The sequence below is a fragment of the Ixodes scapularis genome, unplaced genomic scaffold (genome assembly GCF_016920785.2).
Source record: "Ixodes scapularis isolate PalLabHiFi unplaced genomic scaffold, ASM1692078v2 PGA_scaffold11__112_contigs__length_91849675, whole genome shotgun sequence".
In the NCBI taxonomy this organism is placed as follows: Eukaryota; Metazoa; Arthropoda; class Arachnida; order Ixodida; family Ixodidae; genus Ixodes; species Ixodes scapularis.
Window position 1 is genome coordinate 86,998,318 of NW_024609837.1, and position 70,407 is coordinate 87,068,724.

General features: G+C 46.7%; 1 protein-coding gene across 1 annotated transcript; it reads left to right on the forward strand.

Annotated features, from left to right (window-relative positions):
* Positions 1–28,639: 28,639 nt before the first annotated feature.
* LOC8023523 (ubiquitin-conjugating enzyme E2 R2) lies at positions 28,640–60,684 on the forward strand. The gene is made up of 5 exons (XM_002401687.5): positions 28,640–29,107; positions 44,130–44,216; positions 48,313–48,410; positions 49,245–49,379; positions 59,093–60,684. Exons 1-5 carry the CDS (start codon positions 28,931–28,933, stop codon positions 59,430–59,432), a joined length of 837 nt encoding a protein of 278 aa, XP_002401731.1. The 5' UTR covers positions 28,640–28,930; the 3' UTR covers positions 59,433–60,684.
* The last annotated feature ends 9,723 nt before the right edge of the window (positions 60,685–70,407 follow it).

A 70,407-nucleotide genomic window follows, 5' to 3' on the forward strand; every position in this document is an offset into this window, starting at 1 on the left:
CGAAAGATCAACGGGATCGGGACCAATGGCTGGCTGCAATTCCTGTAGACCATTTACGGGCACCTCGGAAAGCGGACGCTACCTGATTTATATGCTCCTTACATTTTGTGGAAAGTGATTACATTGAGTTCGCAGGTGTCAAAAAGGAAATCCCATACCATTTAATTCAGCGACGTGCCGTTTACAACATTTGTTTCTTATATTTCTTTTTTGTTTGTTTCTTCAGTAATAATTGTAAAAAAAAACAGAAATGTAAACATCAAAAAATATTTGAAAAAAAAAAAAAAAAAAAAATTCGTTTTACGGGGGATCGAACCCGGTTGCGTATTGTGAGACCCCCCCCGGCAAAGCCCCGCGAGAGAGAAAAGAAGGAGGGAGAGGAGGAAAGGGAGGAGGGAAGAATACCGCGATTGGCTGGCGCAGTCACGTGGTACGCGCGCGCTACGGGCTGTTCTAAGCTGCGTGCAGCCCCCCTCCCCCCCGCTACCGCCGACGCGAGCAGACGCCCTGCCGTTTTGTTTTGGAGTACTCCACGCCCCAGTCGAAAAAGTGCATTGGTGCAGTCCTAGATATTGGAAGGTATCGTTAGTGTGAAACTGGATAACATACGCGCACAGGTCTCAATGCTGACTGGGCAGCTACGCTACGGCCGTTTTATGCTTTCTGCCGTAACGTTCGCGTACTCCAGGGCGGAAGGGTGTGTTTAGGCCTAAGGACCCGTGACCGCTGCCAGCGTTCCGAAGTCATTTACGGCCTGGAAATAAACCCAGCTCGTTTGGCTTTCGCTAAAACGTCCAGTGTAGCTAATGTTTTATTTCATTCGAACGACGCGCCGCTGCGGTGTTGTGTAGTCTGCCCTACAGCGATGCCCAACTCGCCGCTTGGCAGCATTATTCACGGGTGTAACATCATTCGCCCGTTGCTGGCCTCAACAGGAATCGCGCCAGGTACGTATGAGACGCCAACGGAGCACAAGCGGTGATCTGGACCGCGAGTGCACGTCTGAATTGTGCTTTGCATATACACTGTCACGCCTCTGCAAGAATCAATCGCGCTCCCCGCAGCTAGTCGAAATGGAGAAGTGCATTGTCAAGCCTGTAACCCTGCGGCGAAATTGATCTATACCCGATGTCAGCTTTTTTGTGCTCCACTGGAAACGGTACTAAAGCGTGAACGCAGCTGCTTCGACCAGTGCTTTTTTTTTTTTTTTTTGCGCGATCACTCGAGGGATTGAAGCATGTCCGCGGGCAGCGTGCACGCACTCGTACACCCACAGTGGAGTGACGCGAAGTGACGTAGCGATTGTTACAAATTTAGCGAAGGAAGCGGGCAGTGAGAAAATATTCCACAAGCCGACTGGCCATCTACTGTCATCGTCCTCACCTGCAGCGACTGGGCACGTGTGAACGAATTGGTTGATGTCAAAGGTCGTCCTCGCTGTGCTTACCAATTAGCCTCTGCAATGTGATATGCCCACATGCCCACTGTTATGCGTACGCATGCTGCAGACAGCAGGTGTCAGATTTGTCCTAGCTATGCTTACCTCAGAATATCTTCAAAGGATTGTATTCACACATGTCCGCAAGCCTCGGATAGTTTTGCCCGAGTGACTTGGAGCCTGTGCTCGACACAGGGGGGCTATGTTGCACGTTTTGGACTCCCAGAAGACTAGGGAGAAGGAAGTGACGTAGGTGTGAATGAACGTGTCTTGGCAACTTCTGCAGATACTGTCATCAGCGACTACACCAATCAACATCCAGCGAGCATCGTTGACGTCACTTCCTTCTCCCTAGTCTCCTGGGAGTCCAAAACGTGCAACATAGGCCCCCGGTGCGAGGGCTGGCTTTGCCTGCCTGACCTCCATCTTTCTTTGCGACTACAAAAAGCTGGCCAAACTGGCACCTGGCATTGGTGAATCTAGACATAAAGGGAAACCAAGGTCAGCCAGCGTGAACTTTGCTTCAGCAACAGGGTTTCAAAATGCAGCCGCAAAAAGATGCACTACATGTTGGGCACATTGCCATTGACGTTTCTGTTTCCAGCAGCTACAAAAATAAGCACTCTCATCTCAGTTTGTCCTCTTTTCCAAACTTGGTGATGTTAACCACTTGCGAGGTTCCATCAACCCAAATTTCCACTACAGAATACTGACACTTCTGGCTGCATGACCTCCACTGGGCCATGTGCAGTCAAATCATGGAATGCCTAATTTTTCTGAAACCAGTAGGGAAAATATACGAGGCAAGACATTCTCAGATGATCAGCATGGTCGACTATATATGCAGCAGACCCGACAACAAAACTCCCTGCACACAACTTCAGAAATCCATCCATTTATTTCAGGCACATTGCACTTGCGAGCAGGCAAGCACGAAAGCAAGTTTACATCACGAGCACTGGCAGTGCAACACAAGGCGCGCAAATACGCCCAACAAAAAATATGAAGCATAACGAAGAACTGTGGGCTAGTACTGTAGAAAGTTGTTAAAGATTGGTACACAACCTGTCTGCAAGGGAAGCTTGAGAAGTAGTGAGCCTATTTTTGATGGGACTGTCACATGCAAATGGCCCTTTATTATTTCTCTGCAAAGTCTCCTTTGAGTGTTATGCACTTCTAGTGGAGCCCACCCACTGAGAAAAAAGTAATTTCTCTTGGTCCTCACACCACTCACGTGCAGCGTCTATGACGGCTTCCTTGCTGGAGCGGCTGTCTTTACAGATCTTGTTTGAGCGCAGGGAATAGATGAAAGTCCGATGGTGCCAGATCCAGTGAGTAGGGTGCCAAGGCATAAGAGTTCTAAGTCACATTCATGGAACTGCGGGGCAGGTAGTGAGACAAGCTGGAATGTCTTGGAGGAAAGTCACATCGCCCAAGTTTTCTGTGATGTTTCTCGACAATGGTGGCTCACAATTTTACAACATGCCAAGCTCGATGGATTGCTGTTAAAATGATGTGGGAAAAGTAAAACTACACACTGGCATGGTTCTTTTCTAATGTGCTTGCTTATTTTTAAGCAGGCTCACTACTTGTCAAACATTGCACATATGAATCCAATGAGAGGGGTAATCATTTTTAAGTAGCCATCAAAAAAGTGAACACTATTAGTGGTCCCAGTAAACAGGAATGAAGAGGAAGGAGTAGTAAACCTTAGTTTGTAGACAGCGGTCAGAGCCCCATTCCTTCCTGTGTGTGTTTGTGTATTTTGCACAAGCCAATGCATATAACAGACACGTACCAACTAGTTTAACCCATCCCCATACCTATTAGTGTAAAATAACATTGAAAGTTTAAACCATGTGTACTTGGGGTCAAGAATGATGATCGTGGTCGCTGTTCTAGTGCTTAGAGCGTCTGCCCATTCCAAGTGCCCAACCCCAAATTTTATAACATTTGAAAGAAAGAAAAAAAAATGTGCACAGTACACATATATACATGTTAATATGATGACCTAACAAGCACCCATCCCCCAATGGTTTGTGACTATCTCAAAATTTTGAGTGGGCACTTGCTCGGTAGGTAGTCTGCCACATGAAATCGAATACTTCTAGCCTCTGAATTTGGGACGAAGACCATCTGTATGCTATATAGAAGCTGCCCACCAGGAAAAAGATAGCCAGGGCTGGTCAGATATACTCGAAAACCTATTCTGGAGCACAAATACTGCAATACATGTACTGCGAGGATAAAATACAAAAACAGATACAATTGTCTTCACAAGTGCAGCAAGAAAGCATTCTACAGGGTGATACAAGGAGACGCCAGGCTCTTTAAATCGACCGGAAAATTCGCTTTCTTAACCTATCGCTCTACGACTTTGTGCAGCGTTGCCCACGGATGGTGCATTTTTTTTGTAAAATTTGCAAAGAGCGATTTTACCTGAGGAAAAAGTAAAGAAAGAAAAAGGCTTAGCTCCTATGGAAACGCAGCGACGCCACTGGTCTGCAAACAACAGAGCGCCGTTTCGCATGGAGGTAGGAAGCTTGTGGAGGAGACACGACGCCCCCAACGATGAGCAAAAACCAAGAGACGCTTGTGGACGAAAAGGAGAGCTGGCTCAACAGCTGTCCAATAGCATCTCTTGGTTTTTGGTTATCATTGGGGGCGTGTCCCTCCACGCTTCTGGCTTCACCCCTGGTAACCTCATGTCGCCTCCAGAAGCTTCCTACTTCCATAGACAAGAAAGGACACCTTTAGAGGCTGTTGTAAAATAAAAAGAAGAGAACTTGGAGATGCCCGAGCAGGAAAGAAAGAGTGGCAAACGACTTTGAGGACGAGCCGAGACTGAGGCACCGGCCCCTTTCTAGGAAACCGCGAAGAGGGACGGGGAGCCGCAAGGAGAGCGCGCCCCACTGTGGGGTCATAAATGACGAGCCCCCCTCTTGGACCTTGCTTTGTGCGGGCCACTTCTCCCTTCTTGTTTGACCGATGGTCGAAGGTGAACGTGCCTTCGCTCGCTTTACTTGAATCAGTTTTCACTAGAAATAAACCATGTTCTGTTACACTAAAAAACAATGAGTCCTTTCCCTAATTCCACACTGTTAAAAAGTTGGTGCCGAAACCCGGGAATGAAGGAAATTAGGACGTGACTTCCAACGACAGAAAAGGGAAAAAGACGAACGAGAAGAAGGCAGGAGCCATCTTGGATTCGCCAACGGCTGAGGCAACGAGCTCCGGACCATGGAACAACTCAAGGGGAAACGAACTGCCCTGCAAACACAGGTGACCAAACTCCTTTCTGAAATTGATTCATACATCAAAAGCAATGAGAAAAACGAAAAGAACCTCAGCATCTTTTCCGCAAGGCTTGGTGCCCTCCAAGCCCAACTGAACGAGGTGGACGCCGCCATCGAGCCACTGGTGCCGGAAGAAGCCGAGCAAAACTTTGTGCAAACAATTGAATACAATGATCAGGTCCTCACCTATATTGCAACACTTCAGGAAGAGTTGAAGGAAGTCCGAGCAAGGGCACCACGAAATTCGGATTCATCGGCGATGCACAACAACGGAAACAACGGAAACGCGACAATGACTGCCTGTCGAGTGAAGCACCTGAAGCTCGAGCTGCACAAGTATGACGGCAAAAGCTTCTCCTGGCAAGAGTTCTGGGAGCAGTTCGAGCAAGTAATACCTTCGACAAGTTCGGGTACCACAGGGCTGCGGTGACCGGCGAGGCGTCAAGTGCCATCAGGGGTTTGCCTCTCGCATCACGGTGCTACGAGGACGCGGTGCTTCTGCTGAAGAAACGCTTCAGAAATGAGGACATCCTCGTTCAGACACACATGCAGAAGCTCCTAGATCTACAGCCAGTGCGAAACGCCGACGACGTCCGGGGTCTCCATTGACTCTACGACACCATCATCTCCCATCTCCAAAGGCTGGAGGCACTCGGACAGAAGCATCAGACCTTTGGTGCTCCTCTGTTTCCAATGGTTTACCGTGCACTGACAAAAGAAATCTTGCTGAATTTTAACAGAACGATCGTGAACGAGCAGGCATCAGACGTGTCGACGCTGGACGCTTCAGCTGGTGGGATGTCCACGAGATTTGAGGACTCTCGGGAACGGCCGATGGAGACAAGCACCATTGAACGAGGTATCGTGCCACTAATCTCACGACTGCTTGCCTTTTTGAGAGTCGAAGTCCAGAACCGCGGGAACCTAGCTACACAACAAGCTATAGGCACGAGGCAACAGCCACGTGGATTAAGGGCAGAGAAGAAAAACGAGAAGAAGGGAAGTCCTGAAGAACGCTATCAATCCTCCGCAGCATTACTGCATCAATGAACGAAACTTGATAGCTGTTCCTTCTGCAAAGAAAAAACCGTGCAACAGCTGCCTGCCCTGCTGAACCCAAAGAGCCCGTGCCACTCTGTCCGTCTTTCTTTTTAACGGGCAGACGACTGACGACGCAGCCAAGCATAGGGAGGAAAGATGTCTAAGGTGTTCACACCAACCTTCGCAGGTTTTGGACCCACCGACAGATGACAACGGAAGCCTTCTGGCGCCGATGGAGCCAAGAGTACATGGCGGAACTGAGGAATGTGCAAAGCCAGAAACAACGCCAAGAAAAACTGCTGGAAGGGGGTGATCTGGTTCTTCTTCGCAACGGCCTGCGACCCCGACAGCAGTGGGGACTCGCTAGGATCCAGCAGGTGTTTCCGGGAAGAGACGGCAAAGTATGATCATGCCTGCTCAAGATGCCCAGAGGGTCAACGCTCAAAAAACCTATAGTACAGTTATTGCACCCTCTTGAGATCGCATAACGGGACAAAAAAAAAAAAATGACGCTGTCATTTTGGGGGGAACGTGTTGTAAAATAAAAAGAAGAGAACTTGGAGATGCCCGAGCAGGGAAGAAAGGGCGGCAAACGACTAGGACGACCCGAGATTGAGGCACCGGCCCCTTTTCAGGAAACTGCGAAGAGGGACGGGGAGCCGCAGGGAGAGCGCGCCCCACCGCGGGGTCATAAATGACGAGCCCCCCTCTTTACCCACGCTTGGGGGCCACTTCTCCCTTCTTGTTCAAACGACGGTCGAAGGTGGACGTGCCTTCGCTTGCTTTACTGAAATCAGTTTTCACTCGAAATAAACCATATTCTGTTACACTAAAAAACAATGAGTCCTTTCCCTAATTCCACAGGGGCGTTCCCACCGACCGCGAGCTCTACTTTTGGCTTCACTTGGGATTTTCTTGTTTGGCCGCCTTGAGTTGGTATGTCGCCTCCTATTTCTTGCTATTTTCATAGTTGTTACCATTACTGATATCGATGAGTATGCATTATTTAACCAGATTCTAGAGCAGATTCTGTTCCCGCAAGTGTGGGAAGCATTGTTTCATAATTTATGATAACGCACCAGTAAAGCATATCATACAACACCAAAGCAAGTCTAAATATGTTGTTCAACTTGTATTTCTACGTGATTGCGCAGCAAGGTCTTACATGCTACAGCCAGCACGCCCCGCCATTTATAAAAAGCAGACGCCGCTCAGTAGAACTTCTCAATTAAAGAAAACAGATTATACAATCCGAGTTCTAGCACAATTTGCAGTTCAGCCTTTACAATAAGCTCACATGCATTTTTATTTTTGCAAATTTAAACATGCGCGCTACAAGCAGCGAACACACTCGTGCCTACCGACACGAGGGCGTGAAAATTGCAAGGTTTTGCATTACAGCAGCTGAATTCCATTATTCGTTCTACCTGTGATGATGATGGACTTCGAGATTTTTTACGTGCGAGGTGGACAGATATGAGACACCGAGAACTGCATTGACAACATCGACGTGCTTCGCGTCACTCTCACTAGTGACCGAGATACTTACCAGTGGCTGGAAAGCTACCTCCAAGCTACGAATATGTCATGGATCATGGACTGGGAACTTCCTAACCCAACAAGGTAATGGAAAAACTTTGCCTACTTTCCCTGCTCATATGTCACAGACCATACTTTGTGTTAATATTGTATGAATGTTAATGGGTTACACGGCCACCATTAGGAACTTCTAATTGGTTCCTTTGACACATGCTGGTCGTGATGAGGCCCCTCCAGGCTCGTCTGCGGTTGCTGCACCCCCTCAAAACGGCCCTCGGATCGTATGAAAGCGTGGCATAGTCGACTCATGGGATGATATTCTCTGTACATGCTAAAACTTGCACAATGTTTTTGTTCTGCAGCACCTTGGCAACTGTCAATTATCTATCTACATATCTGTTACAGTCTCTTTAACAGGCAGTAGTTGAAAAAGAGGATGGAACTTTGCAAGGAGAGGAAAGTAGTGACACATGAGGAACAAAGAAAGGATGAATATTAGCTGGTCCTGAACGGGTTGTTAGTAAAAGATACACCATGATACTTTCTTTCAAAGGATGCTGCTGACGTACTGCAGCAGATTCAATAAGAACAGTGGCGGTACCATTGCCTGGAGCAGGTGCTGTTAGAAATGAAGCGCACAAGGAGCTGCAGGCGATTCCTTTGCACCTGGTTTGGAAGCGGCCTACAGCAGTGCCAGGAAGCACGGGCGATGCATCAAGGTGCAGCCCACAGAGATTGCCAGGTGTCGACCGGACATCACTAGAGGCGCAGGTCCAGTGTCCGCCGGCAGCCCCTCCAAAGGCTCCGGCACCAAGAGGAGCAAGCAGGTACATGATCTGCACTTCCGCATCAAGAGTGGGTGCCTCACGTCAAGTACCACGGAACCGGACACTAAACAGGAGATTGGCAAGAACACTGTTGTCACCTCCAACCATAGCTGCCTCAACTTCTCACAGACACTTTTTTTTTTTCTCTTTACCTACCGTGAAATATTAAGAATCTGCCCATGCAACAATAACCCCCCACCCCCACTTTTTGCAACATTTGCAAAATAGGCTAAGGATATTTTTGTACAAAGTTAAAGGGGCCCTGCAAGGACTTTTTTACTGGTTTTTAATTTGCACCAAACCTGAGCACACTGAATGTAGTAACTTAGTTAAACTTTATTTTTATCAAAATGCACTTTATTTTAATAGTTATAGGAAAATTAAAATGACAAAAACAAGCAAACAATAACGTTCCTCATGATGTCCTTGGCTGCTTGAGTGGCCGTGAACTAGAGGAGGGGTAGTGAGCTCGGCGAGCGCTCACGGCTGCCGCACTCCGTGTCGACAGCGCGAGGGCGCCACCAAAGCACGTTCTGAATAGGTTGTACGCAGCAGGCAGCCAGAGCGGCTCTCATTGCATTTGCTGCGTAATTAAACACTAATTCGGCATGACACTTCATTGGCTACAAATGACAGCAACATGGGGTAAGGATCAGTTCGGAATGGGAGCCACTTCGCACTGCAATACCGCCAAACAGCCAAACCGCAAGACAGAGCTTCTCGCCGAAGGCCTTCGAAACGCTCGGAGCCGGTCGGATCCTCCTGTCCATACGACCGCAGCGCCGCCTCGTACATCCGGGACCTTTCCGTGTCGGTGCCACTGCTTGGTGGCGGGTATGTCAACAGGTCATTTCTTGTTTCCGTACTTTATAAACTGCATTCGTTTCTTTTCTGACCTAAAATACTGAACAAAAACTATTTTTATAAATAATTAAAATGGTTCGCGCCACTTACATTTTGTATTTCGACTAAAAAGAAGCTTTTAGCGGCTCTGACCAGTAGTAAGCCCAGGACCAAAGACGTCACATTTTGCGCGCTTTCGGTACTGTGGGTCGCTCCCGTCGGCGAAGGAGGTTTCCGCGTCGTCCGGTTAAAATGTGGCGCACTGATATTTAGTTACTCTCCCCGTGCCCGCTGGCTTGCCCGAACTCCAAGAGACTTAGAAACCGCAAAAAAGATAGACGCTTAAATATGATTGCAGGGCCCCTTTAAGTACAAAATAAGCGATTTGATAACAGTATCCAACATAAGGAAGGTAACACAGAGAAGGGGACAGACAACAACAATGACTTCTAACTTGCAACAACATTTATTGGCCTGAAGTTACCATATATAGGAGAAGGAAAAAGAGGTGAGGGTGAAACATTACTTTTTTTTCTCTTGTCACTGTGGCAGCTTTCACTTTCCCCTTTTCCCTCCTTCACCTATATATGTGAACTTCGGGTCAGTAAATGCATTTGCCAATAGACAATATGCGAAATGCATAGTGCCATCTAGTGAGGCGCCGAAGAGCATGCTCTGTCTCACTAGTTGGTTTCGGTGCTGGCAAAGGCCAGGGTGCAAAAGTGTAGTTCTGAAAAATCCTTTACTCGCACAAACATTCGCGCAGAGAAAGCGCTTTCGAAAACCAGAAGCCCAAGCCCGTGCCCGCGCCTTTGCCGGCACTCAAAGCCAAATTTCAAGCTGAAGTTTATGTCTGCCATGTTGGTTGCGGCGAGAAACCAGCGACCGGTGTGGCAATAAGCATGTACATGCGCAAGAAAGGCGTCAAACAATACTAACCCTTAGCTCGCAGGTGTGAATGAGGAGCGATGAGAATGAGCAGTAGGCCGCAATTGCTACCGACAACGCTATGAAAGTGACAAACAGCAGAGAAATCTCGACGCAACAAAGATGGCAGCGCACAGAGTGTTGCCAGGCATTCAAACAATTTTGCATATTGTCTATTGGAAGTCATTGTTGTCCATCCCCTTCTTTAAGTAACCTTCCATATGTTGGACACATATTTTTTGCATATTGATGACCTATGAAGCACCCATCCCTAAATTCTGAGGAAATGTCTAGAAATTTTGAGTGGGCGCTTGCTCAGGATTTTACGGTACACGGGTTTATGTTGGCAAGTCATGCCTATATGTGGTTTTGTTTGCTGTAGTTTCTTATCAGTGTTTTACGGTAGTGTCATAGCTGGTATTGGAAGACACTTCACTCTCTGCTTCTCTACAAGCCCCTGCCTCAAGTTACGCAGCAAAGTCATAGCGCTATCTGCTTTCCTTCGCAAGGGTTTGTGTGGGGTGACAGAAGAGGTTGTCGCTCTTACCATCCAAAATGGTATGCCCCCTCCCCCCACCTCAGCCAATGTCATGAAACAGACAATGCACAGGGGCATCTCTATGAAATCATTTTTGCACCAGCGACTTTAAGCCTGTGCATAACACTTGTGGCAGAGGCATCTAATGAATTCTTCACGTATTGTAAGAGTTTGTGGTTTGTTAAAGGGGCCCGGCAATCATATTTAAGCATCTACCTTTTTTGTGGTTTCCACATCTTGACAACTGTTTCAATCACTTATGAAAGTAGCTTTTGTTCAGTATTTTAGATCAGAAAAGAAACAAATGCAGTTTATAAAGTACGGAAACAAGAAATGACCCGTCGACATACCCGCCACCAAGCAGTGGAAAAGGCTGCGCATACTAGAAAAGGGTAGTGGGATGAGGCACGAACGAGCAGTGAGTTACAAAGGTCCCGGATGTACGCGGCGGCGCTGTGGTTGTATACCGGCTCGAGGATACAACCGGTTCCGAGCGTTCTGAAGGCCTTCGAAGCAGGTTTCGCTTGCGGTTTGGCCGTTGCGCGGTATGGCAGCGCGAAGTGGCTCTTGTTCTGAACTGATCTTTACCGTATGTTTGCTGTCGTTTGTGGCCAATGAAATGTCATGCCGAATTGGTGTTTAATTGCGCAGCACATGTATTGCGAGCCACCCTGGCTGCCCGCTTCATATCCAGAACATGCTTTAGTGGCGTCCTCTTGAGCCGTCAAAACGGAGTGCGGCAGCCGTGAGCGCTCGCTGAGCTCGCTACCCCTTCTCTAGTTCACGGCCACTCAAGCGACCAAGGACGTCATGAAGGAGGTTATTTTTTGCTTGTTTTTGTAATTTTAATTTGCCTATAACTTCTAAAATAAAGCGAAATTCGAGTTACTATGTTCAATGCGCTCAGGTTCGGTGCAAATTAAAAACCAGTAAAAAAAGTCCTTGCAGGGCCCCTTTAAGAGTGCAACTATCTTTCGTCTGGACTGGTAGGAAGTTAGCGTAAGCACACACATGCTGTGATTTCGGGTCTTAACATGGAAGGTGTTATAGGGCTTGCTTCCAAGTCTAGGGCATGATAAAAACAATAAACACGGCTGGTAAATTTAGCGGGCGGGTGGAGGTGTAAATAGTCAGTGTACATCAGTTTTGTTAGATATGATCAGAGTAATATGTTGTTCAAAATGTAACCAGCTTTTGTGTGGGCTAGCGAGGGCGTAACATTAATGAAGTGTGATTTTTTAGCAAAGAGTCCTACCATCCTCCTGCTGATGGGAGGCCAAAGAGTAAGCATATTCGGTTGTGCGATTTTTGTATTTGTTGCTAAAGGTGCAACAATCGTCTCTGCTAGGTCAGCTTGTTCAATGGGCTTTCAACACGTTGGCTGGATTCGCTCTTGTACAGGCGGCATCAAAATGAGCTGGCTTGTCGCCACACCGGCCGGAGTGGCAAAAATCTCACATGTGGTGCCACTGTCGCGATAGCACTGAGAGCGAGGCTGGAACGGACCACCGAGATTTCATGCATAGGCGAGGCTCCAAGGTTGGGAGAACTCGTTGCAGGGCCAGCTGTTGGTTTTGATGCATCATCACGCCTGTCATGTTTTCTTTGTTTACAATCAGTTGTTGTTGGCTAAATGCACAGCTTATCATTACCATTAACCTCCCCCTTGCATAAAATCACAGCAGCCTGTTCCAGTCTTGCTCTACACGGCTTATCCCGTCAGGGGTAAGCTGAATCTGGTCGTCGCTCCACCTCATTTTGATGCTGACTGTACCTGGGATGTTTCTGTGGTTACGGTACACAGCTTGCATGTGACGTCATTCTCAGCCATGCCAATATTTTATGCGCCGCGAGCGTTCAGTTCGTCGTGTTAGCTTCACACCGCATAAGTTGTAGTTTGAAGAAACCACTAACTGGAACAATCTGTCAGTACCCGGCAATGGCGACACTTGCGAGCTATATGGGAGCTGCAGGTGCACAGCAGGTGCTCAAGTGCTGTCAGGTTGTTCATTACACCACACGTTTAACGCTTAAAACTGCAGAGGTGCTCAGTATACTCAGTGTACTATCAACTCTTGCCTCCCAGTTTGAAGCCCTTAATGTCAACAAAATTATGTCGCACTCTTCTTTGCTGACTCATTTGTTCAACTGTTCAGATGTCTTCTCTCTCTTTTTTTCTTAGTAGGCAGAACGCTAAAATTTTAAATTAAATTCGTAGAAGCCTCAAAAAGGGATATACGGTTTCGCTAAGAGACTTCTTCCTTTTGCGTTGCTCACGCTAGCTACCATGATCCCCCACCCCTTGGCGCGAGTTCAAAGCTTTTTAGAAATTCAAACAAAATATTGTGTGCGTCCGTGCGCGCGAGCTTTATTGGGGAAGGTGTCATACGTACACATCGCGACACTGTTAGCGCGAACACGGCGTCGGCGGATTTTCGCATTTTACTTCTAGATAGTATTAGCGAGCATGAAATTTTATCGCTTACATTATAGAACTAAATGAGCTCTTTCCGTAGCAATAATAACTTGGATGACATCCCTTGGTTTCAAAGAGAAAAACTGGGAAAACCGGCGATCGCTTGTTCGCGCTAACAGTGTCGCGCTCTGTACGTACTGTACATGAAGCTACGTCCACCGCTTTCGTTGCGCGAGCACTCGAGAAGCGGAGACACCTGCCTGGACAATGGGCACCCACTCTTACCTTCCCCAGAGCAAACTTTACGACTAGGCGACTAAACCGTATATGTAGAAGACACACTCCTAACCTTATAGTGCAGAAGAGGAGCGCAGCTGCAGCTTAACAACCGACGACGGCCGCCATTGATAATGTCGATGTGCGTGCAGTTTTCTGTGGATTGGAAGGCGCCTAAGTAGATTTCAAAATCAAATAAACGCATGTAAACAGTGTTAGTAATTAAATTTAAATGTTTTAGTTTTTTAAATAATTAATTACGCTATGGTTACGAAACAACGAAACCAAGGCCGTATTCCAAATGAATTCGAGTTACTCTGGCGCACTAGTGCTCTGGCGGGTTGTGTCACGTGACATCACAAATTGACAAAAACCAATTAAAAACGTTGGACGCGGGTCTAGTAACGGTGGGACGTGGTCAGGTTTTAGAACGCCTAAGTAAAAAAAAAACACCTAACACTAGAGTAAGATCGAGTGCATTTTGGAACACGCAAATACGACGCTAACGACACACACGACCACCACCATCATCATCATCATCATTACCATATGGACAAAATGGCGCCGTTATCTTCGGAGAATCCTCCTTGGCTCGGAGTCGGTGCTCTTCGAACAGTCTTCGGGTTCGTTCTCGCGTTGTCCGTCTCTTTTAACTTCTACATGCTCTACACACAAAAAAAGAGGTACTGGTCCTGTTTTTTGTCCTTCTGGAGTTTTGGTACAGTCTGATCGCTTTTCATTGTGGTGGATATCGCGCTGATGTTTTTATTAAGGTTATTCACTGTTATTCCCCTTGATAGTCTTACGTTCTGCTCAGGAATTATACATGTTAATTAGCTGCAAACCAAAAGTCAGTATGTCCTTGGTCGTTTCTAATTGTGTCGTACTACTGGAACGCCCAACAGCGATTTTTTCCTGGACACCTCAGACATTGACGTATCACCACAAACTCCGATCAACGGTTGACGACGAACAAGTCCTTGTTTGTCGTGTTGTATTAATTTTAAAACCTCATAGCGCCGTGCTGTCACAAGAGAGAGAGGCAACATAAAAAGGACGGCAATTGCCTGACAGGCACAAAATAGGCCCATCTGACTTTTATTGTCGCAATCGCAGAGCGGCAGTCCCACCAAAGAACGCTGACAGCGAGGTTTGGGCACAATATTTTCGCACTCAGAACTGTGGCTGGCTTATATATGACGATAAGTTTATTTTCCCTTAACTTGTACTGAGGACCACGATGAGACTATTAATACTCTATTAAACTTTTTTTTTTTTAAATATTAAATATTCATACAATGAAACGTGAGATCAATTACTTATTGTGCTGACAATGACTCCAGTCAGCTTCCATTTGTAGATACTCCAGTGTCCAGTTATGTCACAAGCCACAAAAAACGACTAGCCTCTCAACCCTTCCACAACCAGACCTGCAACGTTACTAATGGCGAATTCCACTGGGCGTTTTGGAGCGCGCCGGGATCAGTTGACCAAATCCGGACTGGAGCACACGATCCGAACGGGGTCGCCTCGATTTCGATCGCCCAGTGAAATAGGCTCACTCCAGAAAAGTCGATCCCGGCGCGCTCCAAAACGACCAGTGGAATTCGCCATAAAACACTCAGTTGGAAAACTGCCACAGAGACTAATCTGAAAAAGTGGCCCCGATCTGTCCTCAAGAACCGAGCTAATGACGAACACAACGCCGCCATTTCTCCCGCAGCGGCCACTGGAGGAACTGCACGTTACTTCTATTTTGGCTTTAATCGGCCGTTGCTGAGCCAAAACAAATACAGCGGAAGAGGTTACAGGGGTGCCACCCCCGTCTCCCCAGCGAACGCACCGCGACTTACTACTGAAGTTAAAATGCACCTAGGTCGGGACGCGCTACCTGAAAGCACCGGTGAGGCATGGTTGTATAAAAACAATATTAATTGTGCTGCAAAACCCTGCAACCTAAAGATTTTAAAAACATCACGCGCCCATCATTTGGTACTAAACTCCAATAAATTTCATACAAAAAGAGTCTTTTCCGTTTGTTTTTATGCAAAAACATGCTTTCTAAAAGCTCAAGGTGACCACAGTACAGACAAATGATAAAGAGTGGCGCTGTTGTCGTATTTAGCTCGGTCTCGGTGGACCCCAGCGGCCCAAGTTTCGACGGCGAGTTTCCCAACTGAGTGTTCTAGTAACATTGCAGACCTGTAAGTGACAATGATCCCATTTGCTATGGTTTATCCTCTTCATCTTTCATACCATTATGTCTGCAAACACTGGCGGTAGAGATACCTTGGGGTGCGAGTAAAATGGCGTTGTGAACACACTGGTCACGCGAAGAGTCAACAACACATAAAGAAGTGGTTGATTTAAAATCCTTACTCAAGAAAACCAACTCCCTCTACCGATACTGCGTTTGTCAGTGTGCATTTCGCCCAGGGAGTTAAACACGAAAGCCGTGTCATCCGACACTGCTTGTTTGTCTATTTCATAGTCTTGTTGCCAGCTTAGGTCCCTCTAGAGAAACAAATATGCATTCAGTGTGCTCTACGTCGTGTGCGCCAGATGGGTTGGTGAGCTCCGACAAACAGGTAATCTATCCAGTGTACTCTTTTGCTTGTTTTCGTTGGTTGCTGTTTGTTGCACTAGTGGAACGGCTGCTGTTTTGTTGCACTAGTGGAACAATTGTTTATTGCCCTAGTGAAATGAGGCTATACTACTTTTGGTGCAAAACCCCAGTGCAGATGATGATTAGATGCGCTCAGTAGCGGCTCCGGGAGTCAACGAGCTTGCGCTCTTTCCACTAGACAGCAAAAAGCGACTTTCTGTGCACGCTGCTCCAGAGTAAAAGAGTCATACTCTCGTTCACAGAGTCCTGAGATGGTGCGCAAAGAGTGAAAGGAGCGCGGCATTACGTTTTTCCGGATCGCTGACAAGTAGCACAAGAAAGACGGGACACAGAAGAAGCAGAACGCAAAACGAGCGCTAACTTGCAACTAAAAGGTTTACTGAAAAATTCTGCCGAGCAAACATATCTAGTGCACACACACGTGGCACAATGCCATAGCTATCTTGATGAATAACAACAACACAGCCCATTTGGAAAAAAAAAAAAAAATAAACAACAAAGTTATCTTCGTGATTCAAGGTGGCAATAGAAACAATTGTCGTGATCCATGTATGTGCACTAAATACAGCGTCATGATGTAACAGGAAGGGCGCAAAATGAGCATTAAAAAGACCAGAACAAGGAAACTGCCTGTACTCGACGCAACCAAAACAGAAAAAAGCCTAATCCCTCTTGATAAAATCACACTCTTTCCATTAAATGAACAAATGCGGCGGCTACACAACACAATTTGCGGCTCGAAATTCGTTTTCTTTCCGCTCGAAAACTGGACGGTTTGAGTCGCACTCACCCTCTTCTCCATGGTCACGTGCCGATTTCTATGGTTGAGACACAATCACCAAAGATAATCAAAGTCGTGGGTAATCGAAGGCACACACCCGATGCTAAATATAGACAAAAAATATGATGCCCATTTTTCGTGGCTTGTAAAAAGCTGCAACTATGTTGAATGAAAAAAAAAAAAAGTTGCGAAACCATGTGATTTTTGGTAACTTTCTCTATATTTCTTCTTCCCCAGTCCAGTTTCGGTTTCAAGCAGTTGCATTTTTTTACTTTATAAAAAATATATGTGACGCTGTCGCAAAATATTGATAGGGTAGTCTTCCGACACCATAATGTATTGCCTGGCAAAAAATAAAAGCAATTTTTGGGGGGTGTCACTGTCCCTTTTAGAACTTAAAAGCCATAATACTGTACTCAAGAAACATCACAAAAAAATTGAAGTCATGCCTTATGTACATAAAATATTGCACAGCTTGAAAAGAGTAGCAGCCAAATTCTGTGTGGTTGTCATCATTACGACCCTTTGCAAGTTCTCCAATATCTGCAATGCTCGGGACCAAAGGTCAAGTTGCTGGTTTGTGGTAAGAGGCATGGTAATCAGTGCGGCCTCACTTATCAGTGGTTATGGATCACACCTGCCAATGCACTGCAAAGCTTATGGATGTTCATCTGCATTGAACGGTGTGCAAGTGGCAAGGCGTAGGAAAGGAAGTGGAAAGGGAGATGCTAGAAGCGGCTCCGATACATGACTGACCAAGACTCGTGTATTCGCATCGCATCTGTTCTTTTGATAGAAAATAGTATTTTCTTTTATTTTAAAATAGTATGATTTTATTGGTAGGAATTAGGCTTTCTTCTTTTTTTTGGTTGCATAGAGTGCAAGGTTTCCTTATTGCGATTTGTTTTTAATGCACTTTTTGTGCCCTTCCTGTTGTCACGACGCTGTTTACTGTGTAGTGCACATACATGAATCACGACAACCTTGTTTCTATTGCCGTCTTCAATAATGAGATAACCATTATTTTTTCGTTATGCTTCATATTTTTTGTTGGGCATATTTGCGCGCCTTGTGTTGCACTGCCAGTGCTCGTGATGTAAACTTGCTTTCGTGCTTGCCTGCTCGCAAGTGCAATGTGCCTGAAATAAATGGATGGATTTCTAAAGTTGTGTGCAGGGAGTTTTGTTGTCGGGTCTGCTGCATATATAGTCGACCATGCTGATCATCTGAGAATGTCTTGCCTCGTATATTTTCCCTACTGGTTTCAGAAAAATTAGGCATTCCATGATTTGACTGCACATGGTCCAGTGGAGGTCATGCAGCCAGAAGTGTCAGTATTCTGTAGTGGAAATTTGGGTTGATGGAACCTCGCAAGTGGTTAACATCACCAAGTTTGGAAAAGAGGACAAACTGAGATGAGAGTGCTTATTTTTGTAGCTGCTGGAAACAGAAACGTCAATGGCAATGTGCCCAACATGTAGTGCATCTTTTTGCGGCTGCATTTTGAAACCCTGTTGCTGAAGCAAAGTTCACGCTGGCTGACCTCGGTTTCCCTTTATGTCTAGACTACCTATTCACCAATGCCAGGTGCCAGTTTGGCCAGCTTTTTGTAGTCGCAAAGAAAGATGGAGGTCAGGCAGGCAAAGCCAGCCCTCGCACCGGGGGGCTATGTTGCACGTTTTGGACTCCCAGGAGACTAGGGAGAAGGAAGTGACGTCAACGATGCTCGCTGGATGTTGATTGGTGTAGTCGCTGATGACAGTATCTGCAGAAGTTGCCAAGACACGTTCATTGACACCTACGTCACTTCCTTCTCCCTAGTCTTCTGGGAGTCCAAAACGTGCAACATAGCCCCCCTGTGTCGAGCACAGGCTCCAAGTCACTCGGGCAAAACTATCCGAGGCTTGCGGACATGTGTGAATACAATCCTTTGAAGATATTCTGAGGTAAGCATAGCTAGGACAAATCTGACACCTGCTGTCTGCAGCATGCGTACGCATAACAGTGGGCATATCACATTGCAGAGGCTAATTGGTAAGCACAGCGAGGACGACCCTTGACATCAACCAATTCGTTCACACACGTGCCCAGTCGTCGCTGCAGGTGAGGACGATGACAGTAGATGGCCAGTCGGCTTGTGGAATATTTTCTCACTGCCCGCTTCCTTCGCTAAATTTGTAACAATCGCTACGTCACTTCGCGTCACTCCACTGTGGGTGTACGAGTGCGTGCACGCTGCCCGCGGACATGCTTCAGCCCCTCGAGTGATCGCGCAAAAAAAAAAAAAAGCACTGGTCGAAGCAGCTGCGTTCACGCTTTAGTACCGTTTCCAGTGGAGCACAAAAAAGCTGACATCGGGTATAGATCAATTTCGCCGCAGGGTTACAGGCTTGACAATGCACTTCTCCATTTCGACTAGCTGCGGGGAGCGCGATTGATTCTTGCAGAGGCGTGACAGTGTATATGCAAAGCACAATTCAGACGTGCACTCGCGGTCCAGATCACCGCTTGTGCTCCGTTGGCGTCTCATACGTACCTGGCGCGATTCCTGTTGAGGCCAGCAACGGGCGAATGATGTTACACCCGTGAATAATGCTGCCAAGCGGCGAGTTGGGCATCGCTGTAGGGCAGACTACACAACACCGCAGCGGCGCGTCGTTCGAATGAAATAAAACATTAGCTACACTGGACGTTTTAGCGAAAGCCAAACGAGCTGGGTTTATTTCCAGGCCGTAAATGACTTCGGAACGCTGGCAGCGGTCACGGGTCCTTAGGCCTAAACACACCCTTCCGCCCTGGAGTACGCGAACGTTACGGCAGAAAGCATAAAACGGCCGTAGCGTAGCTGCCCAGTCAGCATTGAGACCTGTGCGCGTATGTTATCCAGTTTCACACTAACGATACCTTCCAATATCTAGGACTGCACCAATGCACTTTTTCGACTGGGGCGTGGAGTACTCCAAAACAAAACGGCAGGGCGTCTGCTCGCGTCGGCGGTAGCGGGGGGGAGGGGAGCTGCACGCAGCTTAGAACAGCCCGTAGCGCGCGCGTACCACGTGACTGCGCCAGCCAATCGCGGTATTCTTCCCTCCTCCCTTTCCTCCTCTCCCTCCTTCTTTTCTCTCTCGCGGGGCTTTGCCGGGGGGGGTCTCACAATACGCAACCCGGTTCTACCGCGTGTGAAGGGGACGTCTTTCCCACTGAGCTACTGGGGCATACCGAAACTGCTGTATCTCTTTCCTTAGTAATACTTCAGCCGATAAACTGTAAGTTGGAAAGTTTTCTGCCGATTTTCCTCTAGCAAAACCACTCCCGGGTCGAAGTCGGGATGCACCACGCATTGGCGACATTCTCACCTAGTAAAGAAATCGTACGCGTGCATATTCAACTCGAAGTAGACACGTCGCGCTTGACGTTTGCGCGAGCGATGTCTTCAACCTCAAGAAGGGAGCGACGGCTCGGCGACGTCTTCGTGCAAATCAGCTTGGTGGTCGGGCGTGTCGTACGGGATGAATACCAATTCTTTTGACCAGTCCCAAATTTCTCTTTTAAAGGCAGACAAAATTCGCCGGTACCGCGAACGACAGTTCTGAAATAGAGGTCCCACGCCCGTCGTCCGCTGCCATCGCCGTCCCCGCGAGTCCCATGATACGCGAAACGACGCACGCACAGAATGTTTCCGGTTGTCTGTGGAACTTTTTTTTTTCAATCAACGTATTTGCAGCTTTTTAGAAGCCGCAAAAAATGGGTTTCATATTTTTTTCTATTTTTAATATTGAGTGTGTGCCTTCAGTGACCCACGACTTTGATTAAATTTGGTGGTCGCATCGATACCATATAGCGGGTTCGTTTCACGGCACTCGTGCCCACGCGTGCCCACTCGCAGCGTGGAACGGGTTCGTTTCGGCCGGCACTCCACGAGTGGTTGCACTCTCCGAGTTCGTTTCAGCGCTGACACCCCACGCGTGCATGCACTCGCTGCACCGAGAAAATCAGGAGTGCGCCAAAATGCAATCCCGTCATGCCTCGCTCCGGCGGGGCCGGCGAGGAGCGGGAGCAGACGATGAGGGTTCGTCTGCTACAATGTGTCGCGGAACCGAACGGAAAAAAAGTAGATTTTCTGATAGAAATCGCGTCCCACGGGCCACGAAATCAAACGCGAGCTTGAATTGTGAGCGTCTGCTATTTCCCGAAGGAAGCAATTGACAACCCGTGATTTATTTGCAGGTTTTAAATCGCTTTGTTGCCGCACAGACGCTGAAATATACCAATGTGTAAAGGAATGCTCAGAACAAACGTAAAAGCGGCCCCCGAGATATCTATCACCATCCGTGTGCGGGTGAAAAATTTAACATTTGTCGACAAAACTCTCTCAGCAGAAACCTCTGACTGCCCAATAAGCATCAGAGAAAGCTAAAGATGGTAACTTTACCCGAGGATTGGGCAACATCATCATGCAGCTAACTTGCCCCGTCGTGTTTTGTTCGAGAATGCTCTCGTTCTCGACGCCCTCACCGAGGCATTATAGGTGAATCATCTGATCCACCTATAATGACGATCCAAATCGAAAGTCCCAGTTTTGCTGGATATTCCAACAGGCTAGTTTTAAGCCGCACCCTTTCAGCGGTTCACGCATAATACCATGCTCAAACGGATCATGCTTGTGCTCGGACAGCATCATCAGTTTTCTTCAGTGTAAACGGTTATAACAATTGAAAGATCGGAACCAGCTGCTTTGTAGACAGCTGGTTGCGGAAATTTACGCCGTCTGTAACTATCTCTACGGCAGCCGAGCTGCTTGAAGTCATCGCAACTATAAACTACAGGTTGCAGCGACCAACGTTTGTAGATAGACGTTGGTAGCGACTGCATTCACGCATTCCCACGCATCACTCCGATCAGAAAGGCGCTAGTTTCGGTTTGAAGTCTTCCGCACTCGGTGCATTTGGCGAGTTCGTTTGAGTCCAGTTTTCCGTGCAACACCCTGTGAGTGCGATGCATTCTGGGAGAGAACTCGAACGGTGCCAGTGCGTGTGAAACGAACTCGCTATTAGAAAACGGTCCGTGACCGCGAAAAAGAGAGTGAGCGAGACTCGAACCGGCCAGTTCTTGATCGGCGGTTTTCGGGCGGAAAGAAACCGAATTTCGAGCCGCAAATTCTGTTCTGGGTAGTTGAGCTCTCATATGTCACGTACAACTAAAAACCTCGGCGAGCATAAATACCCTGTCAGTGTCCCTTTAATACTCGGCTTCGCAAGTGGGGCGCGGGTGGGCGTGGTTGAGGAATACGAAACTGCGCAACCACCAGATATCCGAGATTTCGACAGAAGGGAAGTTAATGCAGCGTAATGACTTTATACGCCTCGCAAGTGGGCTCATTTTCGTCTTCTGCGCATGAGAAAGGAAGTAGTGGTGACGTCAGAACGCCGAGTCCTGATTGGCTGATCGCGACCCCCTATTGAGCGTCGTCTGCTCCTTTGCAACGTCGTCTGCTCGCAACATCGTCTGCGTCTGTCTTACCTTTCCTGCGACTTTCGGAGCGAACTCGACTTGGCCTTTAAGGGAGGGCAGACGAAATAACTCGAGCGGTACGTTGTTTTCGTCTAACAACTAGCAGACGCGCATCAAGGAGGGAAGTCAAAGGACTCACCGGCGAGGTGTCCCGGGGCGCCGAGGTTTGTTTGCTTAGTGTCCGCAAGTTCCCTCCCAAATACTTTTTACCTCCATTCGTGTGCGGCGAGACCCCTCACTCTTTAACGGCGCCGGCGGGTTGGCGCAGTTAACGTCCGTCGTCTGCTTAACGTCTGCTAGTCAAAGCGATGGCTGCTTTACCTTTCCTGCGTCTGTCGGAGATTCGCCGCTTTTTCACCGGCGAGAGTCACCGTTGCCTCGGAAAACAAGGAGATAACAAGAGGAAGAAATTGACCTCTTAATCTAAAATTGAGGTCAGCGATCAAAGTATAACACGGGAAGGGTTCACAAGGGTCGCGCGGGCATATTCCATTCAGCACGTCAGCCGGTCGTGGGCAGACGTTCGCCGAGTCGCGGAGTGCCTGCTAGGCCTAACTGCCCAGCTCGTTTGGTCGCGTTCGGTGGAATCGTCGCCGTTGGAGCTTTTCCCCGGTGTCTGTGGATCCAGCGTTCTTGTTGGTCGTGCTCTGTTTCAAGTACTTTTTACTTTTTTTTTTGCTGCTTGAAGTCAGGACGCGTGAGAAGCTCACGTAGAAAAATAAACGTCCGTGGGTCGTCGCGTCCGCGACGCTGTCGGCCATGCTGACTTGATCGTAAGAAGTGCGTAAGACAGCTTCGGAGCTGTCGTAGGATTTCGCCGTAACCTGCGCAAAACTTACGAAAATTTCGTTTCGTGAATACGAATTCGTTCTTAAGTTTTGTCTTACGCACATTTTTGGCGTAAGATCGTTTCGTGAATCTGGCCTCTGCACTTCCGAAAGTCGCAGGAAACGTAAGACAGACGCAGACGACGTTGCGAGCAGACGACGTTGCAAAGAAGCAGACGACGCTCAGATAGGGGGGCTCGATCAGCCAATCAGGGCTCGGCGTTCTGACGTCACCGCTACCCCCTGCGCAAGGAGCAGACGAACTTGCCCTCCGCATTGCTTTTTATAGACCTTTTCATTTTAGTAGTTGCCTCACCGGTGGATAGAGGGCGCTGACGCACTCGGCGCCATTAGGTTGCTTCAATTTAGTAGGTTTCGGTTTCAACGTGAACTCGGCTATGTTGCTGTTTTACGTTGTTTTTGCTTAATTTTGTGATACTAATATTTTCCTTGTAGCACACAACCAATGAAACAGCGGTATTGAACCACTTTGAGGACTACGAGGTGTATTTCAGCCTAAATTGTGGGCTTTTTTTTTTTTTTTTTTTTTTTTTTTTTTTTTTTTTTTTTACCAACTCCTTTGATTATGGTCGGTTGCGAAACGCCTGACTGATGTACAGGAGAGATTATCATCATCTACGGCCGTACCCGATGACACCAATTTCCAGAAAAACAAACTAATGAAGAAACTAACACGTGAATGTAAAGAAGCATATCAACAGCTTGCTTGATTAGCAATGTTCTGAATCAGCCAGAACAGATGAACTCGCGAGCTAACTACACACTGTTTGGTTTTCGTGGACACCCAATTTTTAGTGAAATTCGCAGACTAAAAGCGTATCGTGTAATGAGGCAGATAATTGATATAAACAAGTAGTATCGTCTCGACCTCTTTTTTATTATTATTATTCAGTACTCGAGCATGCTTTGACAGGCCGAGTAGGAAATTTCTTAAATTATCAATCCTGCTAAAGTATTCATAAGCAGCATTTCGCGATATTGGCCCTAGAAAATAAATTATTTTTATATGAACATTCGCTTACTCAAGATATGATATAAGTGACAGGCCCGTCAAATTAAACCTAGCATTTGCCTTCCGTAACATTTGCCATATAAAGTTAAAGGGCGCAAGAGGAGAAATACCTCGGAAAGTTTGGCTGAATCCTAGCGCTAGGCACCACTTCACGGACCTGTGTAAACAAACATTTATTTGTTTGAACATATTCGCTTTGTAAATTTCGGCGACGCCAGCCACCAAAAGTAAATCTCTATTCGCCATTGACAATCCTGGACTCAAGTAATTTATTATGCAGATTGTTTTTCCAGCGTTACATATTGCGGATTTCAGATACTGACAAAAGTTGAAACAGCATACATAAAAAAAAAAAGCGTCGTCATTATAGCGCATGCGCCGAACCCAAACCGCGTTTTAGATGTGCAAATATAAACGACGTTATTTATTTGTGTACGCTATTCTTAAGCTCGCTACTGTTAAGTTGTGTGTGGCAGTTTCTTACGCAGAAAAGTCCCAACCTTTGTGTTAAAATGAACTAAGTGGTTCGCACTGGTTATCTGATTATAATCAATAAATAACTTAAATGACTGTCGAAATGGGAGCGAGCCATGGTATACAATTTCTTAAACTTCATAAGTAACCGATCAAACGAATGTTTACGTAGCAAAAAATATTGAGAACCTCATACATAGCAAAAATATTGAGAACCTCATGAATAAACAAATCGCCTGATCTTGACGTGCTATTACTTCTAGCCTCAGATAAAATACAAGCTAAACGTTCGTTGTCTATCTCCTCCGCGAGTTTCCTCAAATAATCAAAAGAAACTATTTTCAATATATTATGAATACAAAGAACGATACTTTCAGGAAATACAGATAGTCTCCTTGCGCTGACCATGCTTGACGCCTTCCGATCCTAGATGCGCGATATAAATATACGCGCTTCTTACTGAGAATGTTCCGCTGTCATAAGGACCTTTTAACCCTTGTTATGTCTTAGTCGTCGAGTACACGTATCGGACTACAGTTTCCGAAGTAAGGCAAGAAAGCGCGGTGAAACGCGACGAAAAACACGAATGCAACGCATCCGCCAAGGCGCGGAGGGGAGAGCGGAGCAGCAACTTGAAGCAACCTAATGGCTGCCGCGTCACGTGATTCCAAGATGGCAGCGCCCATGCGGGGGAGGATGAAATGGTCTATAGACCTTTGTCCGGAAGTGCTCTTTTTAGCCTCGACCGCAAGGAGCAAAAGCGAACAATAATCTCGAACCCAGACGCTCACGGGGAGGGGGGGCTGCGTCGGCCTAGAGCACTATATAGCTCCTTCGGAGCAGAGTAGCGCAATCGAGAACGCCGCCTCTCGGCGACTAGCGGCGAACGCCCGGAGGTTCCAACTGCGGTCAGAAATGCATGGAGAACGTGAGAAAATCGTTGTTTCTTCAGCATTGTGGGAATATACGGAATGGCAATCGTTTGTGACAAAATAATGGAACATTTTAGAATAATTTGCGCTAAGTTTTGTGACCCGCAAGAACCTGACTTTTTTTTAAAAATTGCTTGAGCGGCATCATGCAGGAGACGACACGGAACGTCACACCATTCACGTGACCCGCTCCGGCCAACCCGAAAAGCCCATCTCCGCTGCGAGCAAAAATCGTCTGCTTCAAACGCCATTGCCTTGGAAATTGCCTTCTCAAAATTTGCACGCGCATCCGATATTATTAAAAATTTGACAAAGTGTTTAGTGCTTTACTAACTTCACGACAGACTAGTTTTGAAAAGTGTGAACTCGCCGTTCATTTTTTAATCAGCCGTGTTGTACCGATCTCCATGTATTCTCCCATAGGGCGGGCCGCCTCCTGGAACCCTGAGTACCACGTGACTCGCGCCGAGCCGCTCTGTCGGCCATCTTGTCGGCAAAACACGAGGTTCAAAGGATTGCGCTACTCTGCTCCGTAGGAGCTATATAGTGCTCTACGTCGGCCTGCACCGCCGCTTCCCGTTGAAGGCTTCTTCGCTGGTGTGCCGACTGCAGTTTCGCCGGCATCGGTCCTGTTTACCGCGGTATGTGAGTATAGTGCCCGTAATGTGAGAGCGGTGTGTCCATACGCCACTTTGCCGCTGTTGGTTTCCATCTAGCCGAGCCAGCAAACATCTCGCGACGAGTTGATCGCACCGCGAGTGACGAAGAAGCAAACATGGCGACGGTTTGTGCGATTGCTTTGGTGGCTCCGGTGTTGAGTGTCTTCAACGTCCTCGTGAGAAGATTCCCCTGCCCTTCGAAGTTATCGCAGGCACCACGAGTGGCACGAAAGATGTGGAATCATCGTCTCAACTACAAATAAGCAGGCCTGCACGAGCAACAACGACGCCGAGCAGGCGCTCGGCACAGTTGTGTCGTCAGATGTTCTATACAACGCCGAGATATTTTCATTTATCATTTGGAATGGCTTCAAGAGTGGGAAATTAATCTATTTCGCAGATTGTTAACGCCGAGGTGAGTGCCCTCCGTTGCAGTGCCGTTGTCGCGCTAAGTGCAGAGAAAACCGGGTGGCGATGGCGGCGGTGCTCTTTGATCGCTTTGATCTTGCGCCGTCGGGTTCATGGAGTCCGGAGTAAACGTACGTACGTACGTGCGTCTGCTGGATCGGTGTTTTGGGCTGCCACAAAACTCTTTCTCGCGGGCATTTACCTTGTGAAGCTTAGTAGCTCATTACATTTCGTCGTCGACTGCGCTCATTTGACTACGACGGACGAGTTTGCGTGATGTGAATTTCACTGCCTAAGATCCTTGGTGTGCTATAACGAGGGCTAATAAAATATCACCGCGAGCTTCTGAACAAACGAGTCGAAGTTTCGTCTGTTATCATAACTGATCGCCTGTCACAATATTAATCAGTAGCGTTCCTAGACTCCGTCCCCACAGGCACCCCGCTTCGTTGCCCGATAGTAATACCTCGTAGAATTCCAGCTCCCACTTCAAGTAAGTACCATCCTTTAGAACTGGCAATTAATAGTTTCGAACCCAGACGCTCGCAGTGTGTGTGTGTGTGTGTGTGTGTGTGGGGGGGGGGGGGGGGGGGGGGGGGCGTGGGGCGTGCTAACACACTCGGAGCCCTCGTTTTCGCCGCTTCGCGGCGGCAGACAAGGCGGCACATTACAAAAGAAAGCTAATCCGAGCTGTCTATGGAACTAAACCCATTTGCTAGTCATTTGATGAAACGTCGTGGTCTCGTTTTCATTCGCTAAAACGGCGTTCGATCAAGTAAACGCCTCCCACTTATTTCGGCTCGGCAGAGCCGCACAAAGGCAAGCAGATCGCGAAAATCGGTCTCAACCGTGCCACGAATGTAATGTCGTATACAAGAAGCCGACAATCAAGCATTTGAAAGCTACAAGAAAGCGGCAGCGAAATATTTACTACGCAATGAACCCGGACTGAAACGCGGATGTCAAGAGTCAGCAGACGAACGGGCCGCGGAGGCTTCTGGTGAAGACATCTTTCACGATATGCCGGTGCATTCGGGCAGCCTGCCGCATCCAGCTCCCCAAAGGAACGCCGCCAACGCAGCCCCCCCCCCCCCTCCTGCCTGCCAGTTCTCTCCGCGTGGTGGCGCGAGCGTAGATAAACATGGCGGCGCCCTGGAATTGGCGCGGACACTGGTCTATAAGCGTTAGGATAGCTCAGAATTTAATTTACAATGTTAAATTATCACTGTTTATATTGCTGAGAGTTTTCACTCTTCGCGTTTACCATGGCAACGTTGCTTTCTTTCTCTCGTGTTCTGACGCTCTCTTTTGCGATCGTTCACTCGCGACCCCGGGTGTCGGCGCACGGGATTTGCCGTGTTGATTTGCCACTCCTCCTCACCCACCTTTACCCCCCTGGCGCTAGGCAGGTGTAGAGCACTATATAGCTCCTTCGGAGCAGAGTAGCGCAATCTAGAACGCCGCCTCTCGGCGACTAGCGGCGAACGCCCGGAGGTTCCAACTGTGGTCAGAAATGCATGGAGAACGTGAGAAAAACGTTGTTTCTTCAGTATTGTGGGTTTGTACAGAATGGCAATTGTTTTTGACATAATAATGGAACATTTTAGAATAATTTGCGCTAAGTTTTGTGCCCCGCAAGGACGTGACTTTTTTTTAAAAATTGCCTGAGCGGCATCATGCAGCAGACGACACGGCGACGTCACACCATTCACGTGACCCGCTCCGGCCAACCCGAAAGGCCCATCTCCGCTGCGAGCAAAAATCGTCTGCTTCAAACGCCATTGCCTTGGAAATTGCCTTCTCAAAATTTGCACATGCATCCGATATTATTAAAACTTTGATAAATGGTTTAGTGCTTTACTAACTTCACGACAGACTAGTTTTGAAAAGTGTGAACTCGCCGTTAGTTTTTTAATCAGCCGTGTTATGTCGATCTCCATGTATTCTTCCATAGGGCGGGGAGGGCGGGCCGCCTCCTGGAACCCTGAGTACCACGTGACTCGCGCCGAGCCGCTCTGTCGGCCATGTTGTCGGCAAAACACGGGGTTCAAAGGATGGCGCTACTCTGCTCCGTAGGAGCTATATAGTGCTCTAGGGCGGGCCGCCTCTTGGAACCCTGAGTACCACGTGACTCGCGCCGAGCTGCTCTGTCGGCCATGTTGTCGGCAAAACACGGGGTTCAAAGGATTGCGCTACTCTGCTCCGTAGGAGCTATATAGTGCTCTAGGCAGGTGTTGCGCTAGGTCGCCGCCGTCGCCGCGTGGCGGCGTGGCCGCGTGCGGAGGCTCAGCGCTCATCATCATCACCGGCACGCGACTTCCGGTTTGTTCTGCAACTTCCTCTGACGTCATTGGCGGCCATCTTTGTTGGTGTTTTTTGACGCAGGGAGACGGCGATTTCATTGTTCATACTGCGGAAACGATTTTTGTGTCGGTGCTCAAACGCGAACACAGCAAGGGTGGTCCGTGTGTTCTTTTTTTTTTTTTTTACAAGTTCCCCGGCAGCTTGGCGGCACCTTTCCTCGGAAGCAGGCACGCCATGGCTCAACAGCCGACAAGCAGCGCTCTACGTGCGCTGGGACTCGAATTCAAGGGTTTGCAAGAGGAGCCCGTGGAAGGTTTCCGTGTGAAACTGGTAAACGAGGACAATCTTTTCGAGTGGGAAGTGGCCATCTTCGGACCGCCGGACACGCTATACGAAGGCGGATACTTCAAGGTAAACAAAGCGGGCACAGGACGGGGTAGGGGGAGATCACCCCGGTTTGGACTAGGCCTACGCAACGCGCTTTTCAAACTGCTCTATTTAAAGGTCGCTATGGGATGGTTTTCGCGACTGGTTGGTGAGCTGCGTTTCACAGCCGCGACCTTAGCCTGTGTGTGAGCTGTGCGCGCCTCAAGCAGTGAGCCAGCGAGCGTGACTCTGTAGCGGCCTCGGCGATCACACGCCGACCGCTTTTCAAGGTCTGGCGCTCCCGCGGGTTGACGCTGTATCCATGATCGCTTTGCTGGCTCAGAGGTTGTTGGTTGTGTCATCGGATAGCCTTCGCCTGGTTTCAGCTAGTTTGTAGGGGAAGTCGTGACCTGCCGATTCTCTCTGCGAAATCTCCAGAGTTGTGAATGATGGCCGCGTTGGGGCTGTGTCGTGCTGTCTGCTAAGAAATGGCCATGCAAGCATTTTTAGCTCTCCGCCTGACACCAAAGAATTAATTAATTTTTTTGTTAATATCTGTTTTGCTAACATATACTGATTATTGACCTCCTGGAAATCCGATCATTTGAAAAAGATTTGGTTCGGGTGCATAAATTGTTTGCGCGGACAATATCAACAAAGCATGATCTTGCTTTTTTTTTTTTCACGTTATAAAGCGGAAGATTTAGTTATAGTTGTTTAATTTGATGCGCTCTGAACCGCAGAGTGGTGAAGAATGGGGCGCGTTGGTATAGGTTAATGGTCTAGAAAAAGCATACAAACAAGAACACACACACAAAAAAAAAGCACGACAGACAGTTGCTTGTTTGCAAGTGATTTCTCATTAAAACGTCGTGCACAATGAAAAAAAAAAAAAAAAAAACCAACCCCAGTTTGTTAATGCGCATTACAATCCCTTGGCTTTAATTTCATAAGAGCTACTATCCCCATTCTCTTTTCAAGACTACCTGAAAAACTGATCATGATCACTTAGCTACAAGCACAATCCCTCGTTGCTTTTTTGTCATGTGTGTTTTCTTTTCTGTCCCGCCTTTTGTGCGCTTTTTGTATATTGTGCGTAAATAATTCTCGAGTTCAGCGCCACGTCACAGAGATAACTATCACAAAGAGAGTCTGTTCCTGTTAGTGGTTTAATGAGGACTGACTGTTTTGGAATCAGAAGGAAAAACTCATGCTCAGCGCTTCTTCATTCTCATTGTTTGTGTCTGTTCAAGATTCAGCATCATGGGTTGGGGGCAGCGTTGAAATTGCTTGGCCTTCTTTGGGCCGTGAGGGTGTCTTTAGGCTCCAAGTTATCGGCTTCCTCGGCAAAAACTAAAAATGGAATGCAAGTACCTTCACGAGAAAACACCATGTAACATATTCACAGCACTTAGGATCTTGGGGCCCACAAAAAACAAGAGCGCCAATCAACCTGAGACACTCTGGTGCCATTTTTGCTAAATGTAGGACAAGCGAACTTTCAAGTTCAAATCCCAAACCATACATTTTCTAGATTACAATCCGAAAGATCGTAGGCAACATCTTGAATTTGATAATTTACTGTTCGTCTACTAAGATTTCTTTCAAGTCATGTGCTTAGATTGCTTGCTAATTTTCTGCTAAGATGACTTGTGCACATTGGAACAGCAGGGCGATGCCTTTAGTAGATTGGCTTTCTTGGCTCTCCGGATCAGGTTCCTGTGGCTTTGTCCTGGCATGTCCCTTAGATACAACTAGATGTGACCGATGCCTGCACTTTACACACATACGTGTTAGCTCAAAGTGGTGCATACTGTATTGCAAGGAGAGGGGAGCGGGATGGAACTGATTAGCTTTCGTGACGAACTCTACCCTTGAGTGTGGGTTCAGTTTCTTGCAGATGGCGCATTGGCATTGCGAGTTTTATTGTTTCCTTTTTATTTTTAACTTTGCAGTAGAGACTAAAGCTACCAATAGCAGCTGTTTGGCATTGTAATTGCTTTCTTTTCTCATGCTGCTTACCTACCTTGTACAAAAACCAGAGCTTTTTGTAGTTCGGACTTTATACTGTGCTGCAACAGATAGGTTTTGAGTGGGGTGGCAACAACGACGTGGTTATTCGAGCTCTGCCGATCAGGTTCTTTTACATTTGTTCCTAAACGGGGGACTCCGCTTGATTTTTGTTAGTCTAAATGTTTATTGAATTGGTCAGCAAAGTTCGAGATGTCGGAAGTGAAGGAAATCTGCTATATCTGTTCGTGATGTCTGACATTGACTACATCAAAGACCTCACTATTTTTTGGGTTGTTTTTTTACTTTCCCGGACAAAGCCCACAGGTGGCACAGCAGCAGCATTCACGCTTTGCGGGATGTGCACGTGCCTGCGCTTTGGACGCAACGTCACAAACACATTGCTCTGGCCACCTGCTAGAGATTAATCCCGACATGGTGTATGTCTCTTCTGCATCGATGCCGTTTTGCTCACAAACTTCGGACGTGTTCCCGAACCAGACGCGCACGGGCCGCAGTAGCTCCGGCGTGGTTGGATGCAGGTGACACTTGTGCTGCGCCCGCTTGCTTGGTGGATCGTGGGACTGATTGTGCCACGTGGGTGTGCTATTTCACTGTCTGGAGCCAATGTTGCCCACTGCAACCAAACTTTTGGCTTTGTGGTCATATCTAAATCAAAGGCTGTTTGAAAAATATTAATCTTTTCGAGAATGAAATGGTGTAGAGCCATTCATTAATACTTATCAATGTCAAATCACCCGCTTTAAAGAGACACTGACACCCCCCGAAATTAATTTTTTATTTTTTGCCGGGCGATTTATTATGGTGTCGAAAGACTACCCAATCACTGTTTTGCTACAGCATCACATATGTCTTTAATAAAGTAAAAAAACGCAACTCCTCGAAACGGAAACTGGACTGGGGAGGAAGAAGAAATATAGAGGAGGAGAAAGGTGACGGAAGTCACGTGGCCCGTGATACTTTTTTCTTACCAAGCAACGCATTTGTAGCTTCTTACAAGCCACAAAAAATGGGTATCATATTTCTTTTCTATTCTTAATATTGTGTACGTGCCTTCGATGACCTACGACTTTGATTCAATTTGGTGGCTGTATCTAAACCTTAGACAACGGCCCGTGACCACGGAGATGAGAGTGAGCGCGACTCAAACCGGCCAGTTCTCGATCGGCGGTTTTTGGGCAAAAAAGAAACCGAATTTCGAGCCGCAATTTCTGTTCTGGGTAGTTGGGCTCTCATATGTCACATACAAATAAAAACCCTGTCAGTGTCCCTTTAACAGTTTCTCCTAAATTGAGTGGAGTTGCTTAAGCAGGTTGTCTGGTGACCCAATTGATGTTCAGCATGGAGAAAGTGTGGCTCCAGCTTGTAGCTGTGTGTGATATTGGCCATACCAGTATGGAGCAGTGTAGCTTGCATTGCAGATGATGTCCTGTGGGGTGTTGTCTGTTGCCATTTGCTTGGAATGTTTTTCTCTGCTTACTTGACAACTTGGCCACTGCCTGCCCCCTTCGTCCATGGTGTTGTTTAAAGGTGATGTGCTCAAGGCTGCCGCTTTTGGTTTCATGGTCGGGAAGATAGCGATATCACTAATCGTGACATGCCCTCACTGATAACGCTGCCCCTGGGTCTTTGCCATTAATATCTCCGAGGGTCAACACAAATGCTTTGCAGGTTTCTTCTCATCTCTCACCACATCTTCCCAGAAACCTAATTTGTGGCTTGTTTTTTCTCTTAGCAGTGGTATTTGCTATCTAGTTGCATTTGTGAATGTATATAGTCCGATGCCTTTTTTATATCAGCATATAGGTACTGCACTTATTTATTGCAGAAACTGAGTAAACTCCGTAAAAGCAAAAGCACGTTGACTGCGCTTGTGCAATGCTGAAACTAGAAATATCCAGTGCAACACAAGTGAATGTCCTATCTCACACGGAACTGTCCAAGAAGGCTTATCTTTTACCCGCCTTGATTGGTAAACATTGCTAGTTTCGACGTCGTTTGTGAACCAGAGATGTATCAGACATACCTCACGCTGTGACGAAGTCGAGAATCAGGCCCTTGGGCTTACGTTACACACGATTAATAGGCTAAGGACGACGAATATGTCGCAGATGGAAAATGGTAGACTAATGTAGAACTTAAAATAGATGTTTAATGAGGCAAACTTGTGCCTGGGAGCCAAAACGGAAGATATTGAGCATCCTGACTCAGTGACGGTAGAGTGACTGCCCAGAGCAGCCCGTTACTGCCGCTTTTACACAAGCGGTAAGTTAAGGAACATTCCAAACCAGAACGCACAATGACAGCTGAGAAAGGCCTGGAACTTTCCAGAAGAGTAGAGAAAACCTTAAAAGAAAGAACCGGGTGAAGCTGTGTTTGAACCTCGTTTCTCCGCGTGGCAGACGCATACTTTGACAACACCGTCATGCAAGCACTAATTTGTTAGACATGGGGGCGGTTCTTTCATACCTTCTCAGGGCATCCCACAGTCTAAGAAAAGTCTACCATTGAGGTTTCTAAATTCAAAATAGCTATAGGGAAAACAGCAAGCAATGGTTACGTCGAAACCAACATTCAGATTTCTTCACGTTCTCCAGTGGGGAGACATTGCATTGATATGCGACTTGCAAGTCGAGGAGGCACGCTAAGAAACACAATATTTTGCACATTTTGTTTTGTTTTGCTGGCGTGAGATTGCTCACACCATCAAACGTCTTGTATCCCATGAGAAACGAGTAACACTGCCCCCTTGTTTGATTTCGCATTTTTAGTGTTATCAATAGAGACTGAACCTTTCAGACCAAATTTTAAAATTCACTATGTTCAGTTTGAAATAACTCTGCATTGTCCTGAATGTTTTCATTTGAATTACTGAACTATACTAGCAGTATTCGCAGCGTTTGATACTTTTGAAAGCAAATGTCGGAGTGCAAGCCAGGGTGTCGAGTGTAGGTTTTACAGTAGAAAACATTTTCACGTCTTTGCCTTTTGACTTTCCTGTCACTGCAGAACTGCACAGTCCGTAAAACGCAGACGGAGTAAAGGCTGCCATCTTGAACATCCAAAAGTGCGTGCAAAATGCCCGTCCATGCATCTAGCAAAAGTTAAAAGAGATTGTCGCACCTCTTACGGCAGCGTAGTTTACATACCCGATAAAAAATGGCGCAAGTTGAAATTCTTGGGAGGCGCCTGATCTTGACCGCAAAGGAGAAATTGACCTGTCGGGGCAGCCTTTACACTTGTCGAGGATGTGAATAATTTATTCGTCGGGAGATACCCGACAGATGATCCCAAAGGGTTAATGAAGGACTTGGAAAGCACAGTTGGTCCCGTGAAGCTGCAGCTGGAGGTCGCCTCTCGTGGCAGGTTGCACGTGTGTCACCTCTCTTTTATTGATGTTTACAATTGTGGGCGAGCATGAGAGAAGAGTGACTACTTCGCTTCAGGTCAGATGCAGCCGACGCTACAAGCTGGTGGGACCAATCAAACAGTGTCAAAAGTGCACTTTCATGGTGTTCATAGTGTTCTATCATCGCTGAACCAACTATAAACAGAAAAGGCCCAGTAACTTGCGCTTTGACACTGTTTGATTGGTCCATTAGCTCGTAGCGTCGGCTGCGTCGGGACTTCAGTTGAAACGAAGTATGGAGAAATCCTTGTGGCCTTGTACCCCCGCAGGGGGCACCTGTGAAAGCAGGTGTTTGGAGAGTGGCGTCTCCACGGACCCCGAGCCATGCGGGTTCGCCCGCCCACGTATGGCTGTGCGTGGCTTTCCCGTGTCCGGGGAAAAGGGCATCCTGGTGGTTGAGCCGAGCCCGGGGTAGGTTTGGACCCTTCGGGGCCCCCCGGGTGAGGCAATACACCACTTCGGCCCCTGCTTCTCGTAGACGGGAGTCCTGGTAAGGCCCGGCCAGGATGATTCAGTCTAGTCGCCACTTCTACTATCCCCTCTCTGCTTTCACCCTTGTCTTCTCCTCCTTTTCACTCTTCTCATTTCTCTTCTTTCCTTTTCAACTCCTTTGGCGGCAAGGGCTAACCTTGGGTGGCGACAGACACCTTGTCCAGAACCACTCTTGGTTATAGAGACTGGGCAGTACTAATAGCGTAACGTCTTCAGCCAAGCCATTCTTGTTATGGAGCGTTACCTATTCCCTTGTTGGGCTCGGTGGTGGGCGGTGCACCACAGTTTCCGAAAACCCTCCCCCTTCATATGGGTTCTCAAGCTAAAACACCTTTTGATCGGGCCCCGAAAAGGGTCCGCACCGAAGCACTACAGATAGAAAAACCAACATACACATTTTCAAAGTTCCCCAAGTTTCTTGTCATGCATTCTGAGGATGAAAAACCGCTTGGCAAGTTGTCCCCTTTCCTCATTTCAAAAGTTCTTGAAGGAGTGATTGGGAAGAACTACAATGCAAAAATGATGGCATCTGGTGATCTCCTAGTGGAGATACACAGTAAGCAACAAAGTGATTCACTATTAGCACTAAACTGTGTGACTGATTACAAAGTCACTGTCACACCTCATAGAACACTTAACACAATTCAAGGAGTGATCTCAGAAGACGACCTGCTCGAGTGTACAGAAACCGAAGTAGTTCAGGGGCTTTCCACACAGGGGGTAATCGCTGCTCGGCGTATTACCCTTCGCCGCGATGGTGTTGAACGCAAGACGAAGCACATCCTCCTCACATTTGAGTCAACTACACTTCCTGAAGTTGTGAAGGCAGGATATCTCCAGTGCCGCGTCCGCCCCTATGTGCCAAACCCTCAGCGGTGTTTTAAATGCCAAAGGTTTGGCCATGGGTCACGGAACTGTCGAGGAAGTGACACTTGTGCCAAGTGTTCTAGCAAGGAGCACGTTGCTGATGTGTGCGAGAATGAGCCCCACTGTGCTAACTGTAGCGGTAAGCACCCAGCGTACTCCCGATCCTGCCCATTGTGGAAACAGGAAAAAGAAATCCTCACCTTGAAGGTTACCGAAATTATTTCATACGCTGATGCAAAGAGGCGTTTCGCCTTTGTATCCAAAGGCTCTTATGCCGAGGCCGTACGCAGGGGACCGGTACGGCCAATGGTTTCGACGGGAACGCAGACGTCTACGGACAGTCTGCGCCTCTCGTCGAGGTCTCCGTCCTCGGGAGCGGTGCCAGTGACACCGCTTTCGAACCGTAAGGTGGATGCTGCCTCTTCTGCATCCACCTCAGGGCAGGGGCTGACCCCCCCCTGCTCCACCTGGCCCTTTGGCCCCTAAGGGCCGAGGCCTACCCCCTCGCTCCTCTGCTCCCCAGAGGAAGCCCGGTGAGACGTCGAAGCAGTTGGCCCCTAAGGGTCAACCGACGACACCACCGGAAGAGCCCATGGAAGAGTGTGGGCTCAGATCCAACGACGAGGCTATCCTCTCGGGATCGGAGTCCTCCCTCGTTGCTCCCACTACCTCTGGTGGGAAGCAGAATGACTGCTCGAAAAAGAAAAACGCTCCGCGCATAAAAATCGATTTTAAACCTTAGTAACCCGTTTTTACCCATTCTTGCAGTTTATAAGTTAAAGTTTATTTTAATTTTAGCACTGCTATGAGTAAACAATTAGGTATCATGCAGTGGAACTGTCGCGGCCTTCTTCGTAATATTGATGACGTTAATTTTTTTCTCGATGAGCTTCGTCCTGTGGCACTCTGTTTGCAGGAAACCCATCTGACCGACAAACACACACAGGTCTTACGCCGGCACCAGGTTTTTAGGAAGGATCGCCTTTCTCCTAGCCCTTCTGGTGGTGTCGCAGTTGTAGTGCAGAGCGGGGTTGTGTGTGCTCAGGTTCCCCTACAAACACCACTCGAGGCAGTAGCAGTTCGCGTTCTCCTTGACCGACTCGTCACCCTCGTCTCTCTCTACCTGCCACCCAACGTTCCACTGCAGCTCCACGAGCTACAAGGACTCATAGATCAGCTGCCTAAGCCTTTTTTAATTCTAGGTGATTTTAACGCTCACCACCCACTGTGGGGTAGTGTTCGTCAGGATTCTCGTGGTGGAGTTTTAGAACGACTTTTATTATCCTCCGGGCTCTGTCTTCTGAATAAAAAGGAGCCAACGTTTTTTAGTGCTGCTCATAACACCTTTACTTCAATAGACCTTTCCATATCATCATCAGCTTTACTTCCATGCTTTTCATGGAAGGTTTTAGATAATCCATTTGGCAGCGATCATTTCCCCATAATTTTAGAAAGTTCAATACCCCTTCCTTCGCTTTCGACCCGTCTTCCAAAGTGGAAATTAGAGAAGGCTGACTGGGCTCTTTTTGGTTTAAATGCCGTACTGGATCCATCGCTTTTTCGCAGTATGTCCCCCGAGGAGGCGATGGTGTTTGTCACTGAATGTCTAATTAATGCTGCTGCATCTTCTATTCCGCAAACATCCGGCGTCCTACCCCGGAGATGCAAACCCTGGTGGAATGAGGACTGCACAGTCACTCGCAGGAAACAGAACCAGGCATGGGGTGTATTTCGCCGTTATCCCACTGCTTTGAACCTGATTGAATTTAAAAAATGTAGGGCCAAGGCACGTTGGACACGGAAACAGGCAAAGAGGACATCATGGGAAAAATATATATCTTCTCTAAATAGCTTTGTCCCAGCTAAAGAAGTTTGGGATCGCCTACGGAAAGTTCGAGGAGATTACCAATCTTTCCGAACTCCTCTGTTTTCTTCCCCCTCTGTATCGCTGAAAGATCAAGCAAATGTTCTTGGGGAGCATTTCCATCTTATTAGTAGCTCCTCTAATTTTAGCGAAAAATTCAAGAAGTTCCAGTCGACTGTTGAAAAACAGCCCATCTCAATGTCGGAGGGTGGTTCATTTTTTTACAATAGACCATTCACAATGTTCGAACTCAAAGTTGCTCTTGGTGCAAAGAAGCAGTCTGCACCAGGGCCAGACGGACTCCACTATGAAATGTTGAGGAAACTGTCCCCTGAATTTATGAACGGTTTGTTAACTTTCTTTAATCATCTATGGCAAGCTGCTGCCTTTCCTCGTTGCTGGAAACATGCCCACATAATCCCTTTTTTGAAACCTGGGAAAGACTCTTCCATTCCTACGAGCTATCGTCCCATCACACTCACAAGTTGCTTAGGGAAGACTTATGAGCGGCTTGTGAATCGTCGTCTTGTCCATTTCTTAGAGACTGAGAATTTTTTTGATGTAAACCAGTGCGGCTTTCGGGAGGGACGAGCGACCACCGATCATTTGGTTCGCCTAGAGACCGCTATACGTGAGGCATTTGTACACCGGCAGCATTGTGTCTCGGTGTTTTTTGATTTACACAAAGCATATGATACCACATGGAGGTATGGAATACTTCGTGACTTGTACAACTGTGGTATACAGGGCCGCATGCTTCAGTGCATACAGAGCTTTCTCAGCGAAAGAACCTTTCAAGTCCGATTGGGCTCCACACTTTCAGATGTTTTTTCTCAAGAAAATGGTGTTCCTCAAGGAGGAGTGTTGAGCGTTACCCTCTTTGCTGTAAAGATTAACAGACTAGCTAAGGTTATGCCATCGTCAGTAACTTACTCTCTATATGTGGATGATGTGCAAATCTCTGTGTCTTCCTGTAACCTCTCCAGTTGTGAACGACAATTGCAGCTTACAATCAATAGAATGTGTAGGTGGGCAGACGAAAACGGCTTCAAATTTTCTCCTGAAAAAACAGTCTGTGTTCCTTTTTCATTACGCCGGGGATTGTCTCTTGATCCTTCCTTGCATCTTAATAGCATTGAGATATCAGTCCAACAAGAACACAAATTTTTGGGTGTTATTTTTGACAAGAAACTTACCTTTGTACCCCATCTGAAGAATTTGAAACGGAAATGCTTGATGTCATCAAGCATCCTAAAAGTGCTATCGCATATGTCGTGGGGTGCTGATAGGCGCTGTCTTCTACGACTGTATAACTAACTCCTTAGTTCGATCCCGCCTCGACTATGGTGCAGTAGTATATGGGTCAGCGCGGCCATCCGCTCTTAAGATGCTTGACCCAGTACACCACCTTGGACTACGACTTTCTACAGGTGCATTTCGCACATCTCCTGTGAAGAGTTTGTATGCTGATACGCATCAAATGTCCCTTGAGAAACGGAGGCAGTACCTCAGCGTCTCTTATGCTTACAAAGTATTTTCAAATCCAAAGCATCCCTCCTACAGTGCCCTTCATGCTTGCAGAAGTTCACAACTTTTCGAAAACAAGCCGAGCATTGTTAGACCATTAAGCCTCCGTTTGCAAAGTACTTGTCAATCCCTTAATATCCCCCTCCATGAGATTCCCTTGCTTAAAAACACTCATAGGGTTGCTCCATGGGATGTTCTGCCGATTTTCTGTGACTGGTCACTTGCAAAATACAGTAAGAGGGTCATTTCACCACAAATCCTCCGGCAGGAGTTCCTCTCCTTGCAACAAAAATATGCAGACTACCTGGAGTTTTATACAGATGGGTCCAAATCGTTGTCTTTTGTAGGGTGTGCTTTCTATTCCGCCTCCTACAGCAAAGCCACACAAGTTGACTCTAGGGCAAGCATTTTCACTGCAGAGCTTTATGCTATTTTACTAGCGGTCGAACATATACTCGACAATAGTATAATGAAAGCTGTAATTTTTGTCGACTCACAGAGTGCCTTATTGGCTGTGTCCTCTCTGATGCCCACAAAGAACCGCCTTGCACAACATCTACATGGTAAGATCAATAGCGCCCTGCGACGCGGTCGGGACATTAAGTTCTGCTGGGTGCCAAGCCACGTTGGGATTTTGGGCAATGAAGAGGCGGATAAATTGGCTGTGTCTGCCCAAGGCTCGTCTCTAACATTCAATTGCTTACCTTACCAAGACTTGAAACCACTTCTGAGGAAATCTATTTTTCTCAAATGGCAGCTTGAATGGGATACAGAGAGCAACAATAAACTTCACATTATCAAGCCCGTTCTGGGCGTTTGGGAGAGCTCTTACAACAGGGAACGTCGTGTGGAGGTTCTTCTATGCCGTCTAAGAATAGGTCACTCCCGTGTGACACATCAGTATCTGCTTCGTGGTGAGGATGTTGCACTATGTGAACATTGTGGAAAGCTTCTGACCGTGTTGCACATTTTGTGGCATTGTTCGTCCCATCAACCACTCCGTCAATCATGTTTTCTTGAACTTTTTAGGGATCATCTCCCATTTCATCCCTCTTTTTTGCTTGGTGATAAACCTTTAGTTCCATTCAGCCGTGTCTTAGACTTTTTAAAACAAACTGGATATTTATACCATTTGTAAATATGTAGCCTCAAAGTAAACTTTTGTTATAATATGCTCTAAATACATTAAGTTTGGCGCATTATGGCCCTCGTTGCTGCTGCGCCAATAAACTCCTAATCATCATCATCATCATCTTGTGGCCTTGTACAGTCATAAGTTTGGCGGAAGTTATTGGATTCTGACTTTATCTCGCAAGGCAGTGTTTCCCAGATGTGCGTCATGACTCCCCTCAGGGTCACGATAGATTCGGCAAGGGTGGGGGGAGGGGGGGAGGTTGCGAAGCAGCCGGGAACTTGAAATAATGTGAACTTGACTTCAGTGGTGGCGTCGACGAAAGCAGCATACAAGTCGCAACTCAACATAGAGCTGGAACTGATAGTTGTGCACAAATTCTGCTTTGTTTTGAGAAACTGCCCTAACAAACAAGTTCACTTGAGTCATTAAGAAAAGTCATTCTTGCTGGCATGCATTGTTTTGGCTGAGGGGAATGATTTCTATTCCAGGTGATTCAATCTGACTACAGCAACTGTCAAATAGATTTTCAGCACCACGTTTGTGTATTATTATTTGAAAAGTTTGTGGCATTGCGAAAAGCAGGAAAAGGGTGTTGTTGGGAAACATTGTCATGAGAAACTGAGCCTTTGCCAGTTAGTATAAATGGCACGAGGTAGCCTTTGTTGAAACCCCACCCCTGGCTGTTACTATAAGTGCCTTCTGACACATGCATTTTTTAGAGCGCAGCTCTTAGGGGCCCGTTTCCAGCCTGAGCGGCGTCGGCGTAACCGGGGGGGGGGGGGGGTCACGTGACCCCCCCCCCCCCCTTTCTCGAGGTCATGTGACACCCCCCTCCCCCGAGATCACGTGACCCCTTCTGGGTCACGCGACTACCCGCAGGTGACGTGACCCCCCCCAGTACCCTTCCCTACTCCTCCTCAAGAGCTGCGCTCCAATTCGGCGTTACAGGGATTTGTAAACGGCTTTCATTTTTTTTTTGTTTACTTGAAGTGTTTCTTTTTTTTTTTTCCATGCATTGAAACTTTATTTGTGAGTCGGCTTGTCATGTTTCTCGTCTACCTTTCTTTACTCTTTTCTGAGCGTTAGATTTTATTGGCATTGAACGAGCTGCTCTCATTTTTAAACTGTAAAGGCCTCTTGCACACTTGCGACTTCTTAGGATATAAGCAACCATTTCTCATAGGTAGTACATACATTTGACTTCGCAAATACCGTCAGACCTGCACTCTAGTAATATGCAGATCCAGGGTCACTGCGTAGATGGCACCAGTATCTTCTCTTGTCGTAAGAAATTTTTAAACGTTTTAAGGTACTTTGTCTTAAGGCGTCGCAATTGTATGAATGGGCCTTAAAGGGATACTACAACGAAATTTCAGCTCTCTTTTCTTGATCTACTTGTGTTCAAGGGAGCAGTATCACATCAGACACACCAATTGCTTGTTGAAAAAGACACAACAAGGAATTTTAAAATAAGTTAAACGATTAGCAAAGAGCACCTGGTGGATGTCGCTAAAGCCTGGTTTGTAATGCCCCTCTAGGAATCTTGACAGGTAGTGACAATGCCTGTCTTGCCTAGAACTATACATGCCTTGAACCTGATGTCATCCCGCCAGCTCGCAGGCCACCATGAGAGAAATCGCCCACCTGGTCTTTTTTTTTTGTTTGTCCCAGACGTCGCAATTGTCCCTCTACAAGGTTATAGCAGATTAACCCTTCACTTAAAATTCTTACAGAAAGCAGCTTTGGGGTTAGTTAGGGTGGCTGATAGCTGGCCTGCTTAGACCGCTTGGGTAATTCACGGCCAGGACATCCTGTCGACGTCAGCCTCGCCGCAGCTTTGCTTGTCCCGAGACAATCTATGTCACGATTGCACCAGATGCAGGGTGTAAGATAGGCAGGTGGGGAAACGGGCCATAGAAGCCTACCGCAGCGCCGTGACCGGATTGTGTACTCGTCCGCTTGCGGGTGCCCCCCGATTTGCGACAGATAGCGCTGTGGCAAGAAGAAAAACAATCGGAATTGGATTTGCATGGAACTTATGAGAGAGTGTGCAAAATAAACCGAGAGCACGACAGTCCTCCATTGAAAGTCCACGAGAAACCATCTCCGTCAGATTAGCCGGTCGCCCACCCGGAGTGTGAGTTCGCGGTGCTCCACATAGATGGCGCCACAGAAAAAGAGAAAACCGAAGGGGACACAATCCGGTCGCTCATTTGGCTCTTGTTTTCCCACCTGTCTATCTTACACCCTGACCAGATGTCACATGCTGTGCACTGGTTGCTCTCCGAGCGCGTGCCAGAGTGGGCCGTTCATAACGAAAAATACAGCCATCAGGCTCAAAATACAAATGTGTAATTGCCATTTACGAATATTGTGGATCATATTGAGTGTATTTCTGAACATGACAGGTAGATTTCGGATTTTGTTGGAGTATCCCTCTTACCGGCTGTTCGAAAATGACGGGCTTACATGGCAACAATTTGTGGAGCCGGGCTTGTGTTATATACTTTTGCCAGTCGTGACTGAATGAGCCTAGTTACATTTGGTGCCCATTTTGATGCATCATTTTATGTTTTTCCAGCCAAGCTGAAACTGGCAAACTCAATACTTCGGTTGTATTTTGGTCGGGTTAGGTGTCGCTGCACGGAGAGAATCTGAGGTAGCAGAGTAGGCCCAAGGGCTAGCTACCTTTGCGCATTGTTCTCTGCACACTGTTCGAATGTGAGACACCACGCAAGGAACAGGTGACACTCTTGTTCGCTCCAATTAGAGGGAGACAATGGATGGAGACAAAGGCAGCGAGCCTGCGTGTCTAACCACTAATCCTTCCAGTCGGAGCTCGGCTCTCCGACGTCCCCATGCGCTCTTGCCTCCTCCCCCTCGGTTTGTTTCCGTATACTCCCCTTCACCTCAAAAATCTTAGAAGGAAAGTTTCTCTCCTTGCTTACCATCACTAACTTCCTCCTATATTAGGTGAATTAAGATACTTGTGTGTGCATTAAGACCAGCCATTTGTTGCTTTGTTGAGGCACATTTATGAAACACAAAGAACATTGTTTTTTTTATTTTCCTCCAGTGACCAAATCTTGCAAGAACCATGGGACATTCCCGAGAAAGGAGGACTATGTTTTACGGCCCGTGTAAACGAACTGCACGTTGCAGAAAGATCATCCTCTGTTAGAATGTGACGTTAGCGGTTGGGATAGAACATAAAAGTTTTAGAACATGACGTTTTAAAATTTTCGAAGTGAACAAGAGCGTTGTCTGCTGACAAATCGTTTATTTTCCACTCAAATAGATGCTCCAAGTGTGCCCACAATGTCTTTTTTTTTGTTTCTACGATATTAGGCTTAGGCAAACATTGGCTCATAGAGAAGTTTAGCCTTTCTCAATTATCTTTTGATACAGGCAACTTAATGTTCTCAATCTTTAGAGTACCATCACAATTGCTAGCGTCACATTCTCACACAGTTTCGAGCTTTCTGCGACGCATAGTTTATTTACCCGGGCCGAAAAACGCGACTCTCTTCTCTCGTGAATGCCCCGTAGTTTGCACGGCATGCAACGGGACAAACTGGCAAGGTCCACGAGTCACTGGAACGTATGGAAATGTCACACTGTCAGGTGACTTTGAGCAAAGGGGGGGAGGAAAGTGTGGCGACAGTCTTGGCGACTATGGATTGAATGGTCCTCGAGGTTGGTGTGGGAGGGTTGTGACCGGGACCGGTTTCTTGTTGCGCAGGCCCACATGAAGTTCCCCCCAGACTACCCCTACTCGCCACCCACCGTGCGCTTCCTCACCAAGGTGTGGCACCCCAACGTGTACGAGGTGAGTCGTGCTGAAAATAGACATCAAAGGCGATTGGCGAGATCTGAATTCCGTGGCTGACCGGTATAAAGTCAAAGCCGTTTATAGTTTGTTTCAACTTCGGTCCAAGCGCGGCCGATGTTATGAACCGAAAGGCCAATAAACACCGCAAAAAGTGCAGCGTCATGGCGTGCTCTCTGCGCTCGATAAGACTAGCCGGCAGAGGAGCACGCATAGAGAGGCGGCGAATACCAACTGGCCCTATCAACTGCAGAGAGCACGCCATGACATTGTGCCTCTTCCGCTGTTTGATTGGCCCTTTGGCTCATTAACACCGGCCGCGCTCGAACAGAAGCTGAAATGAAGTATAGTTGGCATCTATGTCTTATAACCCAGAGTATATTCGGGGGTCTCATAGTTTTCAAAGAAAGTTATCGAAAATAATAAATACAAGCCTAGCTTTTTAAAATTTTTTTGTTCAAGATAGGAACAAGCAACACAAAAAAGAACCTTTCCCTGTAGAAAAAAAAAAAGTTTTTAACAATATTTTGATTTTTTTTTTTTTATCTTGAGTTCTTGCTTGAGTGTTTTTATTGGGTGACGTTGACCCCGAAGTGAAGGCTTCTTTTGGAATAGCTCAAATGAATCTCACTAAGCAAATACTTTGCTACAAAGTGTTTTATCGAGTAAAGTTCATTTCCTGTGACTGCAGTCCCATCCTGGCATTAAATGCAGTGATAGGACAGTATCCCAATGTTGCATTAAAGGTGGTGATTTAATAAAAGATGATGTGGAAAGCTAAATCACTTGCAAAGCTAAGGAGAAAAAAAAAAGCATAAAAAAGGAAAGCATGAAATGATGGAACTGACTGTTGAAACATTAGTTAAAACATGTGCTAGTTCTTCAATTTACTTATAACAGCAACAAAAAAGTGGTGTATGACAGGCAAAAAAAAAGGGGGGGGGGGGAAGGGGGGGCAGAGCCGCAATGAAGTGGTGGCAGGAATCAAATTGTTTTTGCCTCAAAATCGACTTTAGATTTCTCTCTCTTTTTTTTTTTTTTACTTTGAAGTTTTGATTAAGGGCATAACATTGAGCTGCTGTTGGTGTAAGGGAACCTTTGTAAGTGTTTGTAGTATCTGCAAAGCAAAAACTATAGGTTAAGTGCATTTCGGAGCATTTTGGAGCAGTTTAAAGAAATATGCTATATTGTAAAAGAATGAATGAATTTAGAATAGCAAGTTGAGCTTGCAGTAAAGTATTTATATTTGCTAGAGGTGTGAATCATGCTTTTCTTGGGTTTGGCCATCTTTGTTGCTTTTTATGTGCAAGTCACTTGTCTTCCTGCTTCGGTACAAAAATAATAATAAAAAATAAACTTCGAACCATCTTCGTTGATTCGCATCTTCAGTCATTCCATATTTTTTGGGCAATAGTCTACAAAAGCAGATTTTAGTTGAAAATAAAAACTTTTTCTTTGGATATCGTAATTTCGCGCATATTACCCGCATTCCCAACTTGCTACACTCGGGGGAAAACAACAACAAAAAAAAACCTCGCATATTACTTGCACTAACCAAGCAAAGCAGTGTCCAGATCTTGCTAGAAACCATGCCTTTATTTTGAATGCACTCATCACTGCAGTCACTGCAGCTATCCAAGGCGCCCTCACTCTCGTGGATAGCGTAGTCGTCCATGCCATCCAGGCGATAGCCAATGCAGCACTTTTTTAAACTGCTGCGCACCATCCTGTCTGGAGAAAGGCCGCGGTCACGCCAGGTCCGCGTTGACGTGGCACAACCGCAACCTCTTTTTCTACTCTACGAACTTCGCAAGCGCTTTTTCAAGCTCGGGGTGTGCACCGGTCTTCGGACCGTAGAATGATCTTCGATCACGGCTTGCGGTTTGCAGGCTCACTGCCTTCCGTTTTCGCACAGACGACTCGTCGACGTCGTAGCGGCAGTAGTTTTTAATTTTGATGTCCTGTGCCGAAAGAGGTCAAAAACCACGAAAATCGTTGCTGTCAATGGCAGTGCACGTTTGACAGCAAAGACACTCCACGCATTCCCGTCAAATCGGCAAGAGCTCGCCTCGGCTGCTCAACCCTCAAAAGTAATGCAAACGTCGCTACGTGGAGAAAAGGAGGTGAAGGTGGGGAAGAGGAAGTCCCCAGAGGTACCGGAGAAGAGGGACTCTGGGGAATCTATCTCTACGACTTTGCGCACATTGCCGCGAAGCCGCACTGCTTGCCGAAATTTGCGTATATTCCACACTCCTACTTTGCCTTTGATCTTATGTAAATTTTGATGCGGGTTATGTGCGAGAAAATATGGTAGTTTGCACCTTGCACGCATGTAAGAAATTATCTTGCAAAGTACACTTTGACAAATGCCCGCTTTATTAGCTCACGAAGAAACTACAGTGCAATCCATTAAAAATGATACTACATATAACAATGTAATGCTTATAATGACCAGTTTCTAGAGTTTCTTGACTAGAAACTCTGTTTCTACTCCAGATATAATGATAATCGGTTATAACGATTGAACTTTCGGGTTTTCTCATTATCGTTATAAGTGGATTGCACTGTACTGTAATAAGTGAATTATCATTTTTATACTCTGTCCTTCACAAAATGTGTGGCATCTAGTGGTAACAAACAATCTAGAAAAAAGATATCTTCGTATAGTCTGCACCGCATAAATTTTCAGCTTTTAATTGTGTCTAGTCTGCAGACTATAGTCCGGAAAATAGGGTACGTAATAAATTTAATTTATATTTCGAATTGCATTCTTTGTTATTAGCTTTTGCAGTCAGTTTGGTCACACCACATATAGATAAAATCATCTCAACTGCCCCAGCACTTCCCCCATACTTGAACAAGCCAGTGTGCCTCAATCGAAACAATGTCACTGTCACACTGACAAAAAGTACAATTTAAAATAAATGTTTTTCTTCTTGCTTTATTAATACATAAAGATAGTTTTTATATTTCCGGTAAATACAAATGCCGTACTAGTCCAATTTTGTACTTTGCCCCAAAAGCAGGCACGTAGCCAGGGGGGGTGGCCCATGGGGCCTGGGGCCCCCCCCCCCTCAGAATCTTCCATTTTGCTGGGGACTCCTCTCCCCCCTCCCCCTCATACAACATTTTGTCATGAGTGCCCCCCCCCCCGAAACAAAATCCTGGCTACGTGCCTGCCCAAAAGTACAAAAGTTCTAACGAAAATTCTGCTCCTAGTACACTTAAAGGGTGCTATGCGACCACTGCGAGTTACATAACGTGCGTGATGAACGCATCACGGTCAGTGGATTTGGGACCATTTAATTTGCCAGATCATTTCACTCGGCGACGCTTAGTAAGCACCCAGGGGGAAAAAGTCTGAAGAAGTCTCCTAGCTTTGGCCAGACAAGGTCGGCGGTCGTTGGAGAGAAGGTCTGCTTTGAGAAAGAGGAGGTGACGTTTCAGCTGCAAAGTTTGATTGCAAAGTCCTCGGTAGATGGCTTTGGAGGCCCTCGCCCGTTTTGGGTGTCAAGCAAGGTCTTGGCAGAGCCGCATATGGGGAGATTTCGGTCATCTCGCTGCTGCAACGCCCTCCTTTTGAGTGAGCCAATCAGCCCGCGGCGCAGAGCGAGAGGCGTGAGCGCATGCGCGTGAACTCCCGGCTGCTCCCAGCTGAGCGGGGAGGGCTGCCATTTTCGGTCATTCTCCCGGCGGCATGCATGGGCTCGGATCTAAATTTCGATTATTTCCTTTTATATCGCTGGCTCTGGCAAGAAAATGATATACTGTTATTCCATGGTAGGTTGAAAAGCTAAGAAATGAAGTTTTTTCGACGTATGGCCACAAACTTGTTCAGGTGAAAAAGAAGTTGGCCCGTAGCAGACGACGCGTAATCTCAGCAGTGCTCTTCTCCGACAGTGTTGCGTAAAAATGGCGGTCGTCTCCTCTCTGCTACCTTCTTTCTCTCTCGCTCCTTTGGCGCTCTCCTCCCTTTCATGTACTTTTCTCCTCTCCGGCGCCTTCGTCGCCACACCCGCTGGCCAAAGTCTCCCAATATACGGCTCTGAGTCTTGGGTGTCTCTTCAATGGGATTGTCTCTACTGTGCCCCCACAGAATGGAGACCTGTGCATCTCCATCCTGCACCCGCCCATCGACGACCCTCAGAGCGGGGAGCTTCCCTGCGAGCGTTGGAACCCCACCCAGAACGTCAGGTGAGTCTGCCATCTTTTTTTCTTTTAAAGGATCCGACTCCATCTAGGACAACCATTTACCCATTGCAGTACTTTTTTTTTTAACAATTTTGTTTTAGTGATTGCGTGTTTTTCAAAAGGGATAGCAAAAAGAAAGAGGCAATGTGCAGATATCTTTTTTCAGTTAATGGGAGCACGTACAGTTCTTGCAAGCTGCCCAGATTGGGAGGCATAGAATGGAGTTCTCGAGGGTGAAAAGTCGTCGCCTTTTTTCTATGTGGTCGCATTTCGGCACGTGCTCTGACGCAAGATTTCGGTGGTCTCGGCTTCCGTGCTGGAGGTACTTTACGGAGCTTCTCCGTCGGATGACGACCTTTCGTCCCCTGAACTCAATTATAAGAAGTGTTCAAAGTCTGAATCTAAAAAGCCGGCATTCTGATTGCCACTACCGTCGGGGCGGCCAACACGTGAAGTGACTATCTTGCAAGTTTTGCGTGGACAGGGTATCTAATTATGAAACGACAAATAGCCCTGGCAATCCGAAGCAAGGTACACATACAATATTTATATTGCATTAAAACTTGGGTTTGGGCTAGTTGGCCCATTACTGAATAAAAGGTTAAAAAGCGCGAGCAAACGAGGACAATAAAGAAACACGGACGACAGGACAGGCGCTTCTCTCAACAGTTGAGAGAGAAGTGCCTGTTTTGTCATCCGTGTTTTTTTATTGTCCTCGTTTGTTCGCGCTTTTTAACACAATATTTATAGTTGTATGCTGGCCACAGAATGGCGGCGTCCAGGGACCGCACTCGTGAATGCGTGCGGGTGTGAGAGCTCTCTCCCGGGTGTGTGCAGGACAATCCTGCTGAGCGTGATCTCTCTGCTCAACGAGCCCAACACATTTTCGCCGGCCAACGTGGACGCGTCAGTGATGTACCGCCGCTGGAAGGACTCCAAGGGCAAGGACAAGGAGTATGAGAACATCATACGGTAAGACCCAAGCTGGAAAACGACGTCCGCAGCCAAAGCGCCTCTCGCCTGCCCTTCGCTCTCGTTCCGGGGTGATATTGCAGACGCTGCGGGCTGTGGTTGTATAGTGTGATTCCACGAGAGATTGAACCTGCAGGTCCACTCAACATTTTTATTTTTTCCGTTTTTTTTTATATGTGATGTACATACAAATGAATTGCACGAAACTGAACTTTTTTTTCTCAAAAACGCGTTTTTGCTACGAGAAAAAAAATGTTTCAAGTTTGCGCGACGGCCCTACTCTCACCGTGGACTGCATTAGTTGCCACCTTTGCAGTCCTGTGGAAGGCAGGCAAAATGTGTAGGCGAAAAATATTTCCTGTTTCATGCAGTGCACCAAAGTTTACGGCATGCAATTATTACATGCTTTGTGAATAAAAAAAAAATTAATAAAAAATGTATAACTTTAGACCAGGCGCAACAAATACACTAACTTTCAGGCCTTCTACCTCAGTATGTATGGTATTAGCGACTTTGAAAACTATACATAATATAGACTAGGGCATCTAAATTAAACCTGCAAAATATAAACTTCCAATAAAAATAGAAACAGAAAAAATATTTTGAAAAAATATATTTAAAAAAAATACCCATACTGAAATACAAAATAAAAAAATTGCGGTGGCTTAGCTCAGCTATGCCAGGGTGTACGTTGTGTGAGTTTATGCGCACAAGATGAGAGGCGCTATCAAGCAGCTCCGGTGCAGCTTCAGACTTGGCTACTGTGCAACGGAGGCGCACAGCTGGGCACGCGGCGGCGCCAGTGCGTCTGCCGCGGCTATGGTGTCACTCCTCTGGAATGCGCAGACCGGCGAGGCAAGCGCGGCGGCGGCTCCGGCGCACCAGCTGTGCACCGTGTGATGTCACTGCTCCTCGCACATGTGCAGCACGGAGCACGGCTTATGCGAGCTACGCGAAACAGCTCAACCTTGGCCAGTGTAGCTCACGCTACAAAAAAACCCAGCGTCGATTTTATTAAAACTCGGGGGTACAACTCTCCTGTAGGCCAGCCAAAAAGAATGTACAAAAACGTGTTGCATCATTTGCTTGGTACAAAAGTTCTGAGCAGTCAAAGTGGCGGTTGCGAAGCGTCTTGACTCCAACGTTTTTCGCTTCACCCCACTGTTGTTTTTTTTTTAATTTTTTTAGGAAAATTTTTTTGTTACAAATCAGGAATTTATGTGTTGTAGCTTGCTGTAATAAAAAGCATCTTTCCATATTTTTTTTATTTCTTTTTTCTTGTGGTTGTTTACGGGCACTCATGAAAGTTTACGCTCCTTAATCGCGCTTGGACTTCGCTTGTCTCGTTTATTAAAACTGTAGGAAATAAAAGAATGGCGCCTCGGGTACAAGGCTATGGGCCGCTTATGTTACCACAAAGCCAAGGAGGAGGTTCATTTACAGGTTCATTTACGTTTGCCACGTGGTATATGTGGTTCAGGGTCACTGTCGAGAGCTAGTAAGATATTTGAGCTCACGTGCGCCGGGACAAACGTACACATCACCCTTGGCTCCGCAGTAACATAAGCGCCCCGTACCTTTGTACCCAAGGCGTAGTGCCCCTATTCTCTAGCGTTCTAATAAACTAATGAACGAAACTTGAGTACACTTCAGCCTAACTCCTGCACGGACAGTTGTTCATGTGCTTCTCTCCTTACATCTAAAGACGTAACAACGACTTAAATATGACGGCTCGTCAACGCCTCCCCTTGAAGAATATTTGGAGAATCCACAACTCTGGGTGCATCAAGGGGGATTACTGCGACAGTTCTGCTAAACTCTTTTCAAATGCGCGGTGGCAGGGTTTGTGTCGGCGCGTCAGTGATGTCATCTGGATGTTTCTGTGTTTGTGCATGTATGCCCAGGAAAGGCGCAGACGCAGAGCTTCACTGCGTGCAAACTTTGGCTCCGCCTGGTTCGCGGCCACTGGCGTTGGTCGTCAGCGGGGGATCTCCTCGGTCGCAACAGCATTGCGAAACCTTCGGGCTTCAGTTGGTTTGGCGGCGCAGACGAAGCAACGGGAGAGGCGACAGACGTCGCCGTTGTGCACTCAATGCACGCACGACATACTAGCTCACTCAGAGTTTTTTGAGCCGATTACCTCCGCGCTCACAAGAAGAAGATACCTTCCAACAGAAATTTTCACAGTGTCAAGCGTCTAGATGTTGAATTACTGCGGGTGCCGCATGCTACCAGGATCTGGTAATTTGCAAGATACAGACCAGCAGGTCTGCCAGCACCGCTTTGGGCGCCCGAAGGTGCTCCTATCCTCATCGACCGGCACACCTGATGAAATCGACAAGACATTTCTTCAGGAAGAAAAGCAGTCGACCTGACCAGGTACGTCCAACTTTCCAAAGTTTATCTGTTGAAGCTAGAATCTTCCATTGGGAAACGGCTCAGAAAATCTAATGGGTAGAGAAAACAGGCAGAGATTAAAAAGAAAGTGTTGACAAAAATACGCGCAAGTTGAAATATCACCTATGTACTTAAACATAAGCGTATTTTTGTCAGCACTTCCTTTTCAATCTGTGCCTGTTTTCTCTACCCATTAGATTTTCTGAGCCGTTTCCGAATGGAAGATGCTAGCTTCAACAGATAAACTTTGGAAAGTTGGACGTACCTGGTCAGGTCGACTGCTTTTCTTCCTGAAGAAATGTCTCGTCGGTTTCATCAGGTGTGCCGGTCAATGAGGATAGGAGCACCTTCAGGCGCCCAAAGCGGCGCTGGCAGACCTGCTGGTCTGTATCTTGAAAATTACCAGATCCTGGTAGCATGCAGCACCCGCAGTAATTCAACATCTAGACGCTTGACTGTGAAAATTTCTGTTGGAAGGTATCTTTTTCTTGTGAGCGCGGAGGTAATCGGCTCAAAAAACTCTGACTGAGCTAGTTTGTCGTGCGTGCTTTGAGTGCACAACGGCGACGTCTGTCGCCTCTCCCGTTGCTTCGTCTGCGCCGCCAAACCAACTGAAGCCCGAAGGTTTCACAATGCTGTTGCGACCGAGGAGATCCCCCGCTGACGACCAACGCCAGTGGCCACGAACCGGGCAGAGTCAAAGTTCACGTGCAGTGAAGCTCTGCTTCTGCGCCTTTACTGGGCATACACGTGCAAACACAGAAACGTCCAGATGACATCACTGACGCGCCGACACCAACTCTGCCACCGCGCACCCGAAAAGAGTTTAGCTGAACTGTCGCAGTAATCCACCTTGATGCACCCAGAGTTGTGGATTTTCCAAATATTCTTCAAGGGGAGGCGTTGTTGAGCCGTCATATTTAGGTCGTTGTTACGTTTTTAGACGTAAGGAGAGAAGGCGCATGAACAACTGTCCGTGCCGGAGTGAGGCTGAAGTCTACTCGAGTTTCATTTATTCGTTTATTAGAACTGTAGAGAATAGAGGCACGACGCAGGTACAAAGGTACGGGGTGCTTATGTTAGGGCAGAGCCAAGGAGGATGTGTATGTTTGTTTGCCCCGAGACAAACATGTGCTCAAATATCTTGATAGCTCCTGACAGCGACAGCAACTGCCAACCACTTCTACCACCACATGTACCACGTGGCAAAGGTAAATGAACCTCCTCCTTGGCTTCGCGGTAACATGAGTGCCCCATAGCCTTGTAACCGAGGCGCTATTCTTTTATTCCCTACAGTTTTAATAAACGAAACATGCAAAGTCCAAGCGCAATTAAGAAGCGTAAACTTTCATAAGTGCCCGTAAACAACCACGAGAAAAAGAAATAAAAAAAGAAATCTGGAAAGATGCTTTTTATTACAGCATGCTACAACACATAAATTTCTGATTTGTGGCAAAAAATTAGGGGTGTGCGAATACTCGAATATACGAATTCGAATCGAATAGAAAGTTCCCGAATAATTCGATTCGCGAATCGAATTCCTAGTATTCGGTCACTCGAATATTCGATATATTCGGCCAAAGACGCGCAGTCGCCGCGGAGCTGACAAAAAAAGCCGTTTTTCCCCCGATGTATGCGCCGTGTTGTTAGACAAATCATGTGAAAAACAGCTCTTGGTCCTACCATTCCACAAAACTCTAACACACAGGTTAGTAAAAAGAAAAGTAACGAACGCCACGAACTTTATAGTACGCAGATTTACTCACGATCGTGATACAACCTACCCTTAAATCACAACCGAAACATCCCGTTTGCGCCGCTTCCAGAGAGGAATTGTTGGGAGGCCGAATTCCCGCGCCATGCCTAATTCTTTTCACGAGTAAAGCCCCTCGTTTCAAATTGAAGCACCGATGTAAAACACACTTGCCGCACTCACAGAAATCGGCGACTGCACGATCACAGAAAGAAAACCACGTTAAACACGCCGATAAAACCAGCCGAGTTATCGTCGTCGTTCTTTTGGAACCTTAAGCCACAAATTCTGATTCGGAACGAAACGGAACGGGAAAATGGTGTGCCTAGATTTGAGAGGGTTTCCAACCGTTCGATAGCAGCCAACGTTACTAAAACACTCATTTGGGAAACTCCCATAGAGACAGCCCTAAAAATATGGCCCCAATCTTTCTCCGAGCACCGAGCTAATGACGAACACAACGCCACCATTTCTCCCGCAGCGGCCACTCGAGCAACTGCACGTGACCTCTATTTTTGGCTTTGACAGGGGTAACCCCTGTCTCCCCGGCGGACGCGCCGCGTTAATCTACTGAAGTTAAAATGCAATTAGGTCGGGACGCGCTACCTGAAAGGCCCGCTGAGGCATGGTTTTATAAAAACAATATTAATTGTTCCGCAAAACCTTGCGAACTAAAGATGATAAAAACATCACGCGCCCATCATTGGTACTAAACTCCAATAAATTTCATACAAAAAGAGTCTTTTCCGTTTGTTTTTACGCAAAAAACAGGCTTTCAAAAAGCTCGGGGTGACCATAGTACAGACAAACGAAAAAGAGTGGCGCTGTTGTCGCATTTAGCTCGGTCTCGGTGGACGCCAGCGGCCCAGGTTTCGACGGCGAGTTTCCCAACTGAGTGTTTTAGTAACGTTGATAGCCGCGTTTGAATTACGAACTGCGAGAAGGTGACGAAAAAACGAAAGCGTCGATCGGGATCGGGCAGGCAGGCAGGGCAGGGAGAGTAGGCGTCGTTGCCCTTCTGTTTGCTCGCCTTTTTCCTCGCGACAATACAACACATGCGCACTTACGACCTATCTGCACTGGAGCCGTCTCCGTGGTTTCAGTTTCGCTTGCTCCCTCTTTTAAATCAAGGCTCTCTAAAACAGGATAGATAGACGGAAAAATGGATGCATAGCGGCAGTTGGACGGTGTCTTGCGCCACCTAACCACGCTTTTTTTTTCTTACTTCAGATTATATTGTTTAAGCCTGTTTTCTAAGATTTAACACCTATCTGTTTATTTACGTGAAATAACATCCCGGGTGCCCTTTTTCTTCCTTAAAATGAAAACCAAATATCGCAAAATGCCCCTTTTCTGAGATATGCAAACATTTATAAAAAAAAAAAAAGTTGTGGTGTTAGGTTGGGCTTAAAAAAGGCATGCGTGGCTGTAACTTCGGTTTTTTTGTGACGTTTAGGGAAGATAGATTATATTTGTGCCATAAAATTGGATCTTTAGTGCCCAACATCCAACAGCAACTGCTTTTATTTTTTTTTTTTTTTTTTCACCAGAATTTTTTTACATTTTGGCTTTTGTTCTGCACAAGATGCATATTCTGCAACAGGTGCATACTCTGCACATATAATAATCTCATTTGCAGCACACTTTGAAGAATTCCTACAAATAAAATCACTATTCAATATTCGATTCGATATTCGTCTTTTTTTTTCTTGATTCGATTCGGTATTCGATTCGAAAACTACTATTCGGTATTCGCACACCCCTACAAAAAATACTTTTCCTAAAAAAAAATAAAAAACAACAACCAGGGGTGAAGCGAAAAACGCCAGAGTCAAGACGCTTCGCAACCGCCACTTTGACTGCTCAGAACTTTTGTACCAAGCAAATGATGCAACATGTTTTTGTACATTCTTTTTGGCTGGCCTACAGGAGAGTTGTACCCCCAAATTTTAATAAAATCGAAACCGTTTTTTTTTTTTTTTTTTTTTCAATATGAGTTTTTTTTTTTTAAATGTGTTTCTTCAAAATATCTTTTCTATGTTTCTATTTTTATTGGAAGTTCATATTTTGCAGGTATAATTTAGATGCCCTGGCATATATTACATATAGGTAGTTTTCAAAGTCGCTACTGCCATACATATTGAGGAAGAAGGCCTGAAAGTTAGTGTATTTGTTGCACCTGGTCTAAAGTTATAAATTTTTTATTAATTTTTTTTAATTCATAAAGCACATAATAATGTCATGCAGTTGACTTAAACTTTGGTGTACTGCATGAAATAGGAAACATTTTTGGCCTATACCTTTTTGCGTGCCTTCCACAGGAGCGCAAAGGTGGCAACTAATGCAGTCCGCAATGAGAGCAAGGCCGTCGCGCAATCTTGAAACATTTTTTTCTCGTAGTGAAAACGTGCTTTCGAGAAAATAAAGTTTAGTTTCGTGCGATTCATTTGTGCGTAAATCACATAAAAAAAAAAAACCAGAAAAAATAAAAATTTTGAGTCTACCTGCAGGTTCTCTCTCCCCTGGAATCACCCACTAGATAGATAGATGGATGTGGGAAAGGAAAAAGGAAGTCAACATTGTCAAGAGGGAAGCTTGTGCGAGTTGGTGATTCGGATTAGCAGCAACGGCGCAGAAAGACCGGACAGGAAAGGAGGGGAGACTCGGAAGGACAATCTTGTCTGTCCTGAATTGTCCTTCTGTGCGTATGCTTTTTTGTCTTTTTTTTGCACCGTTCCATGCTAACATACGTCGACCCTGCTCATCAGGCTGGTCTGCTACTTTGTTTTGAAGGGGCACTCAAGTGGAATCTGAGATTGTAGTGGAATCTGAGATGGTCTATTTATGGGCTCTAAACGTCCTAAAAACAAAGAAGAAATTACACTCGTGGCCGGCCGTTTTCTCTTTTAAAAATCTAATCGAAGATTGTGACATACCTCTCTTTCTGTGCCTTTGAGCAGACATTAGGAGGTGTTATCAGACGGCATTTTAAAGCAGTAATTGCTGCATTGCGTATCTTACACCCAAAGGTGTTGTGTTTTTGTCACTATAGAATGCGCAACGCAGCTAAAAAGAGCAATAATAGTAGACGACAATCATCCCGGGAGAAGGGGAACAAGGAGGACAAACACAAATCTTCAAACGCAGCTAGGTGACTGATGTATTAATTGCATTATCATGATAGCATCAAAATGCAGGCTGTTCACCCTTGTTGGTGTTTGACCGGTGGCAGCTAACAAAACTTGTCTGCTCCACTGACATCTAACTCCTGGTTAGCTCAGTCGGTAGAGTCTCCATTAAAAATGGAGATGTCCCTGGTTCGATTCCAGGGCCAGGTGGATTTTTTCAGTCGCGCACCAGTCACCTAGCTGTGTTTGGAGATTTGTGTTTGTCCTTTGTTCCCCCTCTCCCGGGATTATTGTCGCTATTCTTGTCCAGCTCTCTTGCACCTTCGCATAATTGCATGATCAAATAATAGTAACACTTAGAATCTCCATACACATATTTTCATTGGTAAAATTTTATGCAGGTGGTATCACAAAAGAGAGAAAAATAAAAAGAGGGACAGTGTAGCACGATTATTTTGACTATGACAACCCTCCTTCTCTGTGAGATCCTTGTAGAACCTTAGCAGCCCTCTGGAAATCCTGAAACATGCACTGAAAGTTTACATGTATGGCTGGCGTCCAGATTGACTAGTTGCTTCAGTGGATTTCTAATTATGCGGTAAGAAGTAAGTAATCCCATAAGCTTGACAAAAGCTTGACAAAAGCTTGAAGAAATGATGTAAAGGCACCGCTTGTGCTTAGAAAATCAGCTACAGTCTATCATTATCTGTTATTGATGCATACTGCACGAGCCATCATGTCATAAACGAAGCACTGAAGAAGTAAATGATGTGGAAACTTGGAGGGCCACATGCGAAGCGCAGGGAAACACAAGTGCCAGCGGCTGGCGCCTTACGTTATGACAAAAGGGGTACCTCTATTTGGGCCCGCGCCACTGGCTTAGGCTTGCCGGGATTTGACCACCCAAAATCGCTGTAAATATGAGCACCTGCTTTCAGGGAAAGCTACATAGCTCAGAGCACAGACAAAACCATGTCCTTGATCATTGCACTCCCTGGCAAAATAAGTTTCTATGTAAATATGCGAGTAACAGAAGAAACTTAAAACTAGATATAAATCAGTTTAGGAACCCCATCTCCGATTTGGGAATAAGAGTAACTTCAAGGCTACTGCGTTGTAACTTTGGAAGGCAACAGTTCTTTTGTTTTCTTACCATACCCTTGATTGTAGCTGCTGTGGTGTAACTTTGAAAGCAACAGTTGTTTTTGCTTGCCATACTCAGCTGCTACAACTTAGGAAGGCAAAATTTTTGTTTCTTTGCTTGTCATACCCTTTATTGTAAAGATTTTTGGGGGGCTACTTGCTGTTTCTGACGTTTTTACTCCTCCCTTTGTCCCCCCCTCTCGTCTTCCGGGACTCCTGCTTTGCTTGCTTACCTCCTTGGTGTCTGGCTGCACCCTCCAATCGGTCATTCATTCTCATCTTCTGTGCGTGTACTCTGCTATTACTTGTACAAATCCATTTTGCACATCATGCACTGTTTTGCAAACTCATTTGTCCGTACGTCTGGCCATTCGTCGTGCATTCGTGTATTTTGGCTTGTACTTCGTTGCTGACCTCCATTTTCTCGGATTTGCCTGTTTTGTTGTGCATTTACTCATTTCACGCACACCTAAACATTCATCTTTCATTCCTGCAATCTTGACCTGTTTTGCTCATACATCGTTTGTAATCTTTCTTGTCAATATTTTTTTAAACACGCTCATTTGGTGCGTGTTCTTCCTGCTAATTTGTTTTTTGTGCACGCCTGAATACTTTTCTTTTATTTCTGCAATCTGCTCTGCGTGTCCATCCCTTGTGCACGTTGTTGCCAATTTCTTCCCACACTTTCCCTCGCTTGCTGCATGTTTTTGCAAATTTGTTCCTCGCACTCCTGAACATTCGCCCTGGGTTCGTGCCATCCGTTTCGCGCGCTCATGCACTGGGCTCTTCGTTGCAATTTCTTTTTTTTCTTTTTTTCGTGCATTCACTCGTTTATTTTGTGCTTGTCTCCTGTCATTCCTGCAATTTGTTCTGCACACCTATTTACTGTGCCCTTTTGCCGATTTTCTCCTTCCCGAAATTCCCCCGTCTGACGTGTGTTCCGTCTGCTAATTCATTTCTCTCATGTCTGAACACTCGTCTTGTGTTTGGGCAATCTGTTGTGCCACATACCTCCACTCTGCTTTTTGTTGCAATTTCTTTTGTCCACATGTACGCCCGTTCGCTGTGTGTTCCATCTGCTAATCAATTTCCTGCCTGCCTGACCATTTGTCTCGTTTCCATACAATGTTGAGATGTTCTTTTTCCACGCATTCACTCACATTCACTTGTTTGTCGTCTATTCGTCTGCTAACCCGTCTTGCACACTTATCTCGCCCTCTGTTGCCAACACATTTCTCATCGTCGTTGACTTGCACGTCCGTCCCTTCGCCACCTCTCTCCCCGCCCTGCAGAAAACAGGTGTCGGCGACACGTCTGGAGGCGGACCGCGACAATGTGACGGTGCCGACAACCATCGACGAGTACTGCGTCAAGCACCGGCAGAAAGTGGTGGACGAGTCGGCCACCTCGGCCGAGGCGGACATGACGGACTTCTACGACGACGACTACGACGACGACGAGCTCGACGACGAGGAGGAAGAGGAAGAAGAGGACGAGGAGGATGAAGGCCGCGGCACCGACGGTCATCACCACCACCACCACCACAACCACATCCACAACCGGAGCAGCAGCGGTGCCGAGGCGCCACAGTACCGCGCCGACGACGACGATTCGGGCAACGGCGAGTCCTGATCTCCGGCCCCCGCCCACCGCCCAACCGCGTCGCGTTACCGAGGCATCGGGAACCAGGCGAAAGATGGCCGCCACTCTTCTTTCGCCGCGCGCTCTCTTTCCGTCTCTTTGTTAGGGCTGCCGGCGACTCCGAGGCGAAGGTACCGAGAACCGGGCGAAAGACGGCGTGCGCCGCCCTTCTTTTGCCGCCACACTCTCTCTCTCTCTTCGTTGTGGCTCCCGGAGACCTCGCGCATAAATTGGCTGCTGCTGGCTCGCGCGGGCCGCCGCGTAGCCCGTCCAAAAGTTGGCGCGTCGATCCCCGAGAGTTTTGCGTCTGTTCCACCCCGTGGACCTGGTTGATTTTTTTTCTTTTAGGTTTGCGTTGGTTTTTTTTTTTTTTTCAGCCGTAGTGGCAGTGTGAGTCGATTTTACCTCTTTTTTGTTGTTTCTAGGCTTGTAACAGCTCTGTCGGTACTTCGCCGTTGGGTGGCTTTTTTGCCATTGTTTTTAGAGTTGGTTTTGTTTGGTGCTTTCGAATGTGTCTTTTTTTGTTTACAGGGAGAGCTGGGGGAGGGGGGATGCCTTTCTTGCTCTTTTGAAAAGGCTACGACTAGTTCTCTTCGTGGTGGCTTCTCGTGAAAAGTGTTTTTTTAGGCCTAGGACATGGCTACGTCGTGCGTCTGCCCGGAGATTGTTACCTCCGGTCGATCAACCGCCGTCTCTGGGACATTGATGGGGGCGCGTTTCTAGGAGGCTGATCTTGAGCAGTTTGCAGAGTTGCTCTTTGGTGTTTTCTTGTATCCAGCCGAGCGGCGGCTCTTTCGGGTATGTCTGAGGCCCCAGAGTCTGTGAAAACTGCCCTCTCTGGGAACTGCTCGCTCCGATAGCGGCTTCTTGAAGTGACTGCGTTAAACGCACTTCGTTTGTCAGGTCTAGTTGCCAGGATCTCTCGTTTTCTCGTTCTCAAAGCGGCCGCGGCTTCATTTTTTTTTTTCCCCGTTAATTTAAGAGAACTATTTATAAACTTTGCGTGATGTGCCCGAGACGCTCGGCAGTTGCTCTTGCTTTCTTCTTTTTTTTATTGCCGGAGTGTTCTTTTTACTTAGCCGTCGGTTTGTGCAAATGTCTCTTGTATGGTTTCTTGCATGGCGAATCAACGAGAATGTTGTAAAAATGGGTGTGTGTATCTGGCTACAAACTTCGATGCTTCTACGGGAAGAATGCAGGATGGCAGTGACTTACGACAATAAACTGGTTGAAGAATGCGTAAGCACTGGACGTCGTGTGTGCTTTGGATGCGCGACCCAAATCTCGGAAGTCTGGAATCCTAGAAACTTGGAACGCCAGCTACACCCCATTCGTGCCTAAGCCGGCAACTGGGGGGGGAAGCTGCGTGCTTGCCGAACCAATCGTACGTCTAGCCTTCTTCCACCCATGCGCGGAGCGGGGTCGGGCAACGAACAAGAGGCGTTTGATTGGACTGAAAAGTGCGTAGCTCCCACCGCATCGTCGGCTCGGGGGTGAACGGAGCATGAAGTCAGACAGACTTGCCAAGCTGGGACGTGGCTCGCGACGAACGTATCCGTAACTCGAGGTATTCGGCAAGCCGGGTTATCCGAGCGCACTCTGAGAGCGTCTGGAGTGGAGAGGTTTCACCACGGACAAACGACGAGTTGATCGCCGGTCGTCATCTTCCCGTCGCTTTTAGGTCTTCCGCAGAACCCGTTGCAATCCCCTTAGTCGAGGCACGTGCCTCGAATGCATCTCCGATTGACGCGTTTACCGCATCCTCGGCTGCGGTCCTTCAATCTCTGCCCGGCGACGTCGCAGGCGTCGTGCTGTTGGCGGTCGCTCGTTCTGCTTTAGACCACTCTTCGGCTTTACGACCCACAAAAACTTCGACAGCCGCGAATTTTTTGCCGACTACCGGATCAAGATATCTGACAGCACGGCGTGCCAGCCACTGTAACAAAATACTCTTCACTTCGTGGTCATTTGTGATGCGCGGCCGATTGAGGACTCTGAACACGCCGGTCGAAGACGCATCCCATAACCATTGACTGCTTCTGAAACACTTGGCTTGCTATGCTTTTGCTTTGTGATTCATTGTTCTGCGTTTTTATCGGTTAACGCCGCAATTTGATTGGCCGCTGGGCGATAATGACGTGCCCCTGCTCCTTGTCCCTTGGTAGAGCTCTGTGCCATGGGGGCTGTCGGCTGGAAAGCCTGGCAGGCGACGCTGGCGCGTGAGCGTGCTTTTTGCGCGCTTGCCTATTTTCGCCGGTACGGCGCTGACTGGCCTGCCAGTTTATGCCCCAGCGACGATATTAACGAATTGAAGGGCTGTACCACGGTCCAGAGCAGGGCTGGGCAGAGATACTTCAAAAAGTATTCGGGAATACAAATACTTAAATACATGTGCTTTAGGGCTCAAATACAGATACTGAGATACATTTGTCTTTTACGCAATGGGATATCCCTGAGATACTTCAGCAGAAACGGCGCTAAAGTATTCCGGAATACAGATACAGATACTCGTAGAAATACATTTGATCCTGAATGGTGCTTTGTGGGGAGGGTGTAGTTTCTGGCGAATGTGAATGGTAACTTATGCGTGTTCTCCTTTTTTTGTGCCAATTTATGCACTACCCCTTGCCTCAAACTCTTAGTTTATCATTAAAGCTGCTAAAAAAACCATGTTACCCCCGTTGACCCACATAGTTACAGAACAGTAAAGACTGCTTGTCATGCTTGACAAAAGGCGTGAGTCCGAAATGAGCCCTGTTTTGCCGTGAGGGCTCATCTCAAATTGTCGTCTTGTATGCTTTTGAGTAACCCATGGTGTGGGGAGATTGGACAACAAGGTTGTACTTTTTCTCCACTCAACTCCTTTACAGCGATCGCTTTGCTAAATTGGAAACGGTGGAGTGCTTTGCGAGTGCAGTTGATTTTGTTATTCTTGCAAGTTACCTTCTTTAAACCAAAGTTTTTCTTTTATGTCAGTGACTGAGTTAGTTTATGTTATCGGGCGGGTTCATGTTATAAATTCCGAAGCACTTTGCACTAAACACATGTTTTTATCCTTTTAAGTTATCTTAAAAACGGCAACAAATGTAACGAGATACCTAAGTCTGGCAAAGTATCGTGATACAAGCGATACATTGTGAATGTATTTCACTGCTGAAATACAAATACATTTTTCAGATGTATCACGATATAGATACAGACACTTGAAGGTATCTCAAAGATACTATCGCGATACATTTGTATCGCAATACTGCCCAGCCCTGGTCCAGAGGGACTTGCCAGTGATCTGTGCGTGTGGCGTAACAATTGGAGATTTTGGCTTACTGCGTGATAAACCCGTAGGGCACTTTGTGAACCTGATGGGGGGACGGCCACTCCCACGAGGTTTGGTACTTAAAAAACTGGGTTCTACGACAAGTGATACTGGCAAGACTGGATGTTCACCTCACAGTCCCTAAATACCGGTTGGGCCCTGGGTGACCTGACTGAAGCCCACCGAGGTCCCATGAAAGTGTCGTGACTGAGGTGCGCCTCTTCGTGCCTGCATACGCTACTAGAGCAGGGGTCTCAAATTCATTCGACTGGGGGCCAACATAAAGTGGGGGGAGGTCAGTCCAGAAATTTAATAGGGAAGCGGCCTTTTCCTCTGATTTTCATTAACTCGCAGTACAGTGACATCCTCAGCTTTGATTTGTTTATAGGACCACTTTGGTATCTTACCTGATGTGATAAAAAGAACTAAAATGGCACCGCCCTGTCAACATGCTGGCCTTTTTTAATAAAACGAGAGCCTGCATGCTCGTTCCTGTAGCTCAGTTCACCCAAAATTAAAGGGGCCCTGCAATGACCTTTTTACTAATTTTTAAATTGCACCGAACCTGAGTGCACTGAACATAGTAACTTAGTTAAACTTTTCTTTTCTCGAAATTCCCTTTATTTTAGAAGTTATAGGCAAATTAAAATTACAAAAAACAAGCAAAAAATAACCTCCCCATGACGTCCTTGGTTGCTTGAGAGTAGCCGTGAACTAGAGGAGAAGTAGTGGGCTCATCGAGCGCTCACGGCTGCCGCGCTCCGAGTCGACGGCGCGAGAGGGCGCCACTGAAGCATGTTCTCGATATGTTGTATGCAGCGGGCAGCCAGAGCGGCTCTCATTGCATTTGCTGCGCGATTAAAGGCTAATTCGGCATGACACTTCATTGGCCACAAACGACAGCAAACACGGGGTAAAGATCAGTTCAGATAGGGAGCTACTTTGCGCTGCCACACCGCGAAACGGCCAAAACGCAAGACAAAGCTTCTCGCCGAAGGCCTTCGGAACGCTCGGAGCCGGTCGGATGCTCCTGCCCAAACGACCGCAGCGCCGCCGCGTACATCCGGGACCTTTCCGTGTCGGCGCCTCATCCCACTACTCTTTTCTAGTATGCGCCGCCTTTTCCACCGCTTGGTGGCGGGCATGTCGACGGGTCATTTCTTGTTTCCGTACTTTATGAACTGCATTCGTTTCTTTTTTGATCTAAAATACTGAACGAAAACTACTTTTATAAATAAGTGAAACGGTTCGCGCCACTTATATTTTGTATTTCGACTAAAAAGAAGCTTTTAGCGGCTCTGACCAGTAGTAAGCCCAGGACCAAAGACGTCAGATTTTGCGCGCTTTCGGTACCGTGGGTCGGTGGAGGAGGTTTCCGCGTCGTCCGGTTAAAATATGACGCACTGATATTTAGTTACTCTCCCCGTGCCTGCTGGCTTGCCCGAACCCCAAGAGACGTGGAAACTGCAAAAAAGGTGGACGCTTAAATATAATTGCAGGGCCCCTTTAAATAAAACTAAAATAAAAAAAAAAAAAAAAGAAACCTTTATATTAGTTTTAAAGGAGGCATTTTCTGAAGCTGACAAGTTTGAGCTCCTATCGTTATCTTTGGCAGCAGCTGCTGCTTGCTGAGCGAGAGTTCGGGGAGCAGAGGTCTGTCCTTGAGCAAAGAGAATTGCGCTTGCTGCCTCGAATAAACATCGCAAAACGACTGGGAAGCAGAAATGAAAACGAAAAACAAGGCACATATAAACAGAATAGTAGAAACTGCGAATACATTATAAGAGCAGGGCTATGCTTTGAGCAACGTTGAATCGGCGACATTGATTATTGCTCGTGCCATTTCCAGCTCTCCAGACATTGGAATGGGAGACTGGCAGCCAGTTAGTTGCCTGCGGGCCTCGCATGTTGGGGACCCCTGAACTATATAGAGCAAAGTTTCTCCAGACATTTTCCCGTGGCTCCCGCATTTCAACAAAAAAGCTTTCTTTTTTTTTTGCTTTGTGTTTTAAAAGAAAGTTAAAACTATCCTTGAATTAAAAAAAAAAAAAAAAGATCAGTGTTAATGGCACCTGAAAATTGTAAGATTTCTTGAGATTTTATTAATAGGATTTTCAAATCCTCATGGAATTTCGACGTAGCCCCGCCCGTTTCGGCGCACCGATTGCATGAAAGTGCAAGAACGGAGAAAAACGCTAGCAAAAGTGAGGTCATCAGCGGGGTCGGGTTCCGAATTTATGAGACAAGCGCCTACAGAAGTGTGCTCCTAACTATGATTAGGAAAAGGTGCTTCAGCTTTCCTTTAATTACTTCTGTCTTGTTGCTTGTCCATGATGGAGACCTGAGACTCTATGGTAAAGCAGCTCTGCAGACCCCCCTCCACCCCTTTTACACGCACACCTCATCCAAATGATTACTGCCTCCCCCATCCTCCTCCAAGCCTGATCTACATAGAAAACAAACGAAGCATTTTTTTTAAAACATTTCTTATTTAGGTGCATGAATTATTGAGCACCTCTCGTATGCCGCTTACCAGAGTGACACATGATGGATAGAGCACATGGCTGCCGAGGTCGACATTTAGAAAAACCAAAACAAGAAATAGTAACCTTTCACACTTGTGGTTTCAATAGGCCTGTACTTTTTCAGTCTTCCCTTCTTAACCTCCTTGCTCTCCAGGTTGCTTTCCGATAACTACTCGGGTGGCTCAGGTAGCACTGCTTGAGTAACACATTGGCCTGCTGACCTTCGTAACACCATTTGGGTAACTCTGGTGGCGTCCGTGGGGTGGCTTGGATAACACCACTCGGGTGGCTCGGTTAACACCACTTGATGCTGGGGGTAAACACGGGAGCAGAATGGGGCAGATCCAGAGCACTGACATTAGGGAGTTTTAAAATTGCCTAAAATTGCCGCGAGCTAGACAAGAATAACAATTATTATTTATCTATTTATTTGAACATACTATCGGTCCCTTACTAGACCAAGATAAGGTGGGATATAAGGATTCACTCTATGGTTATAACCGCCCAACAATTGCAGTCTTCGCTGCCCTGCACTGACACGAGCACAAGAGAAAGAGTAGCACAATAAAAGCTACAATACTATAATAATAGTAATACTACAAACAGCCTGAGGCACCATCCAGCATTAAGAAATAAAAGATGCGAACTCCAATTGACCGCATGCACCAACAACACTTTCTGGCTGGTTCCAATCCCGCACTGTCTGCTAGAAAAACGAGTATCTAAAACATTCCTTATTAAACTTTTCTTTTACATGCCGTCCATGCTTATTCCTGGTTACCTGATGCTTGTTAACAAGGGCAACATTATTGATAACACCGTAAAAAAGCTTCAACCGTTTTTTTTTGTTTTTTTTTCTGCGAAGTGGGAGCAACGGTAATATGTCTGTCGTAAAGAGGGGACACCGAATCCTGTCTTCGGTAGCGCGAGTAAATAAAATGCAATGCGCGTCGCTGTACACTTTCCAGTGTAGTTTTCTTACATACGGATCCCAGACTTCGCAAGCATATTCCAGCATTGAGACTAAGCTGCAATCAGCTTAGTCTCTTGTGAAGCAAGTTTGAGGGTGTGCCGGATAAATCCTAACTTCTTATTAGCTTTACCGATAACATCAGTGCGCTTTGTCGATCTTTGGTCTGCAGTTATTGTGACGCCAAGATACTTATATTCAGTGACATTAATTAAGGTAGCCCCCTGAAGTGTTTAGCTAAACTCTAAAAGGCTGACGCTTATGAGCTATGGTCATATATTTGGTTTTCTTGTGTATTTAGCGACATTTGCCGTTCTGCACACCAGTCGTTTATTTTAGACAAATATTCAGTTAGCCTTGATCGGCAACAGACTTCACTTCAGTGTAGATAATGCAGTCGTCTGCAAACAGTCTGGCTTGAATAGATGAATCAACTATGAGGTCATTAATATACAGCAGAAACAACAAGGGCCCAAGCACCGAGCCTTGAGGCACACCACACTCAACATTACATATTTCAGACCTGTGTTCGTCAATACTTACAGATTGTTTACGGTTAGTGAGACTTGCTTCTATCCAGCTAACGCTACTATTTCCCAAAACGCATTTCAATTTAATTAATAGTTTTTTTTTATGATTGACGTTATCAAATGATTTTTTTAAAGTTAATATTATAGCTACGTGTCCATTTCTATCAAGAACTTCACTGAGATAATGGACCGGCTCTACCAGCTATGTCACTGTCAATAGGCCTTCACGAATCCCATGTTGGCATTCGCTTAGAAACTTGTTGCAAGAAAAAAATTGCCTGACATGTTTTGAAATCATATGTTCTAGAATTTTGCATGGCGTTGATGTTAAGACAATGGCCCACTGGGTTTATAGTTAGAGACAGATGTAGCTTCATCCCGCTTCGGTATAAGAATTATTTTACTAATTTTCTAGTCCTCTGGAATATTAATTGCTGGAGAGGAAACAAGGGGGACAAAGGACACACAAATCTCCAAACACAGCTAGGTGACTGGTGCGCGACTGAAAAAATATGCTTGGTCCTGGTTTTGAAGCAGGGACATTTCCATTGGAGCACTCTACTACAACTGAGCTAACCAGAAGTTAAACGTCAGTAGAGCAAACGGGTTCTAAAGGGGTACTTCAACAAAATTTGAAATATGCCCGTCGTGTTTAGAAATCGGCTGAATAAAGTGGTGAACTGGGCCAGTTGGTTGACGTAATACATGATGGGGAAAACAGCTCAGAAAGCACAGACGATGAAGAACAAACGCGAGAGGACAAGGCTGTGCTCGCAACTGAAGAATTTTAATGAAGCAAGCGGAGGAAAAAAAAAAGGAAGACGTTAACAACTTCCTATAACACCGATTTAGAGCGCAGCTCTTGAGGAGGAGGAGGGTATTCCTCGTCTCCTCATCGGTACCCTCTCCTCCTGCCCTCCGCCTTTTAAGCGCAAAACACGCGTCGTCACGCGACGTTTCGGCGCAGTGCAGTTTCGGCGCGTGACTTGCCCCAAAACATCACGGTGACGTTTCGGCGCAGTGCATTATGGGACGATTCCGATAATGCACCCGGCGGTTACGCCGACGGCGACGCCGCTCAAGCCAGAAACGGGCGCCTAAGAGCTGCGCTCTAAAAAACATACACGGTATCTCAGAAGATTGCTCACAAACAAAGGGCCACACTCGCCAACATTGAAGCGTGTCATTACTCTACATTTCTACCCGTTCACTGCGTTACTATTTTTTCCCGATAGGAAGGATATCTTTTGCTGACCGTGCCAATGAAGGTTTACTAACACACAAATGCCCATGAGACCAAGTGTGAACGCCTCTATAATTTCTCTCGTCACCCTATCCTTGTGTGCGCCCAGAACGGTGACCCTTCCAAAGTGATGGCTGTATTTTTTATTACAAACTGCCCACTCTTGCAAGCGCTCGGAGAGCAGCTAGCGGAGAGCACGTGACATCCGGCGCAATCGTGACGTAGATTGTCTCGGGACGAGCAGAGCTGCGTCGAGGCTGACGTTGACAGAATGCCTTAACCGTTCCAGCCACTGAAGCAGCCGAAGCACGCCAGCGATCGGGCGACCCCAGCTAACCCCAAAGCTGCTTTTTCTTACAAATTTTGAGTGGCGAGTTAGTCTTCTGCTGTCGAGACCGGTTATAACGAAGTCAACGGGAATCGGAGATCATATATCCGCTTCTTCGTTATATCTGAACTCGTACAAATAACATGAAAAAAAAAAAAAAATGATAACGGGGGGCTGTCCCGGGCACATGTTTATCGACCCTGCAGAAAGCGGCCGAGGCTTCCCTGCACGCGTCCTCTGCTAGATCGGAGCCGCTTCTCGCCAGCTGCGAGAAGCTTCGATCGAAAAAACGATCCTGCTACGTTTGGATCATGTCGACAGCTGCGACGGCCGCCGCGGAGGACGCCGGGGGTGGACGGCACTCTTTACATTTATGCGCACTCCACAAGGATGGCACGCGTTTGATTCAAGGAGATTGCCCTCGTCTTCCCTGTCGAGGTGCCGGCGGTGCCGGGACTCTCCATCGTAGAGTGGCGGTGATTCGCCGAATCGGTGCTTGAGCGAAGTAGGCTCGCGCAAGAGCGACCTCACTTACCAGACGCCGACACAGATCAAGGCGCGCACGGCACCGAGTTCGCGCTGAAGCTTGCTGTCGTCGGTTAGATTTAAGAGGAGGGGCAACTGCTTGATCGGGGTCACGTGGTTTGTGGGCCACGTTTGCAAAATGAGCTGCAGCATGCAAGGAGTCAAAACTCAAAAGCGTTGAACTTTGCTAACTTGTCCGCCTCTCCGCCCAGTTTCCTCGCCACTCTGGCCACGCGACAATCAAATGCAGGCGTACTTGCTACTCCCCCTCTAGGCTCTCTCCGTCATCTCCGTAGCCATAGCCTCCTCTATACGGTATAGAGGAGGCTATGCCGTAGCGCTCCGAACGCCCCATCGGCATGCCACGATGGCTTCTCCGCGTGCGACGTGGTCAAGCCGCTTCCCAGATAAGGAGCGGGGAGCAGACGACACTGCAAAGTGCGGCAGTCCGAGTAAACTTTCCGAATTTTATTCTTTTTTTTTTAATTATCACAAAATTTCTCTTCCGTGTATCCGCGGGAGCCGCTCAATTTCTTTTGCTAAAAACACACAAATGCATTTAAAAAGGGCAATCGAGAATGGGAAATCGTGGTCGCTTCGCTGTAGCCACTATTTCATAATAACCGACTTCGTTATAACCGGTCTCGACACAAAAAAAGAGCCCCGGGGAGAGGAGAGTTCCTCCTTTCCCTCTTCTCTCGTGGTGGCCGGAGAGCTGGCGGGATGACGTTAGGTTCAAAGCATGTATTGGCGACTCCAGCGAAATAGACGCCGCGTAGCGGCAACACTGAGAAGCTCTAGAGAAGAGGTCGCTTCGACTCTGTTGTCTGCTATTGGTGCTTGGTTCTCGTAGGCAGCATAGAAACAAACAGTTTCCAGTAATGTTTTTTATCTTCCGCCGTGTCATTCCTAAGCACTGACTAGAAGGTTTTTACCGTCGAAAAAATCGCTTTGCTTTCACTTGTAACACTGATTTTACGCTGCAGTGCAAGAAATTTATGGTGGTCCGCGTGCTGAACGACGAAAACGAGCTCCTTTCGTCAGCCATTTTGCCTGACCAAGTCGCAAATAGTTCTAGGCGAGACAGTTATCGTCACTACCTGTCAAGGTTCCTAGACTGGCATTACAAACGAGACTTTAGCGACCTCCACCAGTTAATCTTTTAGTTTGTTTTAAGATTTCTCGTCGTGTCTTTTTCAACAATAGATTGGTGTGTCCGATGTGATAGTGCTCCGTTGAACACATATAGACCGAGAAATAAGCGCCGAAATTTCGTTGAAGTATCCCTTTAAAGGGATACTTCAACGAAATTTGAAATATTCCCGTCGTGTTCAAAAATAGGTTGAATATGATCCACAATATCCGTAAATGACAATCGCAAGTTCGTATTTTGATCCTGGTGGCTGTATTTTTCGTTATAAATGGCCCACTCTGGCAAGCGCTCGGAGAAGGCCCAGCGGAGACCACGTGACATCCAACGCAATCGTGACGTAGGTCGTCTCAAGACGAGCAAAGCTACGGCGAGGCTGACG

Bases quoted from the DNA above. Each gene is read 5' to 3' on its own strand.
- LOC8023523 (XM_002401687.5), top strand. From the start codon at position 28,931: ATGGCTCAACAGCCGACAAGCAGCGCTCTACGTGCGCTGGGACTCGAA. The intron at 44,217-48,312 runs GTGAGTCGTGCT...GTGCCCCCACAG, and splicing joins GGCACCCCAACGTGTACGAG to AATGGAGACCTGTGCATCTC. The intron at 49,380-59,092 runs GTAAGACCCAAG...CCCGCCCTGCAG, and splicing joins GAGTATGAGAACATCATACG to AAAACAGGTGTCGGCGACAC.